The sequence below is a fragment of the Natator depressus genome, chromosome 4 (assembly GCF_965152275.1).
Source record: "Natator depressus isolate rNatDep1 chromosome 4, rNatDep2.hap1, whole genome shotgun sequence".
NCBI lineage: Eukaryota > Metazoa > Chordata > Testudines > Cheloniidae > Natator > Natator depressus.
In genome coordinates this window covers 47,449,210-47,521,298 of record NC_134237.1, presented here as the reverse complement: position 1 = coordinate 47,521,298, position 72,089 = coordinate 47,449,210, and the positions used below count along the sequence as shown (strand labels likewise).

General features: G+C 39.3%; 1 pseudogene; it reads right to left on the bottom strand.

Moving 5' to 3' along the window:
- Positions 1-26,262: 26,262 nt before the first annotated feature.
- On the bottom strand, positions 26,263-54,733 carry LOC141986395 (uncharacterized; annotated as a pseudogene).
- Between the last annotated feature and the right edge of the window lie 17,356 nt (positions 54,734-72,089).

Sequence of the window (72,089 nt, the reverse complement as noted above, 5' to 3'; positions counted from 1 at the left end):
GGAGGGAACGGGGGCCGGACAATACGTACCCAGAACCACCCGCGACAATGTTTTAGCCCAATCAGAGTGCTCCATTGTGACTGCTCTGGACAGCACTCTCAACTCAGATGCACGATTGTTTGCCGTTGCTCTGACGCAGGGAGGGGCGACTGAGGACACGGCTTACAGGGTTGACTTCACGGAGGGTTCCAATAAGAAATGGCGCACCTAAGTTATTGTTCTTATTGGAACAAGGAGGTTAGCCTGGCCTCTGATTGATACATGGCTAGATTTACCTCGCTGCACCTTCTCTGTGAGTGACTGCAGTGTGACCTACAGGAATGAGTCCCCTATACAGGGGAGGAGGCAAATGAGTACAAAACAAATCTGGTCTATTTCTTGTTTTGATCCACTCCATCTATCTTTTACATCTTTGGCTGGCAGCAGACGGTGCAGAAGGACATATTGCCTACCTGCTCACCATAAGACGGTTCAATAGGACTGACTGCCGGACTTAAGAGAATGACCTGGTCAAGTCACTAAAAATTTAGTCCCTGCGCCCATGTCTGCCCAGGCGCTCCTGATCGACCTCACACAGGCGACCAGGAGTACCTCGGACATGACGAGGACGGCTACCTATCGTATTGTACCGTCTGCTGCCACAAGGCAATGGGTTGCTGCTACTGTGTAGCAATGCAGTACCGCGTCTGCCAGCACCCAGGAGACATACGGTGACGGTTACCTGAGTGGGCTCCATGCTTGCGGTGGTATGGCGTCCGCACAGGTAACTCAGGAAAAAAGGCGCGAAACGATTGTCTGCCCTTGCTTTCACGGAGGGAGGGAAGGGGGGACTGACGATATGTACCCAGAACCACCCGCGACAATGTTTCAGCCCCATCAGGCATTGGGATCTCAACCCAGAATTCCAATGGGCAGCGGAGACTGCGGGAACTGTGGGATAGCTACCCACAGTGCAACGCTCTGGAAGTCGACTCTAGCCTCGGTACTGTGGAAGCACTCCGCCGAGTTAATGCACTTAATGCACTTCTGTGGGGACACACACACTCGAATATATAAAACCTATTTCTAAAAAACCGACTTCTATAAATTCAACCTTATTCCGTAGTGTAGACATACCCCAAGAGAAGTTGGTTCAATTAAAAGATATTACCTCACCCACCTTGAATGTTAATAACAGGCAAAGCAGTACAAATGTGTGTGGCAAGTTCTTCCACCACTGTTGAGTGATATATCAGGTGGTTTGGCATTTCAGGGCCAATCTACCTCTGACATTATTTAGTAGCTTTAAAGTGTAGAATATCATCTTTTTATGACATGGAATGGGCTGTAAGTCACAACCCTCATATGGAGGGCTGTGGAAATGCACCATCCTAATGGGAGGTCCAGCAGGCAGACACAATGCTTCCAGAAGTATAGGGGGAGTATAACTCTGGGACCACTGCTGTGGTCTTTGGAAGGATGTCCCCGCACACCTGTGGCGTCATCTCTGACAGGTAGTGTGGAGATAGGAACAGGATCACAGCCTTGATCTCACCCTTCCATGTACTCTTTGAGGCTAGCAGCTCTCTAATCCAAAATCAATGGGTGTGTTTCCATTGACTAAAATGGGCTTTGGAATAGGCCCTGACTATGATTATGCCTGACCAAAAGGCAAGAGGGTATATTTCCTTACGAGGCAACATAGTACATTACCTTTGCAGTTTACTAATTCATTTGAAATAAGTTGCCCAAATAAGACTTAAAAATAAACTTTAAACTTGATTCTGCTGAAGTAGACAATATGCTAAAATGAATCTCTAGTGCCAAATCCTGTGGCCTCCACAAAGACCAAGAAAGACTTAAAAGGTAGTAGGACTGGCATGGTTCTGCTGCTTAGAGAATACAATTCTCCCTTCTCTGTGCCTCATGGAATCACTAGCCAAAATCTCCAAAGAAGGAAGAACATGGGAAATATGGATACATACACCCCAAAGGTTGCAGAAACTGTTGTAATGTTCCACAGCCTCTGGGGAAGATTTGGTTCTTCCCAAATCCTGGACAAATTCAATTCACTAAAGTTTTGTTCACAGTTTAGGAGTTAGCACTCGGGGCATAATTTGAAGCTTATTGAAGTCAGTGGAAAGACTTCCATTGACTTCAGTGGGCTTTGGATCAACCCCTTAGTCCTATGAATGAGGAGTGGGAAAGGAATTGCAGTAGGAGGGGGACTTAAGTTTCTATATGTCCTTCAAAACTCTTGCAAACAGCAAAATAAATGTTTAAAGCATCCCAATGGTATGTATTAGGAGTGAATTTTCTAAAATGAATACTGAATTTTCCACTCAAAGGGCTGTTGCTATTATGCATATTCAGACTTTTAAGAAACAACAAGCTCACCTTAAATGCGTTAGGGGGTTAATTAGGTTTTCGGTAAGCACTTCTTCCCTAATTCCTCCTCCATGCATAACATTTATACTGGACCATTGGGAGATAGTTGGCAGCTGCAAACATGAATCATGACAACTACCAGTAATATTGGCAGCATAGATATTTGAGGTTAAGGTCATCTAAAGCTGATGTCTTCCCTTCATTAATCTGTCACATACGATGCATGTGGCTTAAGGAAGACATTTTCTTTGTCACTTAATGAGGATGTTTCTGAGCATGCTTCCATATTTTTTTCTTTTTACATTGTTTATTTTTCTTGTTTTGTTCAACAGCCTTATTTATGTGTTCTGTTTTTCACTTTTGGACTTTTCAGCAATGAATGACAGAAGTGTCATCATTTGCTTTGGAAATAAAACTTTGGAACAGCTTTCTGGACTGAGAGTTTGATTACACATGGGCAAATGTCCAGAAGCCAGTTTGGGGTGATGTTGGAATATCTCACCACCTTCCCATAAAACAACATTTAAATTCAATCAGTAGCCTTAGCAAGTTCTTTTCTGCTGAAGGTGCACATGTATCCATTTCCAGTGCTGCTTCCATGCTACTCCTGACTGTATAGCTCCATAGTGTAGCCAGCCTCCTCGAATGATACAGATCTCCTAGCTTATTGTTTCCTGTGACAAAATGCACATTAGTACTCTTAATACACTTTTGACATGATTAAAATGGGATTAAATGTTTTATTATGCATTTCTATACATTGACTTCATACAAACAGGACTTGCCTGTCTGCCTCTTTAATTTTAATTGAGAATAAAAATATTTCAAATGTATATCACATTTTATTTCAATATTTGTGTGGGGTATGTCTACACTATGAAATTAGGTCGAATTTATAGAAATCGGTTTTTTTAGAAATCATTTTTGTATAGTCGATTGTTTGTGTCCCCATACAAAATGCTCTAAGTACATTAAGTGCATTAACTCGGCGGAGTGTTTCCACTCCAGTACCGAGGCTAGCGTCAACTTTCAGAGCATTGCACTGTGGGTAGCTATCCCACAGTTCCCGCAGTCTCCACTGCCCATTGGAATTCTGGGTTGAGATCCCAATGCCTAATGGGACAAAAACATTGTTGTGGGTGGTTCTGGGTACACATCGTCAGGCCCTCCCTCCCTCTCTCCCTCCGTGAAAGCAATGGCAGACAATCATTTCACGCCTTTTTTCCTGGGTTACCTGTGCAGACGCCATACCAAGGCAAGCATGGAGCCCGCTCAGCTCACTGTCACTGTACGTCTCATGGGTGCTGGCAGATGCGGTACTGCATTGCTACACAGCAGCAGCTCGTTGTCTTGTGGCAACAGACGGTGCAATAGGCCTGATAACCATCGTCATCATGTCCTAGGTGTTCTTGGCTGCCTCAGTGTTGTGCTTTCCTGCACTCTGACATTGTCTGCCTCCACGCATTCGTCTGTGCTCTGTAAGTGTGGGAGGACAGCATGAGGTCAGAGAACATTTCATCGCGACTGCATTTTTTTCGCCTTCTAATCTTCGCTAGCCTCTGGGAAGAAGAAGATACTGTGATCCTTGAAACACATGCAGCTGGTGGAGGAAAAAGAAAGGGACAGTGGTATTTAAAAAGACACATAGAACAATGGGTACACTCTTTCATGGGAAACCTTGCTGTTAACATTACATTCATAGCACATGTGCTTTCATTACAAGGTCGCATTTTGCCTCCCCCCACTGCGTGGCTACCCCCTTCCCCTCCCCCCACCGCATGGTGAACATTTCTGTTCAGCCACAGGCAAACAGCCCAGCAGGAACAGGCACCTCTGAATGTCCCCTTAAGAAAAGCACCCTATTTCAACCAGGTGACCATGAATGATGTCACTCTCCTGAGGAAAACACAGAGAGATAAAGAACAGATGTTTTTTCAATGCCTGCAAACATATGCTGCAGTGCTTTGTTCTGCAATGATTCCCGACTACGTGCTACTGGCCTGGCGTGGGAAAGTGTCCTACCATGGTGGATGGAATAAGGCTGCCCTCCCCAGAAACCTTTTGCAAAGGCTTTGGGAGTACATCCAGGAGAGCTTTATGGAGATGTCCCTGGAGGATATTTGCGTTAACAGACTTTTCCAGTAGCTGTACTGGCCATGAATGCCAGGGCAAATTAATCATTAAACACGCTTGCTTTTAAACCATGTATACTATTTAAAAAGGTACACTCACCAGAGGTCCCTTCTCCACCTGGCAGGTCTGGGAGGCAGCCTTGGGTGGGTTTGGGGGCTCCTGGCTCCAGGTCCAGGGTAAGAAACAGTTCCTGGCTGTCGGGAAAACTGGTTTCTCCACTTGCTTGCTGTGAGCTATCTTCAACCTCCTCCTCATCATCTTCCTCGTCCCCAAAACCTGCTTCCGTGTTGTGTCCCACTCCATTGACGGAGTCAAAGCACAGGGTTGGGGTAGTGGTGGCTGAACCCCCTAAAATGGCATGCAGCTCATCATAGAAGCGGCATGTTTGGGGCTCTGACCCGGAGCATCCGTTTGCCTCTCTCATTTTCTGGTAGGCTTGCCTCAGCTCCTTAAATTTCACGCGGCACTGCTTCGGGTCCCTGTTATGGCCTCTGTCCTTCATGCCCTTGGAGATTTTTACAAATGTTTTGGCATTTCAAAAACTGGAACGGAGTTCTGATAGCACGGATTCGATCAGATCCCATACCTCCCGTTAGGTCCATGCTGGAGCTCTTTTGCGATTCTGGACTCCATCATGGTCACCTCTGCTGATGAGCTCTCCACTCACCTGCAGCTTGCCACGCTGGCCAAACAGGAAATGAGATTCAAAAGTTCTCTGACCTTTTCCTGTCTACCTGGCCAGTGCATCTGAGTTGAGAGTGCTGTCCAGAGCGGTCACAATGGAGTACTCTGGGATAGCTCCCGGAGTCCAATACCATTGAAATGTGTCCACACTACCTCAAATTCGACCCAGCAAGGCCGATTTCAGCGCTAATCGCCTTGTCAGGGGTGGAGTAAAGAAATTGATTTTAAGAGTCCTTTAAGAAGAAAAGTCCTTTAAGTAGAAAAAAAGGGCTTCATCGTGTGGACGGGTGCAGGGTTAAATCGATTTAACACTGCTAAATTTGACCTCAACTCCTATTGTAGACCAGGCTATTGAGCTCCAAATCTTAGCCCTGATCCTGCGATGTAATTGATTAGTTTGGACTCACTAGTGGGATCATATTTCAGGATTTGTTCCCTTATTTTTCCCTATTCCTGCAAACACTTATGAATCTGAATAAATTCATATACACTAAAATTAGTCACACACAAATATTTGCAGAGTCGGGCCTTAGCATATAAATTAGCACCTAAATCTGTTTGTCCTTAGTTACATCACAATATGTTGTTTATAGTTTATTTTTATAATGTACTGTGTCAAATTCTTGACTTCAGTGAAGCTGCATCAGTGTGAGAGAAAAAATGTAACTGATTCTCTCTATGCTGGTGTTACGGTGCTCATTGTACTTACAACATGAGAACATGGTGTCTTATTTGAAGTGAGAGCCATTTTTATATTAGTTATTTTAGTGCAATAATACTTACTTTTAACTCAATATATTACGGAAGTTCAGTGAAGACCTTAAAAAAAATCTGATAAAATAATGCATTCACAGTGCAACTGGAAGGAAAATAAAATAGACTATTGAGTTGATAAAGAGAAACAGATGATAGAAAAAGAGATATGTTAAATTACATTTTTCTGTGTACTAGACAACAATATATTTTGTTAAACAACAAAAAATTTACTTAAATGTATGCTCAAAGGAATAAAGGATACTATTGTGGTGCAACAGATTATCAGTTGATCAGTTTTCCACAATCCTTGGAGCATAAACTTTGATTAAAACATGGGCAACTATTAACTATGCCTTCAGAATATGTCTGCGGGTACTGCTGGGAACAGTTGTTTATATTTCATGTCATGCTTTCTGTGTTTAAACTCAGATGGGGGTATTTCAATCCTAGTCTGTTTGTAGTTTTTTGTCTTGTTTGTAAAAGTGCTTGTGATTGCAGTTAACACTCCTGGAGCCAGAGAGTCTTGCAGCCTCATAAATAGGGAAAAATACAGCCAAACAGTGAGTCTCTGAAATGAAACTTACTCCTTACAATTCTTTTCAAACAAAACTCAGTTATAAATAAGAGATCCAGTGCTTCAGTCTCTACTGACATCAGTGGTAGTTTTGCCTGAGTAAGGAGTGCAGGATGGGACATAGAAGGAAAAGTGTGTACTATAAGACTTTAAAAATCATTGTCTCCACGCTTTTGAAAATCTTAGCCATCAATTTTACATTCTTGTTGCACTTGATTATTATATTACCATAATATGCATTTATGAAACAAACCATCAGTCATAAGATTTCCTTTATTCAAAATTGTTAAATCATTTGATGCTCTGGTATATGATAAAAATAACTGATTAAGTACCGTTGTGATCTACATGAAACAGCAAGTCAAATGTTCACTAGCTCAAACTAAAATAACTAATTTGGTTTGTTTGCCTTTTGGATATTTTTGTTTGTTTTATTTTAACAGGCTGAATGACTGAATTTGCTGAGGATTTTCTTAAAGTAGATTGTAACAGGATGCTGTCCTCTGCAAGTAACATTTATAATAATTCCCTGTTTTTAGTATAGGGAAAACCATAAACACAGTTAGCAGCGCTAGTAATTATTTTTTAAGGGAGCTCACTGTAGCTACCTCATTTGCACCTGCAGTTGCATACAGAGAAATTTAACTTTGGCGAGTATAAAAATAGAGGCCAGCAGGTGAAAACCTTACTAAAAATATTTCTACCTTTCCAGTTACAGAAGTCTTTTGGTATTCCATTTGCTATAGTTTTGTGAGGTAAATTAAACTATAAAGCATATGCAATATTTTTCCTTAAGCGCTTTTAAAAAAATTTACTGCTGCTGTACTTTGTATTTCCAAAACGTGCATATAGCACTTTAACTTTACATGGTGCTTTGCAAACATGGGTTAAATGCATTTCCTGAGTGCTTTCAGATACCCAGGATCAGTACCTATAGAAACAATACAAACACAGTGCAACTATGGAGGAAATGGAAGATATCAATTTATTAATGAGAAAGGGACTCACCTAAATTACATAATGGCGCTGGTTGGAGTCTAAACTTGTTGTAGTAGCCAGTTGTAGTGTGGAACTCCCTGGGACCAATCTTTCCAGTGTGTTGCTATTAGATTGCAGATGTCGGTACTTAAAATCATAGAAGGTTAGGGTTGGAGGTCATCTAGTCTAACCCCCTGCTTGAAGCAGGACCAATCCCCAATTTTTGTCCCAGATCCCTAAATGGCCCCTTCAAGGATTGAACTCACAACCATGGGTTTAGCTGGCCAATGCTCAAACCACTGAGCTATCCCTCCCCCCAATGTACTTCTTGTACATTGTGGAATTATTGTTCTGGTAACATTTAACATTTGTGTAGCTCTAGATTATAAATTGTTTTAAATAGAGGAAAAAAAAGATTCTTATTTGTTTTTCCATTTTATTCTTTGTACTACAATAATGCTTGGGTCCCCAACAGAGATTGCAGCCCTATTGTGATTGGTGCTGTACAAACATAGTAGGAGACAATCTCTGTCCCCAACAGCTTTCAATCTCACTAGACAAAACAGACAAAGTATAGGAGAAGGAAATATTATTTTCCCCATTTTGCAAACAGGGACAAGAGACATGCAGATTAAGTAATTTATCCAAGGTCAAAAAGGAAGCCTGTCTTGGGGTATGTTTTCAGTGGAGCTGGAGGTGTATTTTCCAGCTCAAGTAGATATACCCATGTGTCATAAATATAAGGGGAAGGGTAAACCCCTTTAAAATCCCTCCTGGCCAGAGGAAAAATCCTCTCACCTGTAAAGGGTTAAGAAGCTAAAGGTAACCTTGCTGGCACCTGACCAAAATGACCAATGAGGAGACAAGATACTTTCAAAAGCTGGGAGGAGGGAGAGAAACAAAGGGTATGTGTGTCTGTCTATATGCTGCTTTGCCGGGGGTAGAACAGGAATGGAGTCTTAGATCTTTTAGTAAGTAATCTAGCTAGGTATGCATTAGATTATGATTTCTTTAAATGGCTGAGAAAAGAATTGTGCTGAATAGAATGACTATTTCTGTCTGTGTGTCTTTTTTGTAACTTAAGGTTTTGCCTAGAGGGATTCTCTATGTTTTGAATCTAATTACCCTGTAAGGTACCTACCATCCTGATTTTACAGGGGTGATTCCTTTACTCCTATTTACTTCTATTTCTATTAAAAGTCTTCTTGTAAGAAAACTGAATGCTTTTTCATTGTTCTCAGATCCAAGGGTTTGGGTCTGTGGTCACCTATGCAAATTGGTGAGGCTTTTTACCAAACCTTTCTCAGGAAGTGGGGTGCAAGGGTTGGGAGGATTTTGGGGGGAAAGACATGTCCAAACTATGTTTACCAGTAAACCCAGTTAGAGTTTGGTGGTGGCAGTGGTTATTCCAAGGACAAAGGATAAAATTAATTTGTACCTTGGGGAAGTTTTAACCTAAGCTGGTAAAAGTAAGCTTAGGAGGTTTTCATGCAGGTCCCCACATCTGTACCCTAGAGTTCAGAGTGGGGGAGGAACCTTGACACCATGCTAGCTCTGATTGAGCTGCCACGCTAACAAAAGAAGTGTAGTTGCAGTGGCACAAGAAGCAAGAACAACTGGCTGACCCAAGAACAATCCCATCAGAGAAGACAGGCATTATTGAGAGGCTAGCACCTTCTGTTGCCATGGCAACACTTCTATTTTTAGCATGCTAACTTCATCAGTGCTAATGTGGGTATGTCTATTTGAGCTGGAAATTACACTTCCATCTCCACTCTAGACATACCCACAGACAGGAAGCGAACACAGAACTCCTGAGTTCCCAGGCCAGTATTTTAACTTCAACACCACCCTTCCTCACACTTTAAATGGAAAAATGGCCAGATCTTTTTCCCCCCATGATTTTTTATCTTAAGGCCTGGTTCCTCTGGCTGAAAATTTCATTCAACCCTGAATGGTATTTGCAAATGTAAACTTTATTTTAATATATAAATATCTTATTGATTACTAGTAGTTACAGTATTTTAAACACACACACACACACACCCCAGCAAATCATTGGCCTCAGGTCATAGGCCTTAGCAGCCTAAAACCAGTCCTAAAATAGCAGGAGGTATATTATTTTTTTTTTAAATAAAGAAGAAAGAAAGAAAGAAATGTTTAATAAATATGTTTCTGTAGCCCTGAAGCAATATTAAAACAAATTGTAGGTTTTCTAATCACTTCACAGAGTTACTGCATATGGATGGCTAGAATTATTGGGATAAGGACATAGCTCCTTAGTACACACACACTGTTTTCACCACTCATATTATACAGAATAAGTTCATCATCCATCCTGTGGTAGATGTAAAATGTTTAAATAAAGAATTTCCTGCACCCAGTTATCAAAGATAAAGAGTTGCATATCAGGCTTTCATCCCTAAAGCAGTACTATGTCATCAAATCTTTAAAGAGTCCCCCTTCTCTGGCCTTATCCCTAAAGACAGACAGACAGACAGAGAGACAAACAGACACAAATATACATTGAAAAGAATGATTTTTTTTTCCTGTCTGGTAAAATTTATGTGAAGGAAAAACATAACAAAACAGACCAGTTGTGCTATAGTTCCTGTTCATTCACTGTTCTAAATTAACAATAAAGTATTCAGCCATACAGGATTCTTGAAATCTTTCATTCTATAAAAATACTCTTGCAGCACCATAACTGTGTTAGAATATCATGTGTTTTTAACTGGTATTCTCCAGCCATGTAGCAATGATGAAACCTTAAATATTAAGAACTGCAGATGGTCCAGAACTTCAAAGTTTACCTTGAGAACAGGGTCTAATTCTGAACTGCCCCAATATCCAGGCTGTTCAGGTTTCCAGGATGAATCTGTTATAGAGACAAACACCATCAATTTGTCAGTGTACAGATATGGGATATTGCTTGAGGCTTATTAGAAGGCAACTGCACAGTTTGGATACAGAACATTATTTGAATTTCCCCAATGTGCACTTACTGGTGTTTTGTTTTAGTCTTACCTTCTTTATTCTTTCCTATTTAACAGGTTTTTTTAAAAAAATATATGTGTTGGAAACAAGAGCAAGACTTACCTGACAAAAGCCATCTTTTTCCTTTCCTTTCTTTTAACTACAGCTACAAAATTTTCCTTTAAACAAGTGGAAGAAACCATTGCTCGTAGTACCTTGCAAACATCTGAGGGTGTAGGTGTATGTTTTTCTCCTTGAGTAATAAAAAACATTGGATTTCCCAGTACTTATTATGATGAGTGATTTGAGATATAAATTAAAAAGATTGATAAATCAGAAAGGGGCTGATTAGGGGAAGGTCTGTAACACATCTTCATTCCAGTGCACCTCCCTTTTGCCAGGGTTAACAAGAAACCATGGAGACATCACATTTATTTTGTTACCTTATTTAAAATTAAAGGACAATGTAATACGATCCCATTTGTCTTAACCTGTAGTTCTTTAACAATAAAATGTCTTGTGTTTTAAAACACAAGCATAAGGCCTGTGCTAGGACCTTGTTAACCAACACTTCTCTGAAACTGACAGAATAGTTTTGTTGATCCATTATGGTACTTTACCGTGGCAAATGGCATTTTCCCCCCATTGTTGAATTTAATTATCTTTTTAAATGTTAATTGCTCACTGTCTCTTTGCATAAAATTAAAGCATCATTTCACAATTTAGTTGGGGAAAAAAAGCCCCTACCTTTCATATACTTCCCTTTGATTGTTTTATATACCATTTTGCAGAGCTGAATGGAAAGGGGAGAAAGAAAAGCTTCCATAAATTAATTTTATTAAATAAAAAGCTCACATAACAGGGACATGTGGTGTATAACAGATGGTCCCCAGCAGCCTGTTAGGAGCATAGATGAGGCAACACTGAAACCAGTAGCTGCTAAATTTTTGGATTACTGAGTAATATGATCAGTCAGTCTCTGCAGCAGGTCATGTTTGGTATTTATTTACAAGCTGTGGCTGAAGTAGATTGAAAGAGCTCTCATGAAAAACCTTAGAAGGAGAGGGGGGCTGTGGGTGGGCAAACCTTGCTTACCCAAGCCAGAGAGATCTGCCTGTTTGGGGTTGTTTACACTTCTATAAGCACTGATGTAGTGCTTAGAGAAAATGCTACCTATGCCAATGGGAGAGCTTCCTCCATCAGCAATAGGTACTCCACCTCCCCAAGAAGCAGTAGCTGTGTCGATAGGAGAAGCCCTCCTGTCGACATAGCACTGTCTAGAACCGGGGTTAGGTCGGTATAGCTACGTCACTCAGGATTGTCCACACCCTAGCTATATACTTATAGTGACTTAAGATCCTAGTGTAGACCAAGCCTCTGCTCTTATCAGAGGAGAAACAGCTGTACTATCTTTCCCAAATCCTGTTATAATTTTTAAAGCAGCATAACCCCCTCTTGTATGGACATAGTGATACTAATATAAATGTGCTCAGAAATCTGTTCTAATACTAGTGCAGCTCATTCACATACAGGAAGGGGAATACACTACGCTCGTATAGGACATAATTATACCAGTACAACTCCTAGTCTGGATGCAGTTATACCTGTAGAATTATGTCATTAAAAATCACATCCCTAACTGACATAGTTATACCAGTACAAAACGGTGTGTAAACCACATGTAACTGTGATATATTATCATATAATCGTAGAAGTGTAGGACTGCAAGGAATCTCAATAGGTCATCTAGTCCAGTCCTCTGCACTCAAGGCAGGACTACATAATAACTAGACCATTCTTAACAGATGTTTGTCTAACCTGTTCTTAAAAACCTCTAATTATACAAGATTCCACAACCTCCCTAGGCAATTTTTTTCCAGTGCTTAATTCTCCTGAGAGTTAGGAAAATTTTCCTAATGTCCAACCTAAACATCCCTTTCTGCAATTTAAGCCCACTTCTTCTTGCCCTATACTGAGTGGTTAAGTAGAACAATTTTTCACCCTCCTACTTTTAACTATCTTTTATGTACTTGAAAAAGGTTATCATGTCCCCTCTCAGTTTCCTTTTCTCCAGACTAAACAAAACCTTTTTTTCCCCCCAATCTTTCCTCATAGGTCATGTTTCTAGACCTTGAATCATTTTTGTTGCTCTTCTCTGGACTTTCTCCAATTTGTCCACATCTTTCCTGAAATGTGGCATCCGGAACTGGACACAATACTCCAGCTGAGGCCTTATTTAGTTCAAACTATTTCTCCAGTTTTTTCCATATCATTTTGAATTTTAGTCTATCCTCCAAAGCACTTGTAACCCCTCCCAACTTGGTATCATCCACAAACATTATAAGTGTACTCTCTATGCCATTATCTAAATAATGTATGAAGATATTGAACTGAACTGGACCCATGACCAATCCCTGAGCACCCCGTTAAACAAGTCCTTATAGCTTGACTGTGAACCACTGATAACTACTCTCTGGGAGTATCTTTTCTCTTATATGTTTACTGTTGGCTTTATCTGTGCTGCAGAATTAAGCACTACCATAGAACCATTTTTTTTAAATTATTATTATTTTTGTCACTACCATTTCATAGAATCATAGAGTTTAAGGCCAGAAGGGACCACCAGATCATCTAATATGACCTCCCATATATCACAGGGGCCACCAGCATCACCCCATTTCTGTACACTAAACACAATTTCCTTTCAATGCTAGAAATCATGAAGGATCTCAAGAATGGAAAACAGAAGTTTCTAGCACCATGAAATCAGATTTGCTTTAACTGGCAGGAGTTCAACTGCTACTCAGCCTCGTTGCCTCAGTATCCTTAAAACCCCATAGTATTATATTTTCTTAAAGAAACTTTCTAATTATGGTTTTGCAAATAGGGATTAATTGACTATTCATAGAAGTGGAGTAACATTGCCTTTTCCTATGAAACTAAAGAATTACATAACCTCAGAAGGGTCAGTAGTCCTAGAAGAGTATCTGGGGCAGTTCCTAAGAAGCATGCAACTTCAGCATCATTTCAGAACTTTTCTTACTTAGTGATTACCACAGAAATTTTAAACGGATGCTGTCAGCCATTTGGCTCTTAATATAATTTACCTTAAAATATATATTTCCCACTCAAGTATTCAGCTAAGGGTTCCCTAAATCACTTTTTGTTTTCATCAGACTGAAAAAGAGGTAATCATCAGCCCATTCAGAACCCTGACTTATCCAGCATAATTGAGATTTGGAAATGTACTATCCATCATTAGTTTATATTCCTAGAAAAACAGTCAGTGAGACTTTCAAAAGCACCAAAGTCACTTAGGAATGCAAGTCCTACTGAAAGTCAAAGGGACTTGTGCTCATAGGTCACTCTAGATGCTTTTGAAAATCCACCCGTACAATTTTTTTTTAATATGAAAGTTTGTAGTGTGGTATCTGGCTTGATGCTGATACAAAGCATGGAGATCAAAGTTACAGAACTTTAAAATGTTCTTCAGGGATTACTGGAAACAACTTCTACATGTTTTCTGTTGGAGAGATTTTACCTGCTGATGAAAAAGGTGTGAAAATAAAATAGACATATTTTGTGGGCTGTAAAATCCTATATGAATTTTAGGAAAAAATACTCAATGTAAAAGGACTAACTGAATGCTTTTCTTCCCTGTCCACAGCCACACAAGAATAAAAGCTAATCTGATCCTTCATTTTGTGTAAGTTTGTGTGTGTGAGCGAGACATAATAATTTTAGGCCCTAAACCTGAAAAAACCTACATGTGTAATTATAGAGACACAAATAGCCCATTAAAGTCAGTGGGACTACTCTTGTGTGTAAAGTTAAGAATGTTTGTGTTTGCAAGAGGGGGGCCTTAAAAGAATACAGTGGTCACATTGCAGTATAGCTCAATTTTAATTCCAGTGAGTTCTAACTGGTACAATTATATATAGCATTCTCAGAGAAACAAAAATATACCTTAAATGGAACTACTTTATAAGGAATACACAGGGAATTAAAGTCTTGAATAGGAGAATTAATAATGGTTCAGTGTTGAGAAATTATATTCTTTCATTAATTCATATTTTGATTAATGGTTTGGAGGAGAAAGAGAGACTGTACTAATTAATTTGCTATTACACATCTGTAAGAGCCAAATCCTGCCGTCATTACTCAGTCCTTATTCATGAAAAACTTTCACTGACTTTAATGGGAATTTTATCTGAGTAAGAACTTCAGAATTTTCCTCTAATAATATAATGCAAATCTGGGATAGCTCAAGTCACAATGTGAACTATATATGCTGTGAAAAAGTGAGGCCCTTCTCAGTGTGTTGTGTCCCTCTGCTGAAGAAATGAGGGATGGGAAGGTTGTACATACATACACACCTGAACTGAATGTGGCGGACCAAGTTTCAAGGCTCTGCTCTGAATCAAGAGGATAGAGAAAACAGATACCAAATTAGTTCAGTAGAAAATCATAAGGTAGAAGGAATGAGGGTGTAGGTAGGGTCAGAATATGGTTCTTTGAGCCTGGAATATTAAAGTTATGTCAGCCAAAGGACTAAAATGATACAGTGTGTCTCAGATTTGGAACTATTAAAAAGCAGTATTACTGGGCTCTAAAGCACTGTGAACATCAAAAGTACCTAATCAAAACCAGGCTCCTTATCTGCACTTAATATAGCAAATTATCAGACAATTTGAAGGTTCCCTTGCTGGTAATGTTTTCAAATGCTTAGTTTCCTTCTCAATGGCATGGAGGTTAAAATCTTTGCTTTGCAGTTGGTTTTTTACAAATGCTGAAAGTAAAAGAAAAAGAGTGAAGAATACACTATTATTGACTAGTGACAACAAACAATTGCTCTACAATTTACTTTCATCTTGGAGGCAGATATGTAAACATCTAATAATTTGGGTATATATGAACATAGAGGTAAACATCTACCACCAGTTATAGGTGGATTACTATCTATCCACATTCTTTTCTAGTACCTGCCTGTGGTTATTTAGATAGCACTTGTTCTGTTCAATCAGGCAACATAAAGAAAGGGTATCTTAAGAATGTAAAAGGGAAGGTACTTTGAATATTAAAGGCAGCCCTGCTAGAATGGAGAATCACTCTATTTGCATATATACAATGTCTGATCTTGAGAGATAATGAGCAATGGAACTCTAATTTAATTCATTTGTAATTTGAGCAGCTTAAACAATTAGCCACATAATGGCCTTGTCTACTAGGGACATTTTTGAAAAATAAAATAAAAACACACACAAAAAAACTATTCGCAAAAAGAAAAGGAGTACTTGTGGCACCTTAAAGACTAACAAATTTATTTATCTAAGGTGCCACAAGTACTCCTTTTCTTTTTGCGAATAGTTTTTTTGTGTGTGTTTTTATTTTACTTCTCAAAAATGTCCCTAGTAGACAAGGCCATTATGTGGCTAATTGTTTAAGGTGCTCAAATTACAGGGTACTCCTTTTCTTTTTGCAAATACAGACTAACATGGCTGCTACTCTGAAACCTGTCCAAAAAAACGCTATTATTAGCAACACTGGAACTCCTAGTGTAGACAGTTTGCTTGCTGCTGCTGCTGTTTTCAGCACCATCTCCATTAGACTTGTTCCCAGCAAAGGTAGATGACACAGTGCTAAATGTAGGCTACCTGCGATAGGGTTTCCAATCTTGTTAAATGTACTAGTGTTGGCAATGGTCAGAGATTGTTCTTTTAAACTCTCCCTAGTGTAAATTAGGCAAATGAGGATGGCTGTTGTAACAGGCTATTAGAATGGCAATTTGAGAAATGGGTGAATGAAGGCAAAAATAAATTGTGTCTTATTCACTAGAGCTTTACTTTATTATATCATTTTAGTAAGGGAAATTACATGCTTTTATTTTAGGTGGATTATGGTTGGGTTCTCTGACTTTCTTTCTCTCTGTTCTTCCTCTCTCCAGGCTGGTTTCTTAGGACTCTTCAACTAGAAAAGAAAAAAGATATGAGATGTACGCTGAATTTTCAGTGACAAGAGCCCTAGTGCACACCAATTTCTGCTGCATATGCTATTAAAGAGTGTGTTTCCAGTAACCACAACTACATGCAGAATTGTATATCTAGACATCTAAATGAAAATGTAGAACAATTTCACAGCAACTGTAGTTACAACCATAGGTGCACTATTGGTTGCTCATGAGGATGTCTATCTACAGAAAATATGGCCCAGATTATGCAAGAATTTATATTAAATACTATATATTTTCAAACCATTGCCTATTGCACATGGGCTGGGTATCCTTATACATTTGAAAATAGTTTTAATGAAATATTCTTTTTTAAAGGGATAATTATATATAATTAAGTATCTATTTAAAAAAGAATATTTCATAACAGTTATGTTGAAAAAGCAGTGTCATTTGGAGAGAGTAATGATGGGACAGCTGATTAATTTTGAACTCCTCTTTTAATTTATTGTCATGATCCTCTGAAAGCATTATAGATAGATGCAATGTAACCAACCCCTCTACCCCCTCAAATAAATACAGCTTAAAAAAAACTCATGTGTGATGCACCAGATTTCTGAGATTCACAAACACTATATTATCTCTTCCTCCTTCAAAGAAGCTGCTTCTCCTCAATGGTATTTCATTCAGAGTACAACACTATGGTTATTCCTAAACCTGACTTTCGTGGTTAGCAATATTTCTCCCCAAAGATGTTTTGTTTCAGAATTCTTTGGTTTCAATCTACATATACAGGCAAGTACTTCTTATGTTTTCCAAAAATGTGGACTGCACTAAATAATAGTAGAAGGTCCTCAGTAGTGATCATATAAGAGAAAAAAGTATAAGATGAACATCTGCTAAGCTTTCAAACTCTTTATTGACTGTTGACCAGTTTGCAGCCTGCATTAACGCTAAGACTGGAAGACACCTTTGGTGGTTTGATGTTCCCACCTCTGAATGATTCTCCTACATATCAGCACCAGGGTCACATGTGAGACAATGCAAGGCTACAGCCAGACAGAAGCCACTTATTCAAGAGACAGTTACATTCTGAGGGATAGTTGTTAACCTGTCTTAAGAAAAATTGATATAGTATACAAGTGAGGGGGTGGGTAAAACTAGAACATCTCTTACCAGATTGTGACGGGGTGGACTAGGTCCTGAGGACCCCGGCTGGAGGTGCTGTGTCCCTGCTATGCCTCGCCCCCAGAAAAGGGCAGTAGTGAGGTCCTCCAAGCTGCCTAGAACAGCTGCAAGGGAAGGGAAGAGAAGAGTGGATGGTGCTCTGGACTGGCTGCTGGGCCTCCACCAGGACAAGGCCCTGAGGTAAGGGTGACAAATGTGCTGGAGCCACAGGGAAGTGGCTCAGGGAATTGTAGCAGCAACGCAGTATATTTAAAGGGACATAGCAGCCATCAGCAATCTATAGGGTCATTGGGCTGGGACCCGGAGTAGAGGATGGAGCACCTTGCCCCCACCAGACACTGGGAAAGTGGCCTGGACTTTGAGGCACTCCAGAAGGGGAACTGAACTGTAGTGGCCCAGCCGAAGAGCTGGGGCCAGAAAGGTCCTGAGAGAGCAAAGACATTGCCTTCAGGGAAGGAGCCCTGGGGCACCCCTTTATTCTGGGACAAGGACAAATGTAGAGATATTACAGAGGGCACTGGAGAGGCCCCTGTTGGACTTGTACCCTGAAAGGGGTTTGCCTTGTTTTTATGTCACATACAGACTGTGTATGATTGAGCTGGAGGGCTGAGTCACCAAAGACCCACCACAAACAGAAAGAGAAAGTGCAGGCATATACACTCAGCCAAGGGGTGCTCACGAGAGGTGAGTACAACTCCGTTACACAGATACATACATAATTTAGCTGAAGTACAGGCACTCCCCGGGTTATGCAAGACCGGACTTACAGAAATTCACACATACAGAAAAAGTTCCATAAGGCAAAAATAGGATTTTTGAGTTGCGGAAATTTTTGCTTAACATATGGGTATACATTTCCGACTTATGCAAAATTCAAATTACACAAGGCTTTCTGGAACAGAATGATTGCATAAGTCGGGGGGCAACTATCATTTAACTGCTGTGGAAATTTTCCAACCCTTCCTTCCTCATAGTGAAGGTCCTAGGGCTACAGTGTAGGATAGGGTTCAGCTGAATTAGTGGCTATGGCACACTTTTAGTCAAGACGTAGGCTAAAATACTTTTCCTTTACGTGGCTATAGAACCATGTTTCCCTTTTCACACTCACAGTAAAAAGCTGTATAATAAGGTGAGTTACCTTAACCTGTGCTGGTTGTTGATGACAATAAATTGTGACCATAATTGGTTGATTGGTGATATTAGCCTTTGTCTACATCAAAAAAGCATCACCACAACTGAAACTAACTGGAACCGTTATTTTGGTATCAGCAGAGAGGCAAAAATTTTACTAGGCCTTAGACACAGTACTATGCTCTCACCTCGACATGTGATCTCTTCTGGTCCTCAATCCTGTGAACACTTGGGCCCCAGTCCAGCAAAGTACCTAAGTACATGAGTGTCTTGAAACGTGATAAATCCCATTGACATCAATGCTGTCCACATTCTGCCTGTTTTGTGGACTTAGTGAGAAGTGCAGTCTTCAGAGTTGTCAATTTGGCACTCTTTTGTTACAAATGAAAAAAAAGTAAAATATTTCAACATATTTGTGCTTAGTTACAATGGAGAGAACAGTAGGTGCCTTAGTTTATACCATTGTTAGATCTGATAGGAAATAAAAGACATTAATCAGAACAGATTTTTTAAGTGGTCCCAGTATGGGCCAGAGATAATTCCAGTACTTTACAGTGCCACATATTTGCTGCAACCTAAGCTGACTGTATATGAGTAATTAAATAACCTACGTAACTGCAGTGGTTCAGCTCATGTCAATTAGGTTGTATTTATGCCTCATTAGAGCTGAATCACCTGGCTGCAAGCTCACTAGTCTATACTGATGCAGTAAGTATACCTTCTGTAATCTGAGGCCAGATTCTACTCTTCTGCACACCAGGGGGAAATGGTTTGCTTCGGGGTTACAGAGGTGTAATGGAGGGCATAATTTTGATAATAAAGAGGAACAATGAATTTGATTTAGAGATGTCCACCGGGAAGCTAATACAACTTCTCTTGGACTAAGAGGATCAAGGAAATAAGTGTGAATACAGCCACACACATGGAAATTGATTAGGGAAAGAAAAGCCTTAAAAAAGAGGAAAGCACAAGTGACACAAGAAGAACACACAATGCAGCAGGAGTATGTAGTGAAAGACAAAGAAGTTATGTGAGAAAGTTAAAGGAGAATGGTTTGACAAAAACGTGAGAGAAGCTGAAGAAGCCTCAGTGGGAAGAGACTCTAAGAAACTGTTTTTGGTGTGTAAGCAATAGTTATCATAGTGGTATTGTAAAAGTAAAAGATAGAATATTTTTAATAATGGAAGCAAAACAGAAGAATGCTGGAGGATGTGGTAGTACACAAAATAAATAAACTTTGTAATATAGTTTGGGAGAAAGAACTCTGCCTAGAAGATTGGAAGAAGAGCTATAATTTACCAACGAAAACCAACCAATTGGTGTGCAATAACGGGCAAGGAATAACATTAATTTCAGTATCTGGAAAGGTGTTCGACGGCATACTATTGAACAGAATCAGACTGGTTATAGATGGAAAAACTGTGTAATAAGAAAGCAGGCTTTAGACCAAAAAGTTTGTGTGTAGATTACATCTTTAATTTGGACAACTGATTGAGAAATGGCTCACCTTCCAGAGAACATGTCTTGAACTTCACAGATTTTGCCAAAACTTTCTGCTGAATGCACAGAGAGTAACAATGGAAGACCTTGCAATAATATGGGCTTCCTAGTAAGATAGCGTCAGTGGTCAACATTCTGGATGAAAGTTCAAAATGCTTTGTTAGGACAGAAAGTGAAGAAACTAAGACCACGTCTATAGTAGGAAATTAGGTTGATATAACTACATCACACAGGGGTATGAAAAATCCACCACCCTGAGTGATGTAGTTAAACCACCTTAAACCTCTCTGTAGACAGTGCTAGGTTGACAGGAGAATTCTTCCATCAACCTAGTTATCGCCTCTTGGGAAGGTGGATTACCTACACTGACTGGAGAATCCCTCCTGTCACCGTAGGTAGTTGTCTTCACTGAAGCACTGCAGGAGCACAGTGTTTTGCAGACATGTCCGAACTGGTTTGAAAACATCACTGGAGTATGTCAGGGTTGTGTTTTATCATCCTTCTTTTATGCATTGTCATAGATTATGTGATGTGAAAAGCATCATCAAAGGAAGATACAGGAGCTATTTGGAGTAAAGAAAAACTTCAAGATCTATTGGACCCAGATGATGATGACACTATCAATGTCAACATGATGCTGCCAAAATGGGATTAAGAATCAGACAAAAGAAAATGAAAGACATGATCACTGTAAGAGGAATCATTAATGATGGTGTATGATTAACAGCTTTGTATATCTTCTGCTGTTGTCCAACTCCATTAATATCAGCCTAAATGTTTAATATTTTTAAGAATACCATCTATAGACTCTGTTATAGTTAATGTGTGAGTTGATTTATGTGATCTGCGTATGACGTAGAAATGCCAGTTCTCCCAGTATGTCCATCAAAATGCACAAGTGGAGTTATATTTTTCATCATACTAAAACAAAGCAATTAATGTACTTTCAAATTCAATTTATCTTTTCACTTCTCTCACCATATCCTTCAGAATGCACAAATAGAACTTAATCATTTGAGCGCATTTGATTGCTTTGTCTTCATATAATGCAAAATGTAATTTAACATTTAAAACAAATACACTTAATAGTGGAGCTTAAATATTAACAATCTTTGTTTGTTGTATTCATGTTCTTCACAAACTTTCTTTTTATTGATAGAAAGTGACTGTATCTTAATCACTGATATATAAATGAGAGAGATGATATATATTATATAGAAATAGTAGATTGCATATTGTAACATTCTCTAACATTGATCAATATATTAAAAATATAAAATTTCACTACAGAGAAAGAGAGAGACAGGGCTGATAGTGTTGCCTATTATTAAGGATACCCGATACTTCCCATTGTAAGCTCCTGTTTTCAGTTGCTTTTAACTTATACAACAATTAACCATTTGGGTTAAAAAATTCTATGGCAGGTACCTGCTGCAAGCTGATTTTTTTCCCTTTTTTAAAATTTCAGCCAAAAGGGGTCAGTCATTTCCAAGAATGAGGCTAGGGAAAAAGACATTGTTTTATCCATTGAAAAAAAATTCTGATGACCTTTAAATTGAATAACTCTAATGCCCCATTCTTTGATTAATTTCACATCCCTGCTCCAAAGAGGTGGTGGTCTTTGTGTCAAGGATGTTCCTTTAGCTGTCCCTGTGAAAATCCACTCAAATTTGGTCAAACTATAAGTCTTTGAAAAATCACAGTTCACATATGCTCAGTAAAGATTTCTTCCATTTTAGCAGTAAAATCTCCAAAGATTCCATACTCACTAAACATGATTGAGCCTCTTACAGCTCTTAGTGCTGACCAGACTGCATATGAATCATCTCAATATAGGAACTGAGAATTGTCCCTGCTGCACATGGTTACAGGGGTGAAGTCTGTCCTTCCCAGTAATGGCTGCTCTGGGCCAGGGTGGAGAGGGAGAACTGAAAGTAGAGAGCTTTTATCTCTATGCTTTCAATGAACCCCTAATATATTCCTCCTCCATGCTGCTTGGGTTCTGTCAGATTTGAATGAAGAGAGCTTAAAAACTGGACGGGGGGAGGGAAAGGGGTATACTGGGACAAAGAATCAGGTGAGAATGGGACCAGAGTGTGTCAGGGGAAAAAATGTGAATAGGAGCAGAGGAACAGAGAAGGATGGGACTGGGAGCTGGAGAGAGAGAGAAAAGGTGAGGGAAGCAGGGATTGGTTGTGCATAGGCACTGGGATTGGGAGCCAGTGGAGAGAAGTGCAAGTCGTATTAGACCTTGGGGGATTGAGGAGTCACATAGCGAGTGGTGAAGTTCTATAGTACTGGAATGTAAACAGAAAGGGTCAACTGGATTCTGCCTAGACTTTCAGAAGATCACTTTCAAATTTGATGCCTACCCAGTGCAGAGGGTTGATAAAATGCTAGAGAGGTTAGGAGCCACCAGATATATCACAACCTAACCAGGGGTTACTGACAGATCCCATTTGCCCTAGAGTTCTAAGAAAAGACAGTATTCTACATGCCATTTGGCGTGTACCAATTTAAGATGATGACTTTTGGTCTATGTGATGCAGCAGCTACTTTCCATAGGCTGATGGACAAAGTGCTTCAGCTCATGACCAGTATAGCTGCATACATCAGTGAGATCGTCAACTATGGTAAATCCTGGAATGAGCATTTAAAATATGTTGCAACAGTCTTGCAGACCCTCAGAAGTATGGCTCTTACAGCTAAATCTGCCAAGTGCTGCTGAGCTAATCAAGGATTAATCTGAGGTATACAGTGGGGAGGGGAAACCTGTGCACATTGGTGGGAAAGGTCCAAGCTCTAGCAGAATGCCCCAAACCCACCACGAAGAGGTGGCAGGTATGACATTTCCTGGGATTGGCAGTCTATTATAGGAGGTGTATTCTGGTTTTCACCGTGACAGTGACCCCACTGATTGACCTAGTCAAACATACAGTCCTGAAGAAGGTCTGGTAGTCTCAGAACTGCATCATAGCCTTCAAGAAATTGAAAAATAAGATACTTGGGAGCTCGTCTTGTTCCACCCTGATTGTTTGAAACCTTTCGTTGTGTAGATGGACATCTCTGACATTGGCCTAGGGGCCTTGTTGTCCCAAGAAGTGGTGAGACAAGAACACCCAATCCTTCACCTCAGCTGGAAATTGGCATACTCACTAGTAGAGAAGGAAATATTGCAGTAAAATGGGCCATGGATGCACTCTGCTATTACCTCTGGGGAAAGCTACTCCGTCTCTTGAGAGATTAAAACTGATGGATTATGCACTGATATCTCTTAGTTCAGCCATACTAGTTTGAGGTACTACATCGACGGGATGTGACTACAAGAATGTGGACTTTTTTCATGGGATGGAGGAGAGCTGTTCACATAGACGGACCCTGTGGTGCCCAGTCAGATGGGAAGGTTGTGTGATGGAGTTTACAGACCTCATATTAGGGTTAAAGAAGTGGTGAACAGCACAGGGCTCAGAAGGCTCCACCCCTCAGCAGCTGCTAGGAATCCTCTCTATAGAGGAACTGCTTACAAGGGAGCTCTGCCTGTCAGGCAGGGCGAGAGTGAAGGAGAGACTGGCAGGAAGAAGGCAGACAGGCAGTAGCTGCTGGAGAAGAGAGATCTACATGGGAAGGAACAGGACTATGAGTAAGACTCAGGCAGGGCCTGGCCGCCCACACCCTTTCCCTTCTTCTGCTTGACGGGGCGGGGGGGGTGCAGAATAATTTAACTCTAAGAGTGAGCTGGGAAGCCTCCCAAGCCAAAGCTCTGAATTACTGAGCCTGTGCAAGAAGTCTGGGGCCAAATGGAAGGGAAAACAGGGAAGGTAGAAAGCAGTTTATCTGATCTGGAGCAACAGCCAGAAGAGACTGAGCCACCCATTGCCTCTCTCTCCCCTTGGACTTTGGGCTGGGACCCAGTTCCTCCCCACCACTGCCTGAGAGATCCCAGAGTACTCCAGTAGAGTGTGGGGGAGAGGGGACCCGAGGATTTTTGCCTTGTCTGCTGCGCCCCCCATATTATGCAGAAGAGCCATCCCAAAACTGCTGGCCCCAGAGTGGCTACACTCCCCAACCCCAGGAGAGAGGTTTGGGGCTGTTTATCTGCATTGTTACACGTTGTCCCACTGTTCTGTCTCTAACCTTTTTCTTGATGTTATTGACACAGCCCCTGGGGAGCATTTTTCTGCAGCATTCTGGAGACTGCTTAGTATCTCTATGGCCAGCCCCACATCAGAGCCAGAGTTATCCTTTCTTTACTCTTGAAGAATATGTGGAATCAGGATGGGGGCCATGAATTGTCTCTAAAACAATACATGTGCATATCATTTAGGATGCTTTGGCTTTTGAGAATGGAAGCTGTGGGTTTAATTTAAATAGCAATAACATAGAGAGGGAAATCTGAAGCGTGGATAAGAAGGATAATGATTCTTGTATGACATGCTTATCACCTATCAATATTTTAAATTGAAAAGTTCTGCATTGTTCTGGTAATTATACAGACTAAGCATTGACCATGTAACTTGCATTCAGCACTACCCCTACATTACATCAGTTATCATGCAGCATTTACTGATTAGCAGTGTAGATAAAGCATTATATGGGAGCAGAAGAGCAGCACATACTGAATTAGTACCCATCAAGAAGCAATATGCTGCCAATTGATATTATGCTGACATTTTGGGGTATCCTGAAAAGTATGCTTGCATAAAAGAAAAAAAATAGGCAACGGCATATGCTGCATTGGAAGAAGATGCTGCAGTTTAGTAATGGTTTGTGAGTGGGAGGAGGAGCAAATCCTAACAAACAATATTTTTCTCATAGTTGCTAAAAAGGCTAATTCAGCAACCAGGGTAGTTGCTGCAATGACACCACTGTGGGTTGCATGAAAAAACAAAGGCATTTTGCATTACCTCCACTTTTTGAAGGCTTCCAGCACTTCTGTGTGCTATATCACTACATTAGTTTCTTGTTTTTAAAATAAGTAAATAGATGATGTGATGACCAACTACATGGTGGGAATCTTGTGTATTTGAAAATACAAATATTAAAAAAATCCAAACCCTTAAGCAGTAATATCTATTTTGTATTTTGTCAGTCAAAATCATGACTATTTCTTCGATTTGTTTTGAAAAACTGGTGATCATGACGTCTGGTTTAAATCAAGTATTTCATTGATCAAAATATTTCTCTAGTCTAATTGAAGATTTGACCATGACATTTATTTCCACAAGTAAAGGATTTGTTCAATGGAATGAGAATAGGACAGTATAATCAAAAGTCTGCTGCCTATAGCAGGAAGGAACTTTGTTCTATTGTGCTTATAGAAAACTGGGAATTACCGCTATTTGGTTTTTGGATTTTTTTTTAAGATAAGCAATTAATATAACATTTTACTAATGAAAGAGTGGAACTCTAATTTTATAACTCCAATCAAATATTACTCTTCATCTTTAGGACTTGTCCATACAATCAAATGTGTTGTCTTTGTTCTGCATCTTGCATCCTGTTTAATATATTTTCATACCACATTACTTCCCACAACTGATATGCAAGCATAGGCATATAACAAAGACATAAAAAATCAATGTCATTATTTGTTATAGATTGTTGTTATGAATTAACATACTCTGCAGTAGTATTTCCTCTAGAACAAATGTCTGAAATGTTTTATATGATCTTTAATCTTTTTATGTAGTATAAATATAGCATTTTTTATTTGTTTCATACATGTTTCTCTCTAACATAGTGATTATCAAGCTGTGGTCCACAGACCCCTGGGGTTCTGCAGACTGTCTAAGGGTCCAGAAAAAGTTGTTGTTATCATAGAACAGTGGTTTTCAACCTGTGGTTTGTGGACTTCTGGGATTGGCAGACTATGTCTAAGATTTCCAAAGGGGTCTGCACCTCCATTTGAAATTTTTTAGGGGTATGCAATGAGAAAAAGGTTGAAAACCAGTGCTCTAATACAAATAGAAAAGCTTCACCAAGTATTTTATTTCTGTGGGTGATTTATTCTAGGAATCAGTCAGTTGGTTCAGTAAGGACCTGATCCAGATACGATTTCAGTTGGCTTTGGATCAAATCCTATGATACTTTTAGAAACGTGCCCAATGAAAGTGTAGCAACTATAATTAGAAACAGATAAGTAAAAATGGAGTAATTTTATTTTGTGGTGGTTGTATTCTGTTCATCCTTTAAAGTACTGAGAGAAAATAAAAAAGAACCAACAAACTCTTGCCATTGTTTTCAGTGGTTATAGGATTGCACAAAGCATTTGACTAAGGGCCTAGAAAAACTTCCATGACGTCAATAAGAGCATCATAGATTTCTTACTGTCTGTTGGCCTTAATTCCACTTTTTAAAATGGTGATAATAGCTAACTTTTAAAGTACTTTGAGATCTACAGGTGGAAGAAAACTATATAACCTAACTTCTGAAATAGTAAGTGTCTGCTGGGACGTGTTAACTGCCCTCAATGTCTACTCAATTCAGTGGGTGCTCAGCATCTCCCAAGATTTGGCCCAAATGCAAATGATTAAAATTATTATCATTAGAACTGATTAGGAATCATAGAATCATAGAATTGGAAGGGACCTCGAGAGGTCATCTAGTCCAGTCCCCTGCACTCAAAGCAGGACTAAGTATTATCTAGACAAGTGTTTGTCCAACCTGCTCTTAAAAATCCCCAATGATGGAGATTCCACAACCTCCCTTGGCAATTTATTCCAGTGCTTAACCACTCTGACAGTTAGGAAGTTTTTCCTAATGTCCAACCTAAACCACCCTTGCTGCAGTTTAAGCCCATTGCTTCTTGTCCTATCCTCAGAGGTTAAGAAGAACATTTTTTCTCCCTCCTCCTTGTAACCACATTTATGTACTTGAAAACTGTTATGTCCCCTATCAGTCTTCTCTTCTCCAGACTAAACAAACACAATTTTTTCAATCTTCCCTCATAGGTCATGTTTTCTAGACCTTTCATCATTTTTGTTGCTATTCTCTAGACTTTCTCCAGTTTGTCCACATCTTTCCTGAAATGTGGCCCCAAGAATTGGACACAATACTCCAGTTGAGGCTTAATCAGCATGGAGTAGAGCGGAAGAATTACTTCTCATGTCTTGCTTACAATACTCTTGCTAATGTATCCCAGAATGATGTTTGCTTTTTTTTTTTTGCACCAGTGTTACACTGTTGACTCATATTTAGCTTGTGATCCACTATGACCCCCAGATCCCTTTCCGCAGTACTCTTTCCTAGGCAGTCATTTCCCATTTTGTATGTGTGCAACTGATTTGTTCCTTCCTAAGTGGAGTACTTTGCATTTGTCCTTATTGCATTTCATCCTATTTACTTCAGAGCATTTCTGCAGTTTGTCCAGATCATTTTGAATTTTAATCCTATCCTTCAAAGCACTTGCAACCCCTCCCAGCTTGGTATCATCTGAAAACTTTATAAGTATACTCTCTATGCCATTATCTAAATCATTGATGAAGATATTGAACAGAACTGGACCCAGAATTGATCCCTGTGGGACCCCACTTGTTATGCCCTTCCAGCATGACTGTGAACCACTGATAATTATTCTCTGGGAATGATTTTCCAACCAGTTATGCACCCACCTTATAGTAGCTCCATCTAGGTTGTATTTCCCTAGTTTGTTTATGAGAAGGTGACGCAAGACAGTATCAAAAGCCTTACTAAAGTTAAGATATACCACATCTACCACTTCCCCCCCTACCAACAAGGCTTGTTACCCTATCAAAGAAAGCTATCAGGTTGGTTTGACATGATTTGTTCTTGAGAAATCCATGCTGACTGTTATTTATCACCTTATTATCTTCTAGGTGTTTGAAAATTGATTGCTTAATTATTTGCTCCATTATCTTTCCGAGTACAGAAGTGAAGCTGACTGGTCTGTAATTCCCCCGGTTGCCCTAATTTCCCTTTTTATAGATGGGCACTATATTTTCCCTTTTCCAGTCTTCTGGAATGTCTCTTGTCTTCCATGAGTTTTCAAAGATAATCACTAATGGCTCAGATATCTCCTCAGTCATCTCCTTTAGTATTCTAGGATGCATTTCATCAGGCCCTGGTGATTTGAAGACATTTAACTTTTCTAAGTAATTTTTGACTTGTTCTTTCCCTCTTTTAGACTCTGATCCTACCTCATTTTCACTGGCATTCACAAGGTTAGAAGTCCAATCACCACCAACCTTCTTGGTGAAAACCAAAAAAAAAAGAAGTCGTTAAGCACCTCTGCCATTTCCAGTTATTGTCTTTCCCTCCTCATTGAGTAACAGGCCTACTCTGTCCTTGGTCTTCCTCTTGCTTCTAATGTATTTGCAGAATGTTTTCTTGTTTCCTTTTATGTCCCTAGTAAGTTTGATCTCGTTTTTGTGCCTTGGCTTTTCTAATTTTGTCCCTACATACTTGTGTTATTTGTTTATATTCATCCTTTGTAATTTGACTGAGTTTCCACTTTTTGTAGGACTCTTTTTTGAGTTTTAGATCATTGAAGTTCTCCTGGTTAAGCCAGAATGGTCTCTTGACATACTTCCTATTTTTCCTACACAGTGAGATAGTTTGCTCTTATGCCCTTATTAATGTCTTTTTTATGTTTTAATGTTTTGCCTAAACTGTTTTTCCCACGTGAAATGCTGATTCATCAAAACTTAATGCATGAATGTATCAATTTTGGCTAAATGTTCTCAGGTCCAGGAAGGAATTTCAGAAGGGGAAGAAAAGAAAGAGACACCAGAATAGCCAATAGTCCAATGTGGGAGACCGAGGTCAAGTTCCTGTTCTGCCTTATTTGGAAAAAGGACTTAAAACTGGTTCTCCCGCATCTCAAGGTGAATGCCATAACCACTGGGATATTAACTATTGTGGGGTCTCTTTCTCTCTTCTCTCCTCCGCCCTTTCTCTCTTTTTGAACATGTTTTAAAGTTTTCATTTTTGGTCTTGATATACAATGGGGAAAATCTTAGAAATCTCAATAATACTTCAAGAATGGGGAAAAAAATTCCCAGCTCTAATTGTCATATAGAAAAATGCTTTGGAAAACCATTACTCTGATGGCAGTGAAGGTGCACCTTTGCTGTTTGCTCGCTGTGTAAAGATGTTTACCAGATTAAGGAGTTAAAAAGAACCAGTTTTCTATGAAATGTGGGTTTATTTACATGTTTAGCTATTAATTATTATTATTGTTATTATTATTATTATTATTACATAATAATAATTTATTTTGTTTCGTTCAGTAAACAGATTAATTTAGATAATTTTGAAGATGTTTATGGCTGTGGCTGAATTGATAATTGATCAGTTGGTCTCAAAGAGCTAAAGTGTCTGGTTTTCCAGGTAGAAGAATCCAAAAAAATAGTCTCTACAAAATTATTTTATATATTCTGTACTCTGTTGTATATTCAGAAAATTTTATTCTGTGGGGTATTATAAATATTTTATCACTTTTAGGATGAGTTAATTAATTCACAGATGGCTTCATCATTCTTGTGTATTATAGTTATTTCAAGTTTATATTGATACCACTTTTGTATTGTACTTCACCAGCATGCAATTTGATTTCTGAAATATTGTAGAAATGACCATTTCTTGAAATCTTAATAACTAAACACATATTTTATGGGAATTATTTAGACACAAATACTTATTTAAACAAATGTCCCCTAAATTGGCAATTTGGGATAAATTAAGTGGCAGCTGTTGTTAGATTCTGCTGTGCTGCTACATCAACAATACAAAACCTTCACACTATTTGAGACTATTCATCACAAGTGTAGTCTGTGCCAAGAAACCATAGAGTCAATCAGAGGATTGTGTCAGATCAGGATTGATGTACATTGACAGCAGCATTTCGGAAGCTTATGCAATATTTCTCCATACCTGGCTCAACCCCTGGCCAATTGACCTGCACTCAGAACTGAGACAACTTATAATAAAAAAGGTAACTCATCAAAATATTTATTTATTTAGTTAGTTAGTTAGTTAGTATTGTTAATAACATTTAAAGAAAAGTTCACTTGAACAATATTTCTGAAATTAAACCTCAATATTTTGACTAGAGTAAGTTTTGAGAAGCTAATACAATGCATACTTTTCTGACTGGAAAAGCAATGAAATGCTTTTCTCCCCCCAGAATTCATGCTAATATGCCTTTCTTCTTCTAAATCAGCTTTAATCAATTATCATGAGGAAATATTATTATGGTTCTGAATAACAATAAATGAAAGTATTATGCTTCAGGGTAGGCAATTTTTTTTTTGTTTTTGATAAATATGCAGTATTAGCAACTACAAAGTCATTACATGTTTTATTGTTTTTGAAAGCTAAGGTTTGAACAGAGTGGCAAAACGACAGAGGAATCTGTTAGAAACCTTTCAAAGAATGAAAACAATGTTAGATGTCCTTATCGATCATACAGCTGACAAAGATGGAATTTCAGGAACTTCCCCAGTTGCTGAGTTAGTCCTTAGAGTCAGAGAAGTTTGTAGTCTGTTAGAACCTTGACCCTACGAGGAAAATTAAGGGAGGTAACAAGGGATTGGCATTTTAGGTGTAATGTGGTAGGGCTCTGCATAGGTTCAAGTGGAGCAATCATAGAATCATGGCCTTAGTTTTAAAGTATATATATATATTTAAAAATAAGGGTTGCATTTTGGCTTTTTGTATCTTATTGTAATGATAGTTAGATAACATGCATTTTCCCTTTTTTTAAAGAAGCAAGACCATGCTGTTCAGTGTGGACATCAGTACTGAAAGTAAAAACTTAAACAACAGATGAGCTAATCAGAACATAGTAGGAGGTAGATACCTTCATAATGAGTTAGATACCTTCATAATCATAATTAGTAGGAGGTAGATACCTTTAGTAGAAGGTAAGATCTATCTATCTAATCACTATGTTCATTGCTGTAGTATGTGAGCACCTTCCACATAAATCAATACCAATAGTGAAGTCCCTACGGGACTCATAGAACCATAGAATCATAGAATATCAGGGTTGGAAGGGACCTCAGGAGGTCATCTAGTCCAACCCCTGCTCAAAGCAGGACCGATCCCCAATTAAATCATCCCAGCCAGGGCTTTGTCAAGCCTGACCTTAAAAACTTCTAAGGAAGGAGATTCCACCACTTCCCTAGGTAACACATTCCAGTGTTTCACCTCCATGGAGTTTTTGGCACTTCTCCCTTTTGGGGATTAATTTTTGCTTGAGTACGAGTTTGTTTTGTTTTTTGGAAGGTATCTTCTCCTCTTACTGAAAATCACATATATAGCTGCACTTGAGGGGTATTTTGTGGCTGGTGGAGCTCATATTGAAACCCTTGGTAGCAGGTGACACAATGAAGGACGCTTGGCTGTGGAACTGCTTGACACAAAAGATCAAAATGAACCCAGACCCAGACATTTACAGAGCGAGATGCAAAATCTTCTTTTTCACAAAGGTCTTTTTCCCAGTAACAAAGACTAAAGAACTATCCAGTATATTATGTGTATATTCTTCACATATGAGGTCATATGTCTGTTTTTTAACCAGAAAACAAAAAATTGGCTATTCATATTGTAGGGTGGTGAATTTAGATTTAGCGTTCACCAGTATTTTAATTTCCAGTAAATGTATATAGGGTTCAGTCTTGCAATCTCCTTACTTCACACAAGCAGTCCCATTGACCTGAAACTAAAGACTGCTTGTGTGGGGGAAGGGTTGCAGACTGGGTATCTCCAAGATATACAGCAGCAGCAAATGTATTCAATATCAAAATGTTTGGTTTTGAAAATTACTTAACAGCACTGTGCAATCACAGTGTAAATGTTAGAAGCTGAATTCATGAAAAGAGAGAGACAAGACTGCCTTTAATTCCCTCTTGCTATACTTCCATTGTAAAATAAGTCTACAACTAATCCGTACTATGAGGCTTAAAAGTAGTTATCTCCACCCACGTACTATTTCTTTGATTGCATTTGTTCACACCCTTCTCAAAAGTTGTTTGCATTTGATTTATGTAAATCCTAAATTGTTGGCTTCTTTCAAATTACCTACTTTGGAAATTGTATTATTAAGTGTTACTTGTGTTTAAAAATATGTATATATATTTTCAGTATTTAGTTGGAATAAAACTTTACACTAAAATTGTTTTTTTCTTACTCTACAACAATGTATATGTATAGGCCAGGAATTAAGACTTTATGTTCTATTATATTGACATTTAATAAGTATGCTATTAAACAGTCCATGGTTGGTAGAAGGACTTTGGTTTCACAATCAGCAAGGTGTAATTCAGAGCAGCCATCCAGCTGTTCTAGCCTATTCTGGGAACATAACAAGTTCTTATAATCTCACTTGTAGAGAGTCACAAATAATTCCTTTCCCACCAGCTCTAACTAATGTATGCTGGTCATAGCTGAGGATTCAGGCTATGAGTCCCATTATTCCCATCTTGGTCGGGTATTGGGGACTATCAATTATCTCATGCTGTAGCAGTTTATTCCTTCAGGTCTGCAGTTTCCTATTTGAATTCCTGGTGTGGTGGGCATTATAAATGGTCACATTTTGGTGGGCAGAGTAGATGATATAATGGCTCCTTCTGGCCTAAACTAAAGCTATGATTACGTGTTTCTCCCTCAAATCTGAAAATACCCAAACAACAGGACCATCAAATGCTAATATCTTCTACATCCAAATAGCCTATTTGCCCATCCTTAACATTCACTACATACTACAACCCTTCATGTATTCTAAATGGAAATTCTTACTAACCATACCATAAATAAATAAAATAAAGGATAGAGTGCTATGCACTTACAGTTAGTAAATAAGTTAGTAAAGTAATTATGAGACAATTTGGGGCTAGATCCTCAGCTATTGTAACTCTATTTAACTCAAGAGAGCCAAACCATACCAGCTGTGAACCTGGCCCCTAGTTTCTTCTTAAAATGATAAAAATCAACAGGAGATAATATATTTAATATGTAATAATGATATACTAATTACTATGGAAATAACACCATTTGATAACATGGTGATTTATAAAGCAGGATATAAATGGGAAAACAATTTTGTGAAAATATTGGAAATGGTTTCCAATTTTCAGGGTTTGAACAGAATATTTTTCATAACAATATTTCTGATTATAACTTTATCCTAGAATTTATTAAAGACGAGTGTCTCTTTTTTTAGATTGGTCAAATCCTTTCTTGCATATCCCACAGTGCAGATCTGCACCTGAGGCACTATTGCATCACAAAGGCCAGAGAAACCCCCGTTGTTGTAATGGGCCAACACCAGGTAGGCCAGTGGCTGGTGGCCAATGCACTATACCCATACTCACTGCTCCCCAATCAGGCTGCATGATTGGTTAGAGTCTGGTTCTAGATCAGGGATTGGCCTGTTCTACTACTTAGAGGATCACTCCAGCTGCAGATAAAGAATTGTCCCTAAGTTATGAAAGCATATGATATTGACTTAAGTTTTTTAAGCCGAGATATAAAATAAGTAGTATCATACCATTTACATTAAAATGGTTTGCACTTCTCCTTTGGTAACATTTTACTTCAAGGTTCTGCTACACTATATTTTTTAAGCATTTCTTTATGGCTTATTAGTGCTTATTTATGGCTTTCTGTATTCATGGCTTATTAATAAATATTAGCTACTAAAAGAAAAGGAGTACTTGTGGCACCTTAGAGACTAACCAATTTATTAGAGCATAAGCTTTCGTGAGCTACAGCTCACTTCATCGGATGCATACTGTGGAAAATACAGAAGATGTTTGTTTTTATACCCACAAATCATGAAAAAATGGGTGTTTATCACTACAAAGGGTTTTCTCTCCCCCCACCCCACTCTCCTGCTGGTAATAGCTTATGTAAAGTGATCACTCTCCTTACAGTGTGTATGATAATCAAGGTGGGCCATTTCCAGCACAAATCCAGGTTTTCTCCCCCCCCCCCAAACCCCCCCCACACCCGCCCCCCCAAACAAACCCACTCTACTAAGACCATCATTAAGCACATTATGATGATTCATAATGCTCATACATTTCTTGAGTGCCAAAGACCAGCAATACTCTGTCCTAAAAGTTATCAAAGTTTGTCAACACTGTAATGGACATTGTTCAGATAGTACATTTTTAAAGGCCTGGTTTTTGCAAGGTCTGACAAATTGCTTAAGTTATTAAGGAGGGAGGCAGTGGTGAATGAAGGGCTTGGGAGGCTACAAACTCCCCACACTTACCAAAAGCTCAGTGTTCAGATTGTATATGGGTAAGCATTTAAGGGAAATGTTTGTTTGTTTTCTTTATAACCTTGAGCAGTGTTTAATATAGACTTTTTTTGAGGCCCTAGATACTGCTGTTTAAAATTGTCCTGTTTCAAAGTTGGTAGAAAGCAAAATTAAAATAAATATCTTTACTTGGGATTCAAATGATAAGAAGTAAATGTCCTCATTACACACATTATATAAATTGTCTTTATACATTTGCAGAACTCACTAAACTCTGTCCATATTAATGATATCATTATTACCATAGTAATAATGCAAGTCATCATTATTACCATGCAACTAATGCAAGTCAAAGTGGAAAGACAAGAAGAAGACCCACACCCCGCCCCCATGATAAAACTGAACAAAATGTGTAGCATAAACAAAATCTGTGATGGGGTGAGGATCTATAAAAAAAAAATATTGCAGTCTGCCATGTGTAAGTAATCCCATAATCTGAAAATATGAACTCATAATAATTGACATTGTATAGCATTCCATGCCATCACCTACTGTGTCTCACTCATTCCCACCCTCTCTTTCTCATATAAAGTTTTAAATCATTACTTCTCTCAGCAACTACAACATGCCCACCCTGATCTGGTTCCAAACTCTACTTACTCATACAGCAAGATTTGGGGTGCCAGTGAGGATAGGGCTGTAAAATAGTAAGATACAATTTTCACTTGAATTCTTGAAAGCCCACATCTGAAAATGTGTTAGAATCACTTAATCCCATTAACGTCAAGTAGCCAAAATTTGGAAAATTGTTTTGGGAATATCATTATTACCGTCTTCTTTGAAACAAATTCAAAATAAATATAAAACCAAAATATTAAAATTATCACAAAATCTATTTGAAGAAAACCTTCCACCTTGATCTAGCTGGTATGTATAGCTGTAGAACCATGTTGTGATGGTTATACAGTATGTTGCCTATTAGGTCATGTCAGTTAAGACTGCATCATGCTGAGGAAGAGCAGAACTCTGAAATTTCTTAAAGAGCCCAGTGCTACATATATTGCATATTCTGTATTCCCTTTGGAATCAATGAGAGCTCAGGATGTGTAGAGAATACAGGATCATGTGTAGAGTACCCTAAACTCCTGTTGACTTCAATGGGAACTGAGGGTGCTCAGCATTTCATAGGATCAGGCCCCAATTCCCATTATTTTTTGATTTTATACAAACGTATCATATCAACTAGTGAGTGGGAGCTCTTTAAATATGCCCTGACCATTTCTCTAGATCCTAGAATGAGCATCACCTCTGACTGTGTAGTCCATTGCCATGTCACCTCTTAACCTCCTGCTAACTTTGTTGTTTAATATTGTTGTTTAGTTCCAGATATTGCTGATGTGTTTCAATGTATTATCTTTAAAGCAACTTGTAAAACTGCAGTTCCTTAATGTAATGCCCCATTGAACATCCCACTTAAAATGGGACATGTGATCTTTAGGCCAAATATATTATGGACTCAAAGCCTATAATTATTCCCCTTTGCAAAGCCCTTGGTACCACAGTGTTAGAAGAAAAAATTCAGAAGTTCTTGAAGAAGTGCTGTGTTTTATTTTACAGTCCAGTGAACAAACAGTAGATTGATACATAACTCAGGTGGAATTGTGAAATCAGATGGGACTGTGATGGGGTATACAAATCCTACACCACTAAGGAAGGGATGAAGCATCTGCTCTGGGCCCAGGCAGCCCCATCCCACAACATCTGCAAACCATACATGGTTTGGAGGAGGAACTAAAAAGGGGAGCAGGCCAGTTCAGTAAGGTAGCAGACTGTGGAGGTGAGGTGATCTAGTTTTTGAATTCCCAGGAAGGAGCTCCTGCAGCCTGAGGCCTGATGCCTGACTAGTGTGGCCAAAACCCAAAGGGAAGAGACTTGGGATTTGTTGAAGATCGGAGACTGTCTTCGATTTCCTCTTATTTGATGTCTTTACTTTACCCATGGGAAAAGAGAGGACAGTAGGAAGGGATCAAGGGAGGAACAGGATAGCACTTTAGTAGTGGAGGATGTAGCTGACAACACAGGGCCCTGGATTGGAACCCCATTAAGAGGGTGGGCCTGGGTTCCCCTACCAGCCCCTAAAGGGTGCCAAAGGCAGATGCAGACCCATGATATGGGGAATCTAGGGGAGAGAAGGGCTTGAAGGACGAGACCCTGACATCTCAACCCGAGGGGAGACCCAGAGACCTTCTCCTAACCCAGAGGGCTACCCTGTTGTTTTACTCTTTATATACGCCAAAAGGAGGGGGATATGAAACATGTGACCTGGCTGGAGGGCTGAGTCACGGAAGGGCCAGATCATCACAGGATTAGAGTGTCTCTCAACAGGGGTGCCAGGAGAGAAAAGGACCTGCCATACTCTGCCTGACCACTGGGACCACAGCAACAAGCAGCCTTCCAGCTACAACAGCTGCAACTCATAAAATAACTGGCTGCACAGTAATAGAGGCAATAGCAGCCCCTTGTCCACAGATGTTGATGCCCACACAGTGGTCGGGGACTGCAACAAATCCTGCCAGAGGAACACCAAGCTCATATTTGGTCCCCATGATCCCAGTGAAACTCACAAAGATGGGACCAGAGGACAATGCTGAGGTTTTTCTAATTACATCTGAGTGAGGGGCAAAAGCTGCACAGTGTCCTCCCTCACACTGGGCCATTTTGCTGGCCCCATATGTGATAGGACCAAGTCAGGCTGCATACAGAGGACTTGACCCAGTGGCCTCACAGGATTATTCCCAAGTCCAGGTTGCCATTTGGGATTATTTTGATATTACGGATGAAATTTGCCATTGTTGCTTTCAAAAAGAAAAGTATCCATCCGGGGTCTGGCCCCTGGTGGTGGCCCAGAAGCTAAGGGACCACTGTAAGTGCTGGCTGCAGCCCAAGACACAGTCTGGGGCACAGGTGGAGGAGCTAGTTTCAGTAGAACAATTCACCCAGATACTGCCTACCGGGGGGACAAGACTGGGTATTGAAACATCAGCCTGAGACTCTAGTAGAAGCTGTACACTTTATGGGAAATTTCATGACTTTGGACTGACCTCCTTGAATGCCAAGGAGTATTTATATCAGGGCTAGGGGATCAGCCTGCCCCAAAATAAGGACAAACCAGTGAAATCAGCCTTCCTGAAGCCCCAACCCCGACTCAAGTCTCTCAGCCACCAGGAGTTGCAGTGAGATCACGGGACTCTGGCCTGTCCTGGGCAAAAGGCCCAAAGAGTGTTCAAGTCCAAATACACAGGCCCTCAAAGCAACAGGAGCACCTTTGCCAGGACTGCCCCTTCATGACAATCCCGGATGGCTGAGACCCAAGCCAGGAAATTGGGCCCAGGCAAACTGATAGTTCCTATAGAGGTTAACAGGGTGGCTAGCTGATTTGGGGTGTAGCCAGACGTTGTAAGAGACCAATTAGTGGGACCCAGGTATACTCACCAGTAGACCATTGTTCTCCAGTGTGTACGTGGGGATGTATGATCCTACCCCACCAGAGAAATTAATTGAAAAGCTTGATTTTTCTCAATGTATCACATATACAGATAATCCTGTGCTAACTAAATCACTTTTCTAGGCCACATTTGAAAAGGTGCTGAATGTGAGTTTATAAAAGGAAGGCAAATATTTCTTTTTTAGAAAATTTTAAATCTCCAATATCCAAAATATTTCACATATCATCTCTCCCTTATTTCAGCTTGCAGGTTATAAAATGGCATTCTCTAAAAGGGGACCATTCAACAGTGGCAGGGGGAAGACTTTTTTTTCTGAATATGCAGTAGAATTTGTATTTATTTATTTTTTCCTTACCAGTACATAATCTGCAATTTGTAAAGAAGGTCAGAAAGCTTCAGAATATTTTAAAATTGTGTCATGTTGCTTTGTTTTGTTTTGTCTTGTCTCTAGAACAAGTCGTGATGTAGTCTATTCAATGGACCAGATTCTCTGTAAAATGGGGACAAGGGACTATCCAGGAGCCATTATCTTGGAGCTACTGTAACCTGTACAGCTGGCAATGGTTCCCAAGAGACTGTCACATAAGGATAGCCAAAGTATCATTCCCTCCTCTGACATCCCCTACTGCAGGGAACATAGGGAGGAAAATATAGTAACTGTCTATGACTAACTGGACACCTGCTGAGGACTTTGACAAGTCAGGAGAATCCGAAGCATGGGGAACATGGAGACTCTTTGCTCTCTTTTAGGTCTTCATTTGTGGCAGCATGTAGAGAACAGACACTACATGCCTGGCTAACATGGGTACAAATAGCACTCTGAATGGTAAGTCACTGCTCAAGCAACTAGAATAGAGACATTCCAGAACCCTATACCCTACATGACTCTTTACATGTGCAAGTAGTGCCTTCCACGACTATGCTGCTATTTTAAATTGTGTACTGTCCCCACTGCTGGAATCTTTCCCCACCATAGTGAAAGACTGTAGCAATGAGGAAAGGCTCTGGCAGAGATTTTCCCTGCTGCCTCCCCACTGCTAGAGCCTTTCACTGCCTCATGTAGCTATATACTGGATTGTGGACTCAGCATGCCGTTCACTACAGTGTGTAGCTACCCATACCCTACATGCCACCACTGTATGATGTCATCTGAGCAACACAAATTGAGTGAAGGGAGGCGGAGGATCTATCCCTCTGTTTTTATTCAGGCAGCCTTCCACTGGACTTATTCAATTAATAGCAATTTGGCCACACAACAGCAATGTTATTTGTTATCTTTAATTTTAACTTTAAATAATCTACTAAAATATCAGTATAATTTTTGAGTGCTTATACAGCAATTTTACAGTCATAATAGACAGTTGAATCAACATTCCCCACAATTTTAAAAGAACACGTTGATAAAATAGAGGGTGTATATTTGTGGTTTTGTTTGTTTTTAATCTTTCTTTCTTTAATTACAAATGTCTGTGTTACTAAAATGATTGTTAGGTCCTCAACAGCCATATGAAATATGATAAAGAGATTAAAGCTAGTGGGAGCAAAGGAAAATACAAACCTACCTTTAAAACTGTAAATCCTCAAAATTCTGTAATTGTGTATTTATTTATACAAAATATTGCTTGTAATAGCTCTAGATTTTAAAATACCATTCCTTTACCCCCCCCCCCCAATTAATGTAAGGAAGGGAAATACAGCCATAAAAATACAGTTTATTAAATTACCATTACAAATCTTAATGACAGGAACAAAAGCTCATCTAGACACTCAAGCTACAGTGCCTAAGGATTATGATATATGTGGTTTGTACTTCCTACTTTTCTCAGACTGGGTGTTGGATGGTTTAGGGGATTGATAATTGACTATAGTGTCTCTCATCCCTAGGTTATGAATTTGACTCTGATCCAGGATATTAGGCTCAGATCCATGAACAATCTTAGATGTTGCAATGCTGAGCATTGCAGTGCCTAACGTTTAGGCACCTAGAAAATCTCAGGAATAACACTGCAGTTCACAAAACCCGAGTTAGGTGCCTAGGCTTCCTATATAATGAATAGGGAGAGATAAGTGCCTTAGCTTGCAATCCACAAAGCCAGCACACTAGGCAAGGAGCCACTTAAAATACCCACTAGGAGATTCCAATCAGAGCGGTATATGCTAAGCCCTGCCCTCTCAGAGAGATAGTCAGCTGCGTCCAGACTGCAGGGAGGTGCCTCGTTATGCTTGTGATCCATTAAAAAGGGGAAGATAGACATTCAGCTGCCTAAGTCACTTGCGGGGCCTGAAACAAAATGATGGAGGAGGAGGAGGAGGACCTCCCTTGTAATCTTTAGCCTAGAGGTTAGGGTACTCACACAAGATGTGGGAGACACCAATTCAAATCTCCCCTCCTCCTGTGGGAGGAGAAGGGATTTGAATGGCAACCAACCACTTCTCAGGTCCCAAAGACCAGTTAGACTATCTTCCCCTGGCTTGTGAACTGCTCTGGCATTTAAGCATTTAGATGGCTGCTATGGGGCTGCAGTAGGAATGCTCAGAGGCAGAAACATAGACACCTAGGGAACTGCAAAATAAAAACAAAATTAGGTGGCTATAGGATTCGGCAGCAACTAAGAGGGGTATTTCTGGGCTCTAGGTGTGAAAAGTGGCACTTAGGCATCTAAGCCCTCTTGTGAATCTGGATTCTTGTCATTATTTAATGTTGTGGTGGTGTTTTTGTTTGTTTGTGTATATATTTTGCAAGCTTTAATCAATGTATCAGACTGTTCCTGTTACTTGCTATTTACAGGTTCTATGCATGCAATATCATGTTGTTGCCTATTAATAATAAATAGGTTCCAGACAAAGAGGAATTACCTTTCCGGCATGGCTTTTGAAGCAATTGATATTTGTTTCCCAATTAGGAATGGGCAATTAGTTAACCTGCAAAGTTAAAGATGTTTTACCTTAGGCTGTACATGCTGAAAACTAAATTAACTTGCCAGTATATACATTCAGCCTTTATTCAAATATGCAGTTGTGCTGATTTCCTACACCTAGCAGCAAGTGATTAGTCTACATAACTTCAATTACACATCATAGGTGGGTATTTGAGGATTAAATTGCTTGTTTGGTGGCCAGTTCTCCTAATGTTAGTTTAAAAGTAAAAATTGTAAGACATCTATTTTTTTTTACTAGTTCATTCAAAAAGCAAGCTTGAAAAATGTGTATTGCAATTTTTATTAGGTGAGGGCAAAGCACTTTTTAAATACAGGTTTTTGATGTATGGCCTAAAGCAGGCCTCAGCAAAAAGATACCAAATCTTGAAATTTATTATTGTCAATAGTCTGCATGACCTTTACTTTAACCGCATCTTGGCTGTCAGTAATAATCCAAGGCTGCACTTTCAATGATAGAATGAGAGATTTTGCATATTGAGTCTCCAGGTCTCCTTGAAAATGTTCAGAAATCACAGTCATTTATTCCTATTGTCAGGGCAAGGTCCATTATGAAAGCCCATTCATCTTTACTTGAAGATGAAGAGTGAAGAAACTCCATTTTTTGCTTTGAAGCAACGACTAACTACTGTAGTTTTCTCCAATAAATCAACAAGCTGGCTTCTAGCTCCAGGATCTGAAATCTTTCCTCATTCAGGGCACCTGTTCTCTAATGGTTCGCTTCACCTTTGTGATGTACAATTTTGGTGGTAGATAAAACAGCACTTTAACATAGAGCTGTGGATTTTACATTCTAACCTTTCTTCATTTGTGGTTTGTTTTACCTGACAGGTTAGAGTGCTTGAGAGTTCAGAAAGAGTCTAGCCAGGACAGGCCTTTCAAGGGGGATAATGGTAAATAATAGCAATGCACTGGGCATTTCTCTTTCAAGCTTGCATTTTGAAAGCCAAGTATAGCTTAAGCTGCATAAGATAAGATGACATATATAGTTGTGTAGTAAAATATATCTAGATGGTTCCTCGTACAACATACATAAAAGTTAATTATTTGAACATTAGGTATGCCCTAGAAGACTGTAGTGCATTTCTAAAGAGCAGGGAAGAGAAATAATCCCACATATGTGTTTTGAAAAATATCTTCTGCACATGAATCTCTTTTCTTGCAACACTACCTGTTGCTCATATATCTTTGTCACCATCCAGGTCCTGTCCCTGAACTCCATGGGGAGACCTCCACAGACATGAGAATATGTTCATGGTAGGGTTGCCACCTATCCAGGTTTTCCCAGGTTTTGAGGTAGCTGTCTTGGGAAATTCTGTAAGGGTTCTCAGTACACACTGCCAGCTGCCCAGTTTTATGGGATCAGAGATCATCCTGAATATCCAAATTTTTTGTGTCTCAGAGGTGGCATGGCCAGGGAAGGATGTTTATCCTCCTTCATTAAGAGCCAGTAGTGATTCTGCTGTAGGTGAATACAGTCTAAGTCCTTGATCCTGCATGGGCAGGCAGCTGTGCTCATGTGAAGCTCCACTGGAATCCATGGCTTCTCTATGGTTGCAACAATCTGAAATTTGTAAATTGCAAGATGGGGGCCTAATATAGAAGGAGTAAAGAGTCTTTATCGTTCAGTGTTGTGGAACCTCTCTTGTGAAAAATTCCAATGGTAGCAGCAGCCAGGGAAAGCCTTAACAACATGGCTCTATTAGAGCCAGGTTTCCAGGGACCAGAAACGGCAGGGCATCCAGAAACCTCGACATAGATGCAGAGCTCTGATTTTTTTGCCCACAAGGCATAGAGATGGTTGATAAATTGGTGACAGTGGTTGACCATCCATTCACCTCAGTGAGATGTGAGCTTCATATCCTAATTTGCACCATTTACATTGTTTTCCTTTTCTTTCTTGAAATGACATTTTATGCAAGAAAGTACAAATGCAATATTGATGTTGCACAGTTTAAAAATCAGGAATGCAAAATAATAATACCTAGACCTTAGATAACACTTTTTATCAGTGTTCCTCCAGAAGTATTGATATTGGACGTGTTGCATATACCATATTTTTGTACATGCATTCTATGATATAAACAATGAAGGATCAAGCCAGTAAGTCCTCACCCAAATGAGTTGTTCTTTCTCATGTACAATCACAGATATATAGGGCCAAAAGGAACCTCAAGAGGTCATCTAATCCAGCCCCCAGCATTGAAGCAGGACCAAGGATACTCAAACCATCCCTTACAGGAGTTTGTCTAACATGTTTTCAATGATGGGTGTCAAGGGGAGGGGGGAGGGATAGCTCAGTGGTTTGAGCATTGGCCTGCAAAACCCAGCGTTGTGAGCTCAATCCTTGAGGGGGCCATTTAGGGATCTGGGGCAAAAATTGGGGATTGGTCCTGCTTTGAGCAGGGAGTTGGACTAGATGATCTCCTGAGGTCCCTTCCAACCCTGATATTCTATGATTCAAGCTGTCCTGTAGTGATTCAAGAATATGAGTATCAACCTGATACCAATGTGATATATGCCATCATGTGCCAGCAATGCCCCTCTGTCATGTACATTGGTCAAACTAGACAGTCTCTATGTAAAAGAATAAATGGACACAAATCAGACGTCAATAATTATAACATTCAAAAACCAGTTGGAGAACACTTCAATCTCTTTGGTCACTCAATTACAGACATAAAAGTTGCAATTCTTCAACAAAAAAACTTCAAAAACAGACTCCAACGAGAGACTGCTGAATTGGAATTAATTTGCAAACTGGATACAATTAACTTAGGCTTGAATAGAGACTGGGAGTGGATGGGTCATAACACAAAGTAAACTATTTCCCCATGTTTATTCCCCCCCTCCACCCCCCCCACTGTTCCTCAGACAGTCTTGTCAACTGCTGGAAATGGCCCACCTTGATTATCACTACAAAAGGTTCCCCCCGCCCCCCAGCTCTCCTGCTGGTAATAGCTCACCTTAAATGATCAGTCTCGTTACAGTGTGTGTGGTAACACCCATTGTTTCATGTTCTCTATGTATATAAATCTCCCCACTGTATTTTACACTGACTGCATCCAATGAAGTGAGCTGTAGCTTACGAAAGCTCATGCTCAAAATAAATTTGTTCGTCTCTACGGTGCCACAAGTACTCCTTTTCTTTTTGCGAATACAGACTAACAAGGCTGCTACTCTGAAACCTTATGGTGGACTGTTAAGAACCAGGAAACAAACATCAAACTGGCTGTGAGTTCTATACTTGGATTTCACCAACCAATTATCAAGTGTAAACACCTCAGGCACTGCTAAAGGATGTTGTGAAGACCAAGACAATAACACGGTTCAAAAAAGAGCTAGATAAGTTCCTTGAGCATAGGTCCATCAATGACTATTAGCCAGGATGGACATGGATGCATCCCCATACTCTGAAATGTCCCTACCCTCTGTTTTCCAGAAGCTGGGAATTGGTGACACAAGATGGATCACTTTATGATTGTCTGTTCTGTTCATTCCCTCTGAAGCACCCAGCATTGGCCATGTGAGAAGGCAGGATTCTGGGCTAGATGGACCATTGATCTGACGCAGTACAGCCATTCTTATGTATGTTCTTATATTCTTAGGGGTATGGAATGGTTTCTGTATGAGGAGAGATTAATGAGACTGGGACTTTTCAGCTTGGAAAAGAGTCGACTAAATGGGGGATATGCTAAAGGTCTATAAAATCATGACTGGTGTGGAGGAAGTAAATAAGGAAGTGTTATTTACTCCTTCACATAACACAAGAACCAGCAGTCACTTAATTAAATTAATAGGCAGCGGGTTTAAAACAAACTTAAGAGAGTACTTCTTCACACACAACACAGTCAACTTGTGGAACTCATTGCCAAGGGATGTTGTGAAGTCCAAAAGTGTAACTGGGTTAAAAAAAATTAGATAAATCCATGGAGAATAGGTCCATCAATGGCTAATAGCCAGGATGGGCATGGATGGTGTCCCAGCTTCTGTTTGCCAGAAGCTGGGAATGAGCAACAGGGAATGGATCACTTGATGATTACCTGTTCTGTTCATTCCCTGTGAGGCACCTGACATTGGCCACTGTTGGAAGACAGGATACTGGGCTAAATGGACCTTTGGTCGACACAGTGTGGCCATTTTTATGAACATCCTAAACATGGAGTCACAGATAGTCCCCTTGGGTACTCTGTTGTAACCTAGGCAAGCATACCTTTGTGATAGATGTTCCCTTACACCATAAATCATCTCAGTATTCAGGTTACTTTCAGTCCCAAAGGACCAGTCATTTACTCCATGTCAATGGCCCCTTGGATCTCACAACACAGGCAATCCTATAATAGACTATATACCAAAAAGGAATAGGAAAAAAGACAGTGATTTATAAGGTTAAAGCAGGCAAACATACACGCATAAATGGGTTATAAGAAGTTTCAAAAGGTTATAATAAGCAAGCTCTATTCCCAGCTTTTGGGTTAACACAGACTAAGCAGCTGGGAATCCCTTGCTCAAGTCTTGCCCCCAGAATCTCAGGAAGCAATGACTACACAGTTCTTCCTTCTTAGGGGTTTTATTCTCTTCCCTCCTTTTTGCTTTTAGCTGCAAATTCTGCTGATGGGAGGAATTCACTTGTAAGGTTCATTTTCATGGGGAGGAGGGAGTAAAATCAATGTTTTGTCTTCTTTAATGTCCCACTGTTTGTCTGGTGTCAACGGACTTTCTTGGTTGGGCAGGACACTTATCATTCATGTCTTACAAACAACACTCCTGTTAATAAACCCCAGAATAATATTAGCCTTTTTCACAACTGCATCATATTATTGGCTCATATTCAATTTGTGATCCCCTAAAACTCCTAGATTTTCTTCAACAGTACTCTTGCCTAGCCAGCCATTCCTTGTTTTGTATTTGTGTATTTTATTTTTCCTTCCTATGTGTCACATTTTATAGTTGTCTCTATGGAACTTCATCTTGTTGATTTCAGACTAATTCTCTAACTTGCCAAGGTTATTTTGAATTTCAATCCTGTACTCTGAAGTACTAGCAACTTGTGTCAGCTTGAAGTCACCCAGAGTTTTTATAAGGATACTGTCCACTTCATTATCCAAGTCATTTAATGAAAATATTGAATAGTACTGGACCCAGGACAGATCCCTGTGAGATCAGACTACATACATCTGTCTAATTTGACAGCAAATGATTGATAACTATACTTTGTGAATGGTGTTTCAACCAGTTATGCACCCACTTTATAGTAATTTAATCTAGATCACATTTCCATAGTTTTTTTTTAACTAGAATGTCATGTGAGAATATCACATAAATAGTTCCATTCAATATGAGCCCAATCCTGCAAATCCTCACATATATGAATGATATGATTGAAATCAATGGGATTATACTCATATTAGTAAGGGTTTGACTGATTGTGACTTTATTTTTGCATTTCCTGACTTTTATTATTTTAAGTTTTCATCTTAACATTATATTAACATATGGCCATATCACATCCCTTTCCCTTCCCTCCTCCTATCCCATAAAACCCACAATGGTGGCTAAAAAGGAGACACTCCATAAAGTTCCTCCTAATGGCATTCCCCTCACATAATGTATATATATTATTTTTTGTGGGGCTAATTCCTAATGAGACAGATGCCGTGAAGTGAGTAAATGCCCATAAAGGACAAATGATCCAGATCATGTTAAATAATTGAGTTCTCATACAGCCTCTTATCTGTCATCTACTTGTAACCCTTTCAAGCTTCAAAAGTTCCCAGTACCATCTCCACTCTATTTCCTACTGCTAACCCTTCAAAACTTTCTTCTTAGCACCCTATTTCACACCAGTACTGTGATTCTTTAGTTTAGCAATTAATCTCTGATCAGATGTAGAACCTTGTCAAATGCTTTTCAAAACTGTAAGATTACAACAGCCAATGAATTCCCCTTATCTACCATGGCAGTAATATCTTCAAAGAACTTCATCAAATTATTTAAGCATGTCCTCCCTTTCCTGAATCCATGCTTGTTGCTTTTAATCAAACATTGAAATTGCAGGTGGTTGCTTAACACATCATTTTAAGGGCCCCATTCTACTCTCAGTAAAATCAATGGCAAAGTTCTTTTGAACAGGAGTGGACCTTTCAAGCTTTTGTGTGTTTGTTTTTTCTTCCCAGACCTCCCTTGCTTCATAGTTTGTTTTTGACCCTTAAAAGATCCCCCCATCACAAAGAATATGTTTACTGCTTTGAAAAACTCAAAGATCTCTTCCTAATCTATTGAACTTTAAAAAATTTAAGTGAAAGGTTCCCTGCCTTTTTTGCTCACTTCCTTTAAAATTCATGGATGCATGTCACTGAGACTTGCTGTTTTGTTAGCTTTCTGTGCATCACTTTTTATAACCAATTTTGTTTTTATCTGTAGCTGTCTACCTTCTCCTCTGACATCCTAGATAAGTTGTCACCAGCTTGGGTAGATACCTATGCTCTTCTTTATAAAGATAGATGCAAATCAAAAGAATATAATTACTCTGCTCTTTACTTATTTGAAACTTTTCTCATATCATGTACCACCTCCCCTGCTGCTCATGATCCCACCTCATTCTCTGGCAAACACAACCATTACTTATAAGGGAAAGTAAAATAAGGAAAGTTTTATGTATTTTAGATGTCTTTTAAGGCAATTTAATAATGAGCAATGTGGAGGAGTAACCAGCACCATGATACTGCCAGCAAATACTCTGCAATCAGTGATCAACAGATTGCAGTTTGGAAACTTCTGTCCTAAATTAAGGTCTCTGCTGTCTTAATTTAAAATCTCTGCTATCATTATAAAGTGGCATAATTATTTATTTTTGCATTCTCTCTATTGATTATTTCACTGGTGAAAAAAGTTGATTTTGTATTATATCTTTAAGAATATACTTTTAAAATGAATGTAGTGCTTTGAAAGTGACAGATTGATAACAATGGAAAGATAAATTCTATTTAAACATAAAAAGGATGCAGGAGTTGTAGAGACCTGCCACTGTGCATCAGCTTGCATCTGGAAACATATGGCTACATTTTGATATGCTATATACAAGTGCTCAAGGTGAAAAATGTTTATAACTTACGCAGGGCAGATATCAGACACAGTACCCATGTGCTTTTTCTCTTTATTCAGAAGTTCATTTTCCATGAAGGTTTGAAGACCCATCACAGTCATGAGGCAATAAATTTACATTGTAACTGATAATTCCTGTACCCATATGTATACAATGTAATATGTGTACACACACAGGGTCCACCAAATTATCCCTTATATGTGGTAAAAGTGCATAATGCCATGGACTGCATATATTCTAACATTCAGGCCATACAGATAAGGAAGAAAGCATGATGAGGAAGAAAGGTTTGTTATGCTCTCAGCCACATCACACATGCTGAACTCACAAAAATGATCTCTTTGAATTCTTCCAGCTCTAGCCTGGAATAAGTTCCATATAACCCATCAGTAAAGGGAAATAAGAGTACTGAGGACCAATACAGTAGGCAGAGTTTTCCAGGAAAGGACATGTATCACAGGTGATGTGAGATTTCATGCTTCCATGGTAGGTTTGGGCCCACATTGTGAACTGTACAGGTATGTGTGGTGTTATATGACATGGAACAAAATTACACTATGGGCATAAGGTTTACATTATATTTTATAGGTGTTTGTAATAACATAACAAGTGAGATAGTAAAAAACCACTATACTATTACTGGTCTTAATTAGTACAACTGAACTGAGGAATTGGATTGTCTGGAACCTTAGGGTTTTCTATTTGTCCAGTAGTTTAAGTGATATTTCCTCAAGGCTGAATCTGAATGTGAAATTATTCTGCCCCTTACACGGTGATCACTGCCTCAAAAAAGGTGTTTTCTATTTATAAATATGATTCAAAGTTGTTTCAGCAAATAGTACAGCCTGTCCAGTTGGCCACTGATGGCCTTGTGTTGCTTGACAGAATGACTTTATGCCCTTCTGTAATGAAAATAAATATTCAACAGATGCAGTGTGTGACGTTGCACTCCATATGATTTTATGAAAATGTGCTAATGAGTATGAATATAATGTAACTGGAATATGCTTCATGCAAAAGGTCTCTTGTAAGGTATCATTACTCACTTTCAGAAGTGAGCTGTAGCTCACGAAAGCTCATGCTCAAATATATTTGTTAGTCTCTAAGGTGCCACAAGTACTCCTTTTCTTTTTGTTCTATCTGTTATTACTTGGAACCACTGAAACCCTACTTTTTATACTTAATAAAATCACTTTTGCTTATTAATTAACCCAGAGTAAGTAATTAATACCTGGGGGAGGAAACGGCTCTGCATATCTCTGTATCGGTGTTATAGAGGGCTGACAATTTATGAATTTACCCTGTATAAGCTTTATAAAGAGTAAAACAGATTTATTTGGGGTTTGGATCCCATTGGGAGCTGGGTGTCTGGGCGCAGGTACTAGGAATTGCCAGAATCACAGCTGCTAGCTTGTACACTTCAGACATCATTATTTCACATCAAAGACATGAGCTGATAACACCTCTTCCTGTGGGACTTTTGGGATTAAATATAAAACAACGAGTTTAGATTATTTTTCAGACTCATGCTCAGAAGCAGTTTTGAGGACCTCAGAAACAAACACATTATTTTTTTTCAGATTTTTGTGTTTGTTTAGATTTTGAAAATTTGAACATATACAAAACACAATATTATATGTAATTCATTTCTAGCAATCATTTTCCTTTTGAAGAATAGAGCTGGTCAAAATTTCAATACACATTTTTTCTGTGCTATAACCAGTTTAGAGTATGGTTGGAATTTTTTTTAAAATGTTGACAATTTTTTTTCAAAAATATTTTATGAATACTTTTTTGCATTTTTCAGCCCACTCTACCCAAGAATTCTTCCAGGTACAGATAGGACATGTAAGGAGCATGTTCTGATAGAATGCAGTCACACTAGAAGTGCTTTTCCAGCATAGTAAACCAGTATACCTATAGCAAAAAAGGACATGGCCTCAGTCTCAGGGCACATACTGCAAAAGCCAAATTGGAGGTTGGGTGAAGATGCATATACCATTAAATCATGATGCCCAGTGGGGAATTCAGCTGTGTAAATGTTCTGTGCCTGTGTACAAGGTATACAGATTGGGAACGAAACATTTATTCTAAAGGGTGTAAAAAAATGAAAAGAGTAAAAATATATGGTGCTGTTTATTTAGAAATAGTTGAAGTCCTTAAATGAACCTATCTTTTCAAATAGTTTCTCATCTCCTCAAATTCTTTAATGCAATAGTTTTGATTGTTTTTAAAAACAATGCAGGGGTGGGAATACCACCACAGCAGTCCAGAGAGCTGAAACAGAATGTAACCTGTTGTACATCCTAAGTAGCCTGAGAATTTATGTATTTTGAAAAGAGAATATGAAAAAATAATTGGTCCTTGCTGGGCCATACGCCTGCTGTCAGAGCTCCTTCCTTCCCTGCACTCCATCTCCCTCCCTTCCTCCTTTAACTTTAGAGAACATTTATACTAATCCTACCTCATTGTCAGTGCTCCTTTGTAACTCTCAGGATAGGGCTGCATCTAAGCTGCAGCAGACAGCATAAAATTTGTGACCTGAGAAAATGCATCTATAGCATATTTTCCATAGAGTTTTGAAGGTTCCATTGCATAGCCTAAGGCAATTATTTTATATTCTAATTCATAACTCCTTCCAACTGTATATGAATGCACCATATACATATAATGGGGGGTGTAGTCTGAGCCTTATGCCGAGGAATGCAACACTTAGTCACATGTGATGAGATCAGAATCTCAGCTTTCATTTAAAATAAAGGACATTTGTATCCCCCCACAGCTGTGAACAAGAGCTTGAAAACATGACAAGAGGGGTTCAACTGTTTATGGTGGTGTTTGCCTAAGCCTGAAAAGAATCTGAAAAGTGTAGACTGCCGTGTGCATCTCATAGGCCATGTCTACACTATGAAAGTACTCCGATTTTCCAGAAGTCGATTTTTGGGAACAGATTGTATAAAGTCGAGTGCACGTGTCCACACTAAGCATATTAATTCGGCGGAGTGTGTCCACAGTACCGTGGGAAGTGTCAACATTCCGAGTGGTGCACTGTGGGTAGCTATCCTACAGTTCCCGCAGTCCTTGCTACCCATTGGAATTCTGGGCTGAGCTCCCAATACCTGATGGGGCCAAAAATTTTGTCGCAGGTGGTTATGGGTAAATGTGGTCAGTCAACCCTCCCTCCCTCCATGAAAGCAACAGCAGACAATCATTTTGCGCCCTTGTCCCTGGATTGCCCGAGCAGACACTATAGCACGGCAAGCATGGAGCCCGTTCAGCTCACCGCAGCAGTTATGACCATTGTAAACACCTCACACATTTTCGTGCAGTTTATGCAGAACCAGCACCTGAAAAAACAGGCGAGGAGGCGACGGCAGCGCAGTGATGAGGAAATGAACACAGATTTCTCTAAAACCGTGTTCCCGAACAATTTGGAGATCATGGTGTTACTGGGGCAGGCTCATGCCATGGAATGCCGATTCTGGGCCCGGGAAACAAGCACAGAGTGGTGGGACCACATAGTGTTGCAGGTTTGGAATGATTCCCAGTGGCTCCGAAACTTTTGCATGCATAAGGGCATTTTCATGGAACTTTGTGACTCGCTTTCCCCTGCCCTGAAGCACAAGAATACCAAGATGAGAGCAGCCCTCACAGTTCACATGTGAGTGGCAATAGCCCTGTGAAAGCTTGCAACACCAGACAGCTACAGGTCAGTAGGGAATCAATTAGGAGTGGCCAAATCTACGGTGGGGGTTCCCGTGATGCAAGTAGCCAACACAATCATTGAGCTGCTGCTATCAAAGGTAGTGATTCAGAGAAATGTGCAGGTCATACTAGATGGCTTTGCTGCAATGGGATTCCCTAACTGTGGTGGGGCTATAGACGGAACGCATATCCCTTGGAACCGGACCACCAAGGCAACCAGTACATAAACAGCAAGGGGTACTTTTCAAAGGTGCTGCAAGCACTGGTGGATCACAAGGGACATTTCACCAACATCAACGTGGGATGGCCGGGAAAGATTCATGACGTTCACGTCTTCAGGAACTCTGGTCTGTTTAAATGGCTGCAGGAAGGGAGTTACTTCCCAGACCAGAAAATAACTGTTGGGGATGTTGAAATGCCAATAGTTATCCTTGGGGACTCAGCCTACCTCTTAATGCCCTGGCTCATGAAGCCGTACACAGGCACCCTGGACAGTAGTAAGGAGCTGTTCAACTGTAGTCTGAGCAAGTGCAGAATGGTGGTAGAGTGTGCATCTGGATGTTTAAAGGGTCACTGGCACAGTTTACTGACTCGCTCAGACCTCAGCGAAACCAATATTCCCATTGTTATTACTGCTTGCTGTGCGCTCCACAATCTCTGTGAGAGTAAGGGGGAGACGTTTATGGCGGGGTGGGAGGATGAGGCAAATTGCCTGGCCGCTGAATACGCGCAGCCAGACACCATGACGGTTAGAAGAACACAGCAGGAAGTGCTGCGCATCAGAAAAGCTTTGAAAACCAGTTTCATGACTGGCCAGGGTACTGTGTGACACTTCTGTTTGTTTCTCTTTGATGAAAACCCACCCCCCGGTTGCCTCTAAATTTCCTGTAAGTCACCTGCCCTCCCGCCTTCGATCACAGCTTGCTTGCAAAGGAAATAAAGTCACTATCATTTAAAAACCATGTATTCTTTATTAATTGATTATAAAAATAGGGTGATAACTCACAAGGTAGCACAGTTGGGGTGTAGGAGGAGGGGAGGAGGGAAGGAAAAGGCCACTTTAAAACTTCTTGAATGACAGCCTTCTGTTGCTTGGACTGTACACTGGGGAGGAGTGGTTGGGTGCCCGGAGCCTCCCATCCCACGTTCTTGGGTGTCTGGGTGAGGAGGCTATGGAACTTGGAGAGGAGGGAGGGTGGTTAAATAGGGGCTGCAGTGGCAGTCTGTGATCCTGCTGCCGTTCATGAACCTCCACCAGATGCTGGAGCGTGTCCGTTTGATCCCGTAGCAGCCCTAGTGTTCCCTCATGCCTCCTCTGATCTTCCTGCCACCACCTCTCCTCACGTTCATCTGCCAGTTTCCTGTACTCTACTATTATGTCCCTCCACACATTCTGCTGAGCTCTGTCAGTGCCGGACGACTGCATGAGCTCAGAGAACATTTCATCACGCGTGCGTTTTTTTCGGTGCCTTATCTGAGATAGCCTTTGGGATGGAGGAGGGATGCTTGAAACATTTGCAGCTGCTGGAGGAAAAAAGGGAGTGAAGTATTTAAAAAGATACATTTTACAGAACAATGGCTATACTCTTTCATGGTGAACAACACTATTCACATTACATAGCACATGTGATTTTGGTATAAGGTCGCATTTTGCATCTTATATTGAGTGCCTGCGACTTTGGTGTGAGAAATCACACACACAGTGCCTGGCAATAGAATTCGGCTTGCAGGAGGCCATGGTAAGCCATAGTCTTTTGGCTTCTGCAACCTTCATAAAAGCAGCCCCCTCCTCTCCCATACCAAGCAAAGCACGTTGAGTTGGCCATTTAGTGCTGCGGTTTTCCTGTTAATGTGCAGCAGCAGAAACCAAACTGACCCCCCCCATCCAATTCTCTGGGATGATTGCTTTACCCTCACCTCACCACATGGCTGGTATCAGGGAAGATCCGTGCTAGCCAAACACGAACAACTCAGCGCCAATGCCCCCCACCCTCCTACCGTGTGGCTAACTGCAGGGAGGATTTATTTTCAGCCACAGGCAAACAGCCCAGTAGGAACGGTCACCTCTGAATGTCCCCTTAATTAAATTACTCTATTTCAACCAGGTTACCATGAACGATATCACTCTCCTGAGGATAAGACAGAGAGATAAAGAACGGATGTTGCTTGAATGCCAGCAAACACCGGGACCATACGCTGCCAGGCTTTGTCATGCAATGATACCTGATTACTTGCTACTAGCATGGCGTGGCAAAGTTTCCTACCATGGAGGACGGAATAAGGCTGCTCTCCCCAGAAACCTTCTGCAAAGGCTTTTAGAGTACCTCCAGGAGAGCTTCAGGGAAATGTCCCTGGAGGATTTCTGCTCCAACCCCAGACACGTTAACAGATTTTTCAAGTAGCTGTACTGGCCACGAATGCATCCCAAGTCCTCAGGGCTACTTAAGAATTAAAAAACGCTTGCTTTTATAATATGTATTATATTTTAAAAGATACACTCACCAGAGGTCCCTTCTCCGGCTTTGTTGGGTTGGGAGGGTATTTCACTCAGGGTGATGAAAAGATCCTGGCTGTCGGGAAGAACAGTGTGTTGTGTGCTTTCCTCAAGCTAGTCCTCCTCATCTTCCCCATCCACAAAATCCTCAGGCATGGAGGAGAGTACCCCATCATCGGAATCCACGGACAGGGGTGGGGTAGTGGTGGCGGCTCCCCCTAGAATTGCATGCAGCTCAGCATAGAAGCGGCATGTCTGGGGCTCTGTTCCGGAGCATCCGTTTGATTCTTTGGTTTCTGGTACGCTTGTCTGAGCTCCTTAAGTTTCACGTGGCACTGTGTTGCGTCCCTGATGTAGCCTCTGTCCCTCATGGCCTCGGAGATTTTTTGAAAAGTTTTGGCATTTTGGAACGTCGTTGTGATAGTATGGATTCCTCTCCCCATACAGCGATCAGATCCAGTACCTCCCGTTCGGTTCATGCTGGAGCTCTTTTTTGATTCTGGGACTGCATGGTCACCTGTGCTGATGAGCTCACCTGGCCAAACAGGAAATGAGATTCAAAAGTTTCTGGGGCTTTTCCTGTACACCTGGCCAGTGCATCTGAGTTCAGAGTGCTGTCCAGAGTGGTCACAATGGTGCTCTGTGGGATAGCTCTCGGAGGCCAATACCTTCGAATTGCATCCACACTAACCCTAATTTGAAACGGCGATGTCGATTTCAGCATTAATCCCCTCATTAGGGAGGAGTACAGAAATTGGTTTTAAGAGCTCTTTATGTTGAAAAAAATGGCTTGGTTGAGTGGACGGGTGCAGAGTTAATTTGATTTAATGCTGCTAAATCTGACATAAACTCGTAGTGTAGACCAGGCCATAGAGTGTTAACATGAAGACCCACTATGGGGGGCTCCACTAAGACCACCACAATGGAGGATTTTGTGTGCAGCAGGCCCTGCCCATCCTCCCAATCAGATAAGTACTGTCAGTGTCTGAAGAATAGATGCCATTATAGCTTATTCTAGCCTCCACAAATGAAACAAGGTATATTACCAAAAGTACAGTGCTGATGCATCTACACTAGAGGTTTTCCAGCACAGCTATGCCAATCACATCACTGATTAACATAGCTATGCTGGCAAAAGTGAGAAGTGTAGACCTGGCCTGTGATTGAATTGTCTCTTAGGCCTTGTCTTCATGAGAAGAAAGAGTAGGGGAGTGTTCTTAACCTGAGTTAGCTAACTTGAGGTAAAATCCTAGTGAAAACATTTTTTTTTTTAGGTTTTACAAGAGTTAGCAGATTGAGTTAATAACTGTGGGGAGCCTAGGCTTTAATTTGACCTATTAACTCATGTCAAAAATACAGAGGGTGGGACTTACAAGTAAAACTTTGCTGCCACAGCACTCGGTTTTGTAATGCCTAACTTTTAGGCACCCTGCCACCAAGTGGAATCCTCAGCCCAAAGTTAGGTTGCCCAGGCTCCCAATAAACTGTATGAGAAGAGTTAGGTGCCTAGGAGTAAGATTCACAAAAGCCAGCATGTGCATCAGAGAGCTGCCTAAGATAGACAATAGGAAACCTTGAAGAGAGAAGTGTGGCAGCCATTTGAAATGTAGGTAACCTGGGGATTGTAATGGTGGGAAAAGTAGAAGCTTACAAGAGCTGGGTTTTTTTAGTGGAAACATGGCAGTTTTCTTTTGTAGTGGAAACATGGCCTAAATCCTCTCATTGGTAAACTAAATTGGGCTTTTTTAATTTATTAAAATAACGCAGATTTTCCAGCAAAATAAAAAAAAATCTCTTGATGTGAGTTATATTTTTGAGGTTTTCTTTGAAAATTCTGTGTAACTGATGCAGAGATGTCTAAAAAGAGCATGGAACAATAACTTTGAGAGGTGTGAGCTGGCTCAGTCATCTCAGTGAAGCGTTAACTCAAATGCGATGTGATGATAGTAAAGTGAGGAGTGAGATTTTAAATGTCAACATCATTAAGAAAGGAGTTGGAGGATCACAAATCTGCACAATTGATGAATGGCACCTCATACTGATGCCACAAGTGGGAGAAATTTGAGAGAGCTACAACTACTTATTAGGAAAAAAAAGTCTCCACTTTTTTTAGCAGCTCTTCCCCTAATTTCTTCCACCCCTCCCCCTGCCAAACAACAAACAAACAAATTAAGAAGCGTAGCACACTCAGATAATATTTTGAAAATCTGTACAATCTAGTATGAGTCGTGTCTCATTCTGGCAAATATTGGTGGAGGTTGAAAGAATACCACCACCATTTTATCCCAGTTTGACCCCTGTAGATGTTTATATATAACTACACTGACTTGAAAAGAATGATTTGATGTTTGGTAAAGTACCAGAATATGGTATTTCACATTTGTTAAACATGAGCTAATCAGGTAGAGTTTACTATGCCCAAATTGGAAAACCTTAACTTGGCCATTTTAATAACTAACCATTTCCTAAGAAGGTTGGTGTTTTATCCCCTTTTATATGTAGCAATTCTTAGTAACGCTTGTATTCTTTTGCAAGTGAAAAAGTGGTAAGACTTTACAGTCACCTAGTAGAGGGGGAAAAGTTAATTGCATATGCAAACTAAATTAAGATCTAAAACATGTTATTGAATACAGAAAGTAGAACCATTAAAGAAGGGTGTTCAGGCTTTAAACTGATGATATGTTTAAGCTCTGAAACAATAAAAAAAAAATGTTTGGCTTGAGAATTTAGTAGGTAAAATCCAAAGAGCTTTACTGCATGAATTGTGGACCAGTAATGAAAAATCTTTTTATCTTTCTTTTAAATCAAGTGGAGTTAAGTGGGAAGAAGGCTAGTGCTTAAGGCACTGGACTAGGCCTCAGAAGGTTTGACTTGGGTTCGATTCCTGACTTCTGTGTGAACTTGGGCAAGTTCTTGAAGGTCTCTGTGCCTCAGCTGTAAAAGGGAGAGAAGAACTATCCCTACAACTTCCATTGCATCAAATTTTAATCAGTCAAGTTGAGGCAGTTAAATGTGGATCTTAGTTTGAGGGCTCAAAACCCAAAGAACAACTGTATCAGACACTTTGGATTCCTTTTTGTTGTCTGGACTTTCAACTTTTTCTTGCCACTGGTATCACCATATATTTTTAGATCCTATGGACAGTTGTCAATAGGAATAGGCCTTGTCTCGCAGATATGATATACCTTATTTCTAAAATAATACTTGGAATTTTAGATAAAAGCTCTGCATTATAAATGTTCAAAGTATTCTTCCAGAGATTATAATAAAATCTATCTTCAAATATCACTGTGATGTATGATGTATAACAAAATCACTTTAAAAGAACTAGGTACTTTCTGTGATATACCTTTATAATCTTTCCTAACCCTTCAAAATGTGGATGACCAATTCCCAATCAGACACAGGATAAGGTACACGTATTGAACTTGACTTCTTAATTTTTATTTTAATAGGAGACTTTTTAAAGATGACAGATAGCCTCATGTAGGAAAAAAGAGGGAAATGCAATCCTGTTTCTGAGCACAATGATTATACTCATTTAACGGTGAAAGAGCAATCTCTTTATATGATAGTTCATACACCACCATTCCTTTCAAAATGTCAGTTAAATTTATAAAATAAAAAACCTGAAGAGAGCCCATAATGGTTTCAGATATCACACATTATATACAGTAGCTAGAAAAATGTAAATGATATCTCAATGTATTTTCAAAGATTGTTTTCTAGCAACTTTATTTCTCATTCTAGAACAGAAAAGCAGATTTAATTAGAATGATAGGCTAATGTAGTATGGTGATTACTGACCTAATTAAAAGAAATTGAAAGAGTGAGGTCTGCCTTTAAAAACACACATACACATGTATATGTTTTGAACCAGAAATATATTAGAATAAAAACTTTGACTATATCACTCACCTCACCACAAACTTCTTTCTTTATATTAGCTGTGTAGTTAGTATTTAGGCTGGATTTTCAATGGAACCTAAGGCTTGTAAATACTCAGGACTAGATCCATAAAGATACTTAGGCACCTAATTCCTTTAGACTCTCTTAAAAGTCCTCCTGTTAATGAATGAAGTGGTTACACCATTTGTGAGGATTTGTTTCTACGCCATTTGTAAGGGCATTTTTAAGACATAATATCACAATCCTCAATTTCATTTTAAAAAAGAAAATAATAAAACAATTTATACTTTATAAAGTGTCCCATTTAAAGATCAAAGTATGATTTATAAATTAGAATTAATTTAGTTTAACATCCTTGTTAAACTGTTTCACCAGGGAAACAAAGGCACAGAAAAATTAGGGGCATGATTCTGTATCCTTTATGTAAGCAACCCTTACACGAGTAGACCCCTTGAAATAGAAGGAAGTTCTTGTGTGAATAACTATTACTGTGCAAGCTAGGATTGCAGAATTAGATCTTGAGTGATCACCCAAATTGGAAGTCTGTGACAGAGTTAGGAATAGAACCATGTTTCCTGGATCCCATTTCTGTGCTTTAATCACAAAGTTCAGATTCCTTCCTTATGATGAAAAAACAGAAATAGGAAAATACATGATACTGGGAGTGAGACAGCAACCTCTTAATCACATGAGCATGAGTTACTAGTTACTCACATAAGTAACTAGTCCCACTTAGGTGAATGGGATTTATTACATTAACAGAGACTACTTATGTGAGTAAAGGTTGCAGGACTGGACCCTTAACAAACTCAGATTTGGAAGGGAATCTTGTGTTAATTCCTGAGCTGCAGTTGTTTGCCAGTTTGGTTAACAATACACACGGTTAATCATATAACTGTACCATCTCAGAGATTTCTGAAGCAGCAATTGATAGTCGTCTTTTCACTCTCCTGCTCTAACACACACACATCTGAAACCTTCTTTCTGAGGCTCCGTGGTATCACTCTCTAACTGATTTGCTGGCTTTTAAACTTCTCCTTGTATACAGTGATCATGCTACATATTTATAAATATTGTTCTCAGTGGGGGTTCACTGCAAAGATATCCCCTCCCATAGAGAGGAAAATACAACACAAGTTTATTTTACATTATTTTTTTCCCCTTCCTCTGCATGGAAACAATTCTCTTCTTTCTTCTTCTCTCTGAACTGTAAAGGGGAGCATTGAGTAAATTTGCTAGTGTATGTAAGGTACAATGCAATCTATGCCATTTCATAAAAATATGCATGTCTTCAACAGACAACCTTTGAAAGATTCATGGAAAAGTAATCTACACCAATAAAAACAACACTGCTAAGTTCATTAAAACAATTGGAATGTACAATATGGCCAAGAGAACTGATATCCTGAATCTCTTCATCCCCAATTTAATTCTCCTTTCGCTTCTTTCCAATCTTTGTGAAAGGTATAAGCGATCAATATGGAATCATTATGTTTGATTACATATTATTTATTTCTAACCTGCCACTTGTGTGAGGGATATCTTTTTATTCATTGTAAGGAACCAAATATGATCAAATGTTACTTTCAAAAACACTCAGAGAAGTGCAAATTCAGCTCCGTGCAATTGGCTCTGTTGCTGATACATATTTTATATAAAAAAGTGGTGGATTTCAAAAGTATTGGTGCTATAGAATGAATAGAAGACTTGGGACTTGGAGCCTGGGGAATGCCACAGTCATCTGACTTATCTATGAGCACTGAACTGGTGGAAGAAACCAAGCATATATGTTTATTTGCCTTACATTTATTTTGTAGGATCCTATCATGCTTAACTACTGATATGCAAAAATTCAAATAATACCTCAGTCACCCCTGAAATGTAAACACCTCTGAAATAGAACACAACAGCTGTTTTACAAGTGTACAGAACACTACACTATGGTATACAAAATTAAGAACATGCTATCCAATTGTAAGTACAAAGGCAGTTTAGGTATAATGATCAAATAAACTGAAATTTGGTCAGTATGACAGGACTAAGCTCTCTGCTCTTGTGAAAGAGACTTTAAAAGAACATTACTGAGGTTGCAAAATTAATACTGAGAAGTTAGGAAATGCCACTATGAAATGCCTGTGAAACCTTAATTCAGACCTGTTGTGTGTATGCTTTATGAAACAGTCTTTAATTATGTGATCACATATTATTTTTTCCACATGTCCCTGCCTCATTTGTTGCACAAAATGGATGGTGTTCACTTAATGAGCAACTATTCAATATTTTAGTTGTCATATTTATTCAGTATGAGGCCCTGTGCCTTATGTATTGCACACTATGCAAGCTGTGCTTTGAAGAAAGAACTATTAATTTCCTCATGGACTTTTTTAGCTGAGTGATTCACAAACATTAGTCAATCTTTACATCACACTGTGAGGCGATGGTTGGTATTCACCCCATTTTACAGATGGAGAACTGAAGCACAGAGGCTAAGGTCAAAAGTATCTACAAATTTTGGGTGCCAAATATGAGACAATCGTAGGACTTGACTTTTTTTCCAGAATACTGAGCATTGTATAGAACTGTGTGTTCAAACCACAGCTCCTATTGACATCAGTTGCAGCTGTGAGCATTTCTTCAAGTCAGACCCTTGGCTATCAAACTGGGCACTCAGAAAATTAGGAACACATAATTTAAGCAATTGCCATAAGCAAGAGGCATCCTTTCTCTTCCTGCATTCCCCTGTTTCATTCACTACATACCTTCCAACTTTAAAACAACTGAGGCTGAGGTTCTACAAAAAAATCTCTACTACATAACTCTGATACATTCCCAGAGCATGTGAACCCTGTGCACTCAGTAAGGGTCCTGATCAAAGTCTTATAACTTGGCCATATTTGGGTGGATTTTCATGGTGACAGCAAAAGTCACATTCCTGAAAGAAAGGCCATCTCCTTTCAAGTCCCTTTTCCAAAGGATAGGGGCACTACAGCAAAACTCACCAGACTTTTTTTAACATGGGCAAAAAAATGTACCTTTTCCCCTAGCTTTGTTCTTGGATAAATGAATTATAGGTATCTTAATCATGTACATGTCTGGGGTATAGAAAGTAGCATTTATCCAATTGTATTCTGTGCTCTAATTTTAGTCAATGGATTTCTTTGTCCTGGTGGTGCCATTTTGACTGAATTCTTTTCAGAAATGTTCATCCTGATACTGATACCTAAAATAAAAAAATGGACATCTGAAAACATGGTCTTATGACGGGAAGCATTGGACAACTTTAATGATGGGCATCACCCTTCTCTCATCTCTGCTGTAATATTCAGAATGAATATTCCATTCAGTCTTCAGAATGCAGTACTTCTAGGATTAATATCATAGTATTAATCAGGTTAGCTGAAGGTTTTTTATTCCTGCAAATATTACTTTCTAGAATAATATTTCTGAAAATGGCAATAGTGTTGATTACAACACTTAAGACATTTTCTAAACATCTCATAAACAACCTATTCATTGTATCCATCTATCTATATATCCCTCCACTTATCAATACAAATATATTATACCATATGGATAGATGAATAATACCATACAGTCAATTTACATGTTTAGAAATTGTGTGAATGAGTCTGTAATCTGTACTATTGCTATTACATATAATATGGTGTACGTGTTTGTATACATACAGTATAATAAGCCTATAATAAATCACAAGAAGTTGAGGGCACTTTCCACCTAGTGTGGTCTGGTGCTTACTGAAGAAGGAACCCCGTGAATTCCGGAGACAGGTACAACTAATATTTTAACCTTTGAACAAAGGAAATATAAGCTTGTCCTACTTACAGGAACAGATTTTAGTTAATGCAGCCCCTGAAACACAAATGCTGGTCATTTTAAAGAATAGCAGCTCTTTTCCTAATTGCTTCTTGGTTTTTCTGTGCATATTGTGCAGTGTCCAGCTTTGTTTTTATCTGACATTCATCTCTGCAAAATAAGGACCATGACCTCGCCAAGCAAGTTTGTAATTCATTAGTAAGATTTTTTTATTTAAATTAATAATAAAAAATCATCCACGTTGCTGTGCGTAGATGGTATGAGTAAGCTGCTAATAATGCAGAGTATGGATGAACACAATATATCATTAGTTACATTGCTACTGATCTGCAAAATTTATCACTAATTAATACACTTTATATTTCCCACAGAAAGACATAAAGGACACATAAGCTAAACCCTGTAAAAGGATAAATGAATTATAGGTACGTTAATCATATACATGTTTGGGGGTATATAGAGTAAAATGCATCCAATTGTATTCTGTAGTCTAATTGTAGTCAATGCATTCCTTTAACAGCATTTGCTGACTGTTAATTTTGCCTTATGGTACTTTACTTGTAATCTTAGCGAAGAAAATCAATGTATGTTCCTGTTTATTTCTGAATAATATTCCCTGCACTATACATTTGGGGAAATTAATCACATCAAAATGTCTTTGACCGAATACATTGTACTGAGTAAATTAAGATGCATTTCCTTATGGTAAATGAATAGTGTTTAAATGTTACCAGATTTTGTTAAAGTTTTAAATTACACAGGAACTATTGCATATATAAGTACTTGCTACTCATATTGTACAAAATGTCAATGTTTTGATTACATCAGTTATCATATGGGTGAGTGCTTTTTTCCCCCACTATCACAATTAGACTTCAGGTTTACAGCCGAGATTCACATCAGTAGCTCTTACTACTGTGAGTGAATAGTCCCATTGAGTAAAGGTTTCTAGGACTGGCTTCTTGCCTGGATGTATTTATTAAGCTTGGGCTAATGGACTTGCATCTCATTTACAGTAGGGCCAATTTACATGGCCGTGGCTCTGTAAAGAGACCTTAAAGCAGCTTAAATTAGCATTAGAAAGTGGCCTTTGTGATGAGAATATATGGTGGGCCTGGTTCTAGTCACTTAAACTGATTTTACACCTGTGTACCTCAAATTAAATTATTGGAGTTAGTCCTGATTTACACTGACTGAGTGAGATCAGAACCACGCCCTAACTGACAAGGGGATGGAGTCTCTGCTGTACTGGGCAAAGCTTGAAGCAGAAAGGTGGGGTGGAATCAGGCACCAGATATGGTTCCATGACTTTTAGGGCCAGCACTGGCTCCAGTGCAATCTAAAACTGCTGCCAGTCATCTTTAAACTCCACCACTGTCAAATCCTGGGCTTTAAGCCAGTGAATGATTGCCATGCTGGAGCACGGCTATACCCCGACACACCTTTTATGTTGAAAGGAGGTGGCAAGTTATGATGCACCAGCAATTTTCCTCTGACAGAGGAATTATCTGCTGGGCATTTGTATCTGAGTTATTACATAGAGCAAAATGACCAAAGCTTTGCTTGTGAATCTGGCTCTGTAAGTAAATTTATTAATTATGAAAAAGGTAATAGCAAAACCGGGCAAATTTGGCAAATTTGTGTCTCTTTGTATTAATCATTCAGGAACTTCTAAATAGGAGCTGAGGGGAAATATTTTTGCCATCCCACAAGAATTTTTGACTTTTCCATAAATGTTCCTATCCTGACTCTGGATGAAAAGTCAAAATTTCAAATTTTCCCAAATCAAAAAACATTTCAGATCAGGTCAATCAAAATATTTCACACATAATTTTGAAACATATCATTTTCATGTCAACCTCTTTCATTTATTTCATTTTACATTTTTTTAAAATAAAAATTAAAATAATTTTGAAACAAAAAGCCAGTTTGACTTGAAAAATGGAATTCTTTCATTTTGGAAGTGTTGAACAAAGACACTGCAAACAATTTCAAGACTACTGCTTCAGAAAAATTTCAGAACGGGAAATTTATCAGATCTGGCCCTTTCTTGCAAACAGTTTTGGTTTTGACCAATTGTCATTTTTTAATGTAAAAAAGTTTAGTCAAAAAATTCCTGACAAGCTTTACTTTTAAATGAATTTGTTATTATTGAATTTGTACTTCTTTTGTGTTCACTTTCTTCAAATACTCTAGCAAATTAATTTACTCACACAAATGCTTGTGGAAACAGCACATGCTAAATTAATATTGGAAAATGTTTATGACACTGACATTTCAAATTCAGAATCACAAATATTTATACTAGAAAACTGATTCTTAGAGATATGCTCATCTTAGAGATATGTTAGGTAATATATATATATGCCAAGTGACCTAAATGCCCATGCAAAACCACTTGACTTTCAAATATTCAATACTCACAAGAAATTGTTCATGAACAAGCTGTAGCCTAAGAAAAATTGCAGAAATAATTTTGAACAGCTGAAATGGAAAAATTCGGGTATTTTTTGCAGAAAATTCACAAGCAGAAAAAGATGTGACCTTGTCATATAAATAATTTATGAAGTATTTGCCCACTTCAAACCAACAGTGTTCCCATTACACGTAGGATAAAAAAAGAAGAAAAAGCAGCCAACTTAGCCTCCTTACTATATCATAAGGTTTTATGCTATGTACCCTACTTTGCATGTTCATTCATGTGTTGCTTCCCACAGCCAATTCAAATTTGTATCAGGAGGAGATGAAAGCACAACACATGGGATGTAAAACTGTTCACAAAACATGATGACATGGAGAGGAAGGTTACAGGCTAAGCATCATGCTTGCTATTTAGAGTAATTATCAAATGTATCTTTGGACATGGCCACAGAAATTCCAGGCTCATGATGTTCAGAGCTGCCTTTTTCTTTAACAATTTGTGCAGCCCAGTGTTCAGCCTTTCAGCTGAACATACAGCTCATGTCTCTACAAAGAGAAAACAAATGATCTGCACTTACAGTAGGCTTTAAATTTGCCAGAGAAAGTCAGTCTGATACAAAAGGTCAGGAAGGATATGCAGTGTAGCTGTAGCAGCTTTTTGACATACTAGTTTCTCTGCACGATACAGTAGACCCTTCTTTTGGTGATACTTAGCACTACTAAATGCAGCCAATATTCAGCTGCGGAAGACTTTTTTTTGTAAGTTTTGTCTAATTCTGCATGAGCACACATAATATTTTCATGTTGTGGGTTTAGAAATATTGCCCTCATTTTTAATACTGAATTTCAGTTTGTATTACTAATGATTTTATGTATATATTAACATACACATACCATGAAGCTAAATGGCATGTTACAAAATTCAAAATAAGATATAGTGCCTGCCCCAAAGAGCTTACCACCTAACATGGCTCAAACAAAATATGGTACCACAGCTGTGGAGGGGGAGTTATCACTGGTGACAGAATCTAGAGAGAAAAAGATTAATGGAAGAAGTGGATCTTAAAGAGAGATCTGAAGAAAAAGAGAAAAGCTGATTGGCCAGCAAGAAGTGAGACTGTGTCTGAAATAAGGGACAGTGTGAAAGAAGAAACTAGAGAAATAATGGGAGACAAAGAAAACTGGAGGATTGTGAAGATCATAGGATGAAAGAAGTGTGATAGGAAATTAGTCTTATTTTTTTCTATGCTCGAAAGCTCCCCCCACTTTCAGCATGAGTAACTTGTTTTTCATTAAGATGGCATGGCCATGAGAATAGGGAGCATGGCTGTTTCCAATCCCCAGCAAACTCAGGCTGTGATAACAGCTGTTTAGGCCCAGGTAAAGGTACAATTTAGAGCTACTGTAAGTTGTGCTAGGTGACTAGCCTCTAGGATCAAGATAGGGGACAAAATGTTTTCTTATACTCACTTGAGCTGCACTCAGTGCTCCTTGCCCATGGTACTAACCTATAAGACTCATTGATCTGCTGGCAAGAAGTAGTGATGCTTATCCACATGTTTTATGTTCATACTTACTTATGTTCACCTTACTTCCTGCTGTGAGATTTGATATCACAAGGGAAATTTATTATTAGTCAATACATACAAGACAACAGAACTTGGGGCCAGATTTTTAAAGATATTTAGGCAAAAAGATGCAGATGATTGTCTAGTTGGTGTGATGATTTGGGGAATCTGTCTATAGAATTTATATATTCTGTGTGAGATTATGAACTCTCTGTATGTATCCTTACGAAGTTGCAAACTCCATTCTGAATGTTCAGCTCTTTTGTTCTTTTACTTCCATGTAACTTCCATGGACTGAAATTCCAAGGTGTTGTGGCACAGGGCTGAACATAGAGGGTTGTTATCTTGGCATGGTCTTTTATTCAAATACAAACATCCTAGACAATAGACTGGCTCCTACCCAGGAGAACTAGTTTGTCAGCGGAGAGTTTGTCTGGCAATTAATGTACTTGGTATGGGTCTATGATTACCTGAAGAGGCTGATCTGAGAGAGGGATTAGAATGTTATCAAAGGGCAAGATCTGATTTATTTGAGGTCTCCACCCACTTTCACCAGTGCAAGTAATGGGAAGCTGCTGCACAAAAGCCTACCTGAACACAGATGGTCATCCAAGGACTGACACGGGAAGTGTGAGCTATAGTGACCGACATTGCATTCAGGGTGTTTATTACATGATCTATACTTTCAGTGCTTTGTTTTCTAAGTTAAGAACATCGGTATTGTGCAATGGCTGTCTGTCTGTGTGTTATGTGTTACATCTATCACATGCCCCTATAGAGTTAAACTAAAGGTGTAAAGCGCCCACATGTCTGGAGTTCCATGAAAGGATGTAATGAACTCCTGAAGAACCAGCGGTAGTGTGGGAAGTGAGGGGATCAGCACTGGTTGTAGGGGCTAGGCTGTTGATTATGGAGGTCTGAGCTCTCAGGAGCAGATTCTAGACAAAGGAACTGCACACCAAGAGTGTGCCTTGAGACCCCAAATCCAGGGCAGTGCCAGGATTCTCTTCAGACACTGGAAGCTTAAAGAACACAAAAAGAAAAGGAGTACTTGTGGCACCTTAGAGACTAACCAATTTATTTGAGCATAAGCTTTCGTGAGCTACAGCTCCGATGAAGTATGCATCCAATGAAGTGAGCTGTAGCTCACGAAAGCTTATGCTCAAATAAATTGGTTAGTCTCTAAGGTGCCACAAGTACTCCTTTTCTTTTTGCGAATACAGACTAACATGGCTGCTACTCTGAAACCTTAAAGAACACAGGGATTCAACATTTGGATCCCTCACAGACATTTGGTGAGTGTCCAGTACATGTATGTGGTGTCAAATAGACCTGCAAGAGTGGGATTTTCAAAAGTGTATAATCACCTAATTCCCATGGGAGTTAGGCACCTATGTGAGTTTGAAATCCCCCACTAAGCCCCTGTCTGCATCTTTAGGTACCTAAATACCTTTTAAAATCTGTTCTTCAGTCCGTAAGGATAACAGAGATAGAAACACAAACACAAGCTCATACATCTTAAATTGTGACCTTTTTATTGATATTTATCTATGTAAACAAATATTTTTTAATCCAAAAAACCTGGATTGCAATTGTATTGTGTTCTTGTCATATTACAATACATTCTAGTGGACAGCTCCCTTAGGTGTGCTTTAACTTGCAAGCACTGATGCACAAGAAATAATGATTGACTGGTTAAGAAGAAACTTGTCTCTTAAAATAAAAACTGACAAAATATCTAGGCTGAAAACCATTCTGAACAGTTTGTTTTGGGGAAGAGTACATATCTGTGTGCATTTGGCAAGCATGTTGTGTTACATCTACATGGAGTAGAGAAAGACGAAACGGAGCACTTCATAGTATTAAACATGATCAGATGCTGTTATTGAATAATGCATTTAGTGAATTTCCTTCCAGTTTCATGGTTGAAAAATAAAATCGGATGCATAATTATTAACATGTTATATTTAGAATCCTAAACTTTAAAAAAAAAAACAACCTTAAGGTTTAACTGAATGAAATTATCGGGAAAACCCCACATCATTAGCAGTTAAGAACATGGACCTTTGCAGGAATAATGGCGAGTCAAGAGAGAACACGGGGGGGAAATCAAATTAGTATCTGAGATGTTTGCATACTAATGGGAGAAGTATGGGGAATAAGCAATGACAGTTAACAAATGCAACTATGACATAGTTGGCATCACAAAGACTTGGTGGGATAACATGCATAACTGAAATATTGGCATAGAAGGGTACAGCTTGCTCAGGAGAAACAGGCAGGGAAGAAAGGGAGGATGTTATCATATATTAAAAATGTATACACTTAGATTGAGGTTGAGATGGAAATAGGAGACAGACTTGTTGAAAGTCTCAGGGTAAGGATAAAAGGGTTTAAAACAAGAGTAATGCCATGGGAAGGGTCTCCCAAAGACCACATAACCTGGAAGAAAAGGCGAATGAGGCTTTTTTAAAACAACAAACAAAATCATCCAAACCCCAGGACTTGGTGGTGATGGGGGATTTCAACTACCCAGATATCCACTGGGAAAATAACACAGCAGGGCACAGATTATCCAACAAGTTCTTAGAATGTACTGGAGACATTAATTTTTATTTCAGAAGGTGGAGAAAGCTAATGGGGGGAGGTTGTTCTAGATTTGATTTTAACAAATAGGGAGGAATTGGTTGAGAATTTGAAAGTAGAAGGCAGCTTAGTAAAAGTGATCATGAAATGGTAGAGTTTATGATTCCAAGGAATGGTAGGAGGGGAAAGAGCACAATAAAGATAATGGATTTCAAGAAGACAGATTTTAGCAAACTCAGGGAGTTGGTAGGTAATATCCCATGGGAAACAAGGCTAAGAGGAAAAACAGTTCCAGAGAGTTGGCAGTTTTTCAAAGAGACATTATTAAGGGTACAAAAACAAACTATTCCACTGCATAAGAAATATAGGGAGGGTGGCAAGAGACCACGCTGGCTTAACCAGGAAATCTTCAATGATCTGAAACTCAAAAAATAGTCCGACAAAAAGTGGAATCTATTTCAAATTACAAAGGATGAATATAAACAAATATCACAAGTATTTAGGGACAAAATTAGAAAGGCCAAGGCACAAAATTGTATTAAACTAGAGCTAGAGACATAAAGGGTAACAGGAAAACATTCTACAAATAGATTAGAAGCAAGAGGAAGACAAAGGACAGGGTAGGCCCATTACTCAATAAGGGGAGTGGGGGCAACAACAAAAAATGTGTAAATGGCAGAAATTCTAAATGACTTTTTTGTTTCAGTTTTCACCAGAAAGGTTAGTAGTGATTGTACATCTAACCTAATGAGAGGCAGTGAAAATAAGGTGGGATCAAAGATTAAAATAGGGAAAGAGTAAGTTAAAAATTAGTTAGACAAGTTAGATGTCTTCAAGTCAGTAGACCCTGATGAAATGCATCCTAGAATACTCAAGGAGCTGACTGAGGAGATATCTGAGCCATTGGCAATTATTTTGAAAAGTCGTGGAAGATGAGAGAGATTCCAGAGGACTGGAAAAGGGCAAATATTTTGTCAATCTATACAAAGGGAAATAAGGACAACCCAGGGAATTATAGACCAGTCGGCTTAACTTCAGTACCTGAGAAGATAATGGAGCAAATAATTAAGCAATGAATTTGCAGATACTTAGGAGATAATAAGTTGATAGGTAACAGGCAGCATGAATTTGACAAGAACAAATTATGTCAAACCAACCTAATAGCTTTCTTTGACAAGGTATCAAGCCTTGTAGATGGGGGAAAGTGGTAGATGTGGTATATCTTGACTTTAGTAAAGCTTCTATACTGTCTCAAATGCCCTTCTCATTAAAAAAACTAGGGAAATGCAGCCTAGATGGAGCTACTATAAAGGTAGGTGCAAAACTGGTTGGAAAACCATTCCCAGAGAGTAGTTATCAGTGGTTCACAGTCATGCTGGAAGGGCATAACGAGTGGGGTCCCACAGGGATCAATTCTGGGTCCGGTTGTGTTCAATAACTTCATCAATGATTTAGATAATGGTATAGAGAGTACACTTATAACGTTTGCGGACAACACCAAGCTGGGAGGGGTTGCAAGTGCTTTGGAGGATAGGATTAAAATTCAAAATGATCTGGACAAACTGCAGAAATGAAGTCTGAAGTAAATAGGATGAAATTCAATAAGGACAAATGCAAAGTACTCCACTTAGGAAGGAGCAATCAGTTGCACACATCCAAAATGGGGGGAAAAACTGCCTAGGAAGGAGTACTGGGGGTAACAATGGATTGCAAACTAAATATGAGTCAACAATGACAGGTTTCAGAGTAACAGCCGTGTTAGTCTGTATTCGCAAAAAGAAAAGGAGTATTTGTGGCACCTTAGAGACTAACCAATTTATTTGAGCATAAGCTTTCGTGAGCTACAGCTCACTTCATCGGATGCATACTGTGGAAACTGCAGAAGACATTATATAAACACAGAGACCATGAAACAATACCTCCTCCCACCCCACTCTCCTGCTGGTAATAGCTTATCTAAAGTGATCATCAAGTTGGGCCATTTCCAGCACAAATCCAGGTTTTCTCACCCTCCGCCCCCCCACACACAAACTCACTCTCCTGCTGGTAATAGCCCATCCAAAGTGACCACTCTCTTCACAATGTGTATGATAATCAAGGTGGGCCATTTCCTGCACAAATCCAGGTTCTCTCACCCCCTCACCCCCCTCCAAAAACCACACACACAAACTCACTCTCCTGCTGGTAATAGCCTATCCAAAGTGACCACTCTCCTTACAACGTGCATGAAAATCAAGGTGGGACATTTCCAGCACAAATACAGGTTTTCTCACCCCCCCCCTTTTTTCCAAAAAACACACACACACAAACTCACTCTCCTACTGGTAATAGCTTATCCAAAGTGACCACTCTCCCTACAATGTGCATGATAATCAAGGTGGGCCATTTCCAGCACAAATCCAGGTTTTCTCACCCCCCCCCCCACCCTCATACACACACAAACTCACTCTCCTGCTGGTAATAGCTCATCCAAAGTAACCACTCTCCCTATAATGTGCATGATAATCAAGGTGGGCCATTTCCAGCACAAATCCAGGTTTTCTCACACACCCCCCCCCCGGATTCATGCACCTTGATTAACATGCGAAATGTCAAGTCTGAGGCACAGGCATAGAAATTCTGCAATCTTGTTTCAGCGTTGAGATTAAATGATATGCACATAAGAGTAATTTTCTTTTTCTTTTTTAAAATGAATGTTCCAACATATCCATCCATGAGGAAGTATCACTTAACCTTATCAGGCAAACTGAAAACCCTGAGGTGCCAGGACTGTTTTCTATTTGTCATTTCTATACTCTCTTGAAACTGGAGTAGTGCTTTTGACTTTAGCTCTAATCCTTGCAAAAAATAAACACTTATAGATTCCTAGCCATCATTTCTTTTATTTAATGTAACTAAGGTAACTCTCTGACATCATTGCAATCACATGATTGCATTCAAATTGGCTGACCTGTACAGGCCCTATAGTCATGATGAGCTGAGGCAGACTCAAAAAAGACAAGTGTTTCAAAAATCCTACTATACAGATTTGCCTCACACTGTATTTTGAGAAAAATCTATAATTGCAATTATATTGGTATATTTAAAGTATTTTCAGTCTAACAATGAAAACAGAATGCAGTATAGCACTTATTTGTATGCCCACCTAAGTGGCATTATGTCTGGATGACATGCCTACGGAAACTTTTTTGATATAGCTTATTCTCCTGTAACTGAGTTTTATCCTGTCAACATTCTGTGTAAGAAAGAAAGAAAATAGCTTTGCTGATTAAAGAAAACAGATGGTAGGACGGAGTTTGTTGTTTGAATGCCATAACATTAACTGATTCTTTGATTATTTTCAAATAATGTCAGATGAAAATGGTTCATATTTTATAAAAGTTCTCTCAGTAAGTTAAAAAGAATCTGCCATTGTTCCTCAGAGAACTCTGTGTTATGATTTGCTAACATGAGTTGTTTTCACCTTTGAAAAACAAATAAATTGCTGATTATTTTTAAATCAGATAGTATGTTCACCAGGTTATGGGCTCTCATAGTCATACCCAGAAACACACTAAATTTGTT